General features: G+C 42.9%; 1 protein-coding gene across 1 annotated transcript; it reads right to left on the bottom strand.

Moving 5' to 3' along the window:
- Positions 1 to 28181: 28181 nt before the first annotated feature.
- On the bottom strand, positions 28182 to 49021 carry PIPOX (pipecolic acid and sarcosine oxidase). The gene is made up of 8 exons (XM_023503652.2): positions 48818 to 49021; positions 45564 to 45712; positions 33939 to 34152; positions 32976 to 33158; positions 31297 to 31443; positions 29739 to 29897; positions 29119 to 29194; positions 28182 to 28813 (listed from the first exon to the last, which is right to left on the bottom strand). The coding sequence occupies exons 1-8, from the start codon at positions 48932 to 48934 to the stop codon at positions 28683 to 28685; spliced, it is 1176 nt and encodes a 391-aa protein (XP_023359420.2). The 5' UTR covers positions 48935 to 49021; the 3' UTR covers positions 28182 to 28682.
- Positions 49022 to 56450: the final 7429 nt, after the last annotated feature.

Below are 56450 nucleotides of genomic sequence, written 5' to 3'. Positions count from 1 at the left end.
ATCTACATGGCAGTGGGACCTTTGAAGGCTCCAGGATCTCCCCAAACGCTGAGTGGTGACTTTGCACGGCCCTCCCTCACTTAGAGCCAATTCTGGCATCACCTCCCTGATGTCGTGGTCCTCGATCTCTCCCCAGGTACTTCAGGTGAACAGCTCTGGCTCGGAACCCCCGCAGGGGGCGCTGCTCCAAGCCTCCGTCCTCTCTCTCAGCCCTTTGCCCAGCCCACACTTGCCCCCAGGGGGCAATGACATTTTGCTGGGGGGCTTTCCGGCTTTGATTTTAAGACCGAGGGTATTCTGCGTTAGCCTCTGCTGGGCATGACAGGAACCCTCTCCGGGCAATAGAAAGCAGACGCCCAGGGCTCCCCCCAGCCAAGGTTTTCAGGATTCAACCATTTTATTCAACTTTCAATAATTTGTTGCATCCTGTGGCTCCCCTAAGTCTTCTCTCTTTTTCTCCTTCTGACTTCTCCCGCTCCTTTATTCCTTCTAGTCCTCCCTTATTTTCTTCATTACTTTTCTCTCTCCTTCATTTTCCTTCTCTCCTTTATCTTCTCTCTTTTGCTTCTTCCTCCTTCACTTCTTTCCCCTTTTCTCCCTTTTCCCCTCTTCTTTCCTCTTTCCTTTTCTATTTTTCTTCTTTTATTTTTCCACTTCTTCTTTTCTCTCTTTTTCTTCCTCCCTTTTCTTTTTTCTCCTTCCTTCCTATCCACTCCCTTCTTTTTCCTTTCTCTTCTTTCTTTTTCCCTCCTTCTCTCTCCTTCCCTCCCTCCCTCCCTCCCTTCTCCTTTGTTTCTCTCCTTCCTTCCATTCCTTTATCCTCTCCTTCCTTCTCTTCTAATTCTTCTTTCCTACATTTCCTTCTCTTTCTTTCTTTTATTTATCTCTCTTTCCATCCCTTTTCTCTCCTCCCTTTTTTTCCAGCAAGATCCTCAAGAACAATCTCTGCCCCTTGGTCACTGTCCCAGTTCATGGGTCCCCCTCAAGGTCACACCCTCAGGTGAATCGGGCTGGGTGATGACTCTGGAAATGGAGGAGCCAGAGTAGATTAAGCACCTCACACATTTCTCCACACCAAAACCTCTGAGAGGATCTGGAAATAGGAAGAAAGCAGAGGAGGCTTCTGCCCACCGCCCTGCCTCTTGGATGTACATATATCTTGGATACACTTTGCTCTCCAAGGTACAGAGATTTGATGATGTCAGCTCTTTTTAATAGTGGAGACTCAAGTTACTGTCACCTTGGGAAGCAAAGGAAGGGGGTACTCAAGTTACTGTATCATCTTGGGGGTAGGGAATACTTTTCAAACCTTGCCCAAGTATGCACAAAAGCCTCCAAGATTCCTTCCCACTCTGCGTCTATTTGTTCAGTGCCCCATCCTTCCCCTGCCCTCATACCCACAGCATCCCTTCCTCTCCATCCCTACAGTCTTTCTGACACCTTCACTCACCCTCCCTTTCCATCTGCACTAATTCTCTTTCCTTGACACCTTCAAAATCTTCCCTCTCCTCAATAAACTCTCTTCTCAAATCTAACCAGCCCTGGGAGCACTACAATACCATGAAAAGCTCCTACTGGCTTTGGAGTCAGAGATCCTGAGTTCAAATCCTGTCTCTGACTTGTATTCCCTCTGTGATCTTCAGCATTTCACTCAGTTTCCTCATCTGCAAAGGAAGCGTTTGAGCTAGATGACCTCCCCTTTCAGCTTTAGAACTGGGAGCCTCCTTCTCTTCCCTTTCTCTCCTGGAATTTCTGCACTAATCTGTCTTTCTCACTCTTTCCCCTCTCCCTCTCATCCTCCTTTTCTAATAATAATGATAGCATTTACAGAGCACCTACTATGTATCAGGAACCATACCAAGCGCTGCTCAAATGTTCTCTCATTTGGTCCTTACAGCAATTCTTGGAGCTGGTGCAATTTATTTAGAGCTGAGGCTGAATTCAGCCTTTGAGTTTTAGTTTAGCTTTAGTTAGAACAAGTTTACTTGCTGTATCACACACACACACACACACACACACACACACCCCAAAATGTGTGTTTTGCCCTTCTTGAGGAGACAAATGAATATAAGTGATCCTCACTGGATGCACACTCAAACACAACACACACACACCTTCTGAATTAAAGAGGGGTAGAGAAAGGGTGTGTGTGTGTGTGTGTATGTCTTTCCTTCTCTATGGAACTCCTCTAGTGTCCAGTGTGGATCATGAACACTCATTTAGCCCAAAATGGAGGAAACATATTCTTGTCATGCTCTTGATTTGGAAGCATATGGTCACATTTTGTGTTTCCATGTGCTTCCATTGCTTAGGAAGAAAAAAAACCCCAAAACATTTTTGGTGGCTATTTGATTTGATTTTTTGCCAGTGTGAATGTAGGTCAGCTTGCCCTGAATCCCTTCTCATCGTGGTTCAGAAATCAAGTCTCTGCCGCCGGCCGAACGTTTTCTAAGGCCTGACCGGTCCTCCCCACCCTCAGTCAAGGGCTGGGTGCTGCTGTTGTTTCAGGACCAGCCTCCCTAAGGACCAAGATACTCATCTCCAGGCGAGCCATAGCGGGATGAATTTTCTGACCACAGGGACTCCTAACGACCATTTACTACATTATAGAAGGTTATAATGTACAACTCACGCTGACGAAATTACAAGATCCTTGAATTATTGAAGTCATAAAGGTCAAATACCATCTATGAAGATTTATAAGCCCCAGCTGACTTATTTAAACACTGTTAGATGCAACCAAATTCTAGTACATCAAAGCAGAGAATTAGGTCATAGGCACATTGATTTAGAACTGGGAAGAACTTTAAAGTTCATCTAGTCTCTCTCCCTCTCATTTTTGAGGCAAATAAATGGTGCAGTGGGTAAGGCGTCAGATCTCGAGATAAAAAGACCTGAGTTTGAATCCTACCTCAGACACCATTTGCCTCAATTTCCTCTTCTGTAAAATGAGCTAGAGAAGGCAAATCACTCCAGTATCCTTGTCAAGAAAATTCCAAATGGGATCACAAAGAATCAGATGACTGAACAACAATAACAACAAAATCGAACACTAGCTGTGTGACCCTGAGCAAGGCTGCTTCAGTCTCCTCAACTCTGTAAAATGGGGATAACAAATAGCGACTACCTCCCAGGGTTATTCTGAAGCTCAAATGAGATAATATTTGTAAAGCTCTTAACACAGTGTTTAGCACAGAGTAGATGTCGTAGTAAATACTGGCATTATGTTACAGATGATAAAATTATACAGATGATAATTATGAATGAAATGATGAAATGAAAAAATGATACAGATGATAATTACGTTATAGATGATAAAACTAGGATTCAGAGGGATAAGTTACTTATCTAACACACAGATAATAGGTGGCAAAGGTGGGATCTGAATCTGCGGGCTCTGACTCCAGGTCCATTGCTCTTGTCAGGGGTACTGGACTCTCTCTCTCTGAGTTCAAAGCAGCTTATTCAAACAGCCTGTACAAAAAGATTTCCTGAGCCCAAACTGTCTTTCAGGTGATACATGGATGAATCCAATTTATTTAAGGAATAATTGAAGTTTCCTGAGAAATGATGGATTAAATAGTGTTCAACCAGGAAGAGATCAATAAGGGAGACTTTCAAAGAGATGTGTTTGGGGATTAAAAATAAAACCTACTGATGCAATTAAAACTGCTCTGAGGCACTACCTCACACAGGTCCAGGTGGAAAAAAATAACTAAAATGTAGTTTTAAAAAATCGGTGTTATTAGGATTGTGGAGAAACAGGTGCACTCATTCATTGCTGGTAGAATTGCAAACTTGTAGAATGTGGAGAACCATCTGACAGTACGCAGTTGGTCCCTACAATAAATGGTCAGTATTGCGTCTTTGGGAACAGATTGACCCCTTCACATCTGTTCCTAATATCGACTTCAATGTTCCAGGCAGTAGCTGCAAGAGAAGCTAATAAGCTACAAAGTTTATGGACTTTGATTTTCAGTCTTTAGAAACCAACCCAATAATTTCATTGTTTGGAATACAGCCTGGCACAGTTTTTGAAAGCAACAATAACAAAAAAAGAGCTGTCCACTCAAAGATGTTCAGAGCAGCAGTATACAAAGCCACAATACATAAACAAATAAACTCAGAGACAACCTACATATCTAACAGTAGGGGGATGGTTAAATAAGTCATAGTACATTGATGGAATAGAATACCATACAACAATTGAACTAGACAAGTATGGGGAATACAGAGAAAGACCTTTAGAAGATAATGAAACACAAAATATAAATGTTATGGCAGAACCAGAAGGATAGCAAACACAATAACTATCATCGCGTGAGAAGAAATGAGAAGAAATGGACAAAAAGACTTGCTGGGGACTTAAAGGGAATAATTGGAAAAGTGTTTAGTCTTGGAGATTAGGGGATAAAATAGGGGGTGATATATTGTGCATTGAAATTAATTTAAACATAATTGTTTATCAATCGAAGTTGTTCGTTTTGATATTTGTCGTTCAGTTATTTTCCATTCACGGCCGACTAGCTGTGACCCCATTTGGAGTTTTCTTGGCAAAGATACTGGAGCCATTTGCCATTTCCTTCTCCAGATCATTTGTCAAATGAGGAACTGATTTAATGTTTCTAATAAAATATTTAATTCTATTTCTATATTTATTTTGAAACTGAGCTTCCCCATCTGGCCTAGGCTGGAAGTATAGTGTTCCCTCATAGAAGAGATGCAGTAAAGATCAGTATGGAAGGTTTCAAACCTCCATGGGCAGCCTAGTGCTGTCTACTTCCAGAAAGACATTCTATTGGCCTCAGTTTCCCCATCTCCAAAAGGAGGACAATAATAGTCCCTAACTCCCAGGGTTATTATAAGGATCAAATGAGATGACTTTGCAAACTTAAAGAGCTATGCAGATATTAGCCGTCGTTCATTATTTACCCTTGCTGCAGCTCAGAACCCAAGAGATTCACCATCCTCAGCATCCCCAGCAGCAGGGACTAAAGGCATGTGCTATCATAGCTGGCCAATATGGAAGATTAAAAGGAAGAAACTGGAATTATGATGATTCTCATGCTGGTGGATTCCAGATGTGTGGGGGAAATCTATGGTATGAGAGAAGGAACTTGGCTCTAAAGACAGATCAAATCCATCTCTTCTATTTATTCCCTTTGTCACTCCGGGCAAATCTCTTCTATCCTCTAAGGTTCAGTTTTCTGCTCTGTAAAATGGGTTTGAACTAAATGACCCAAAAGTCTTTTTCCAGCATTGGATCCGAAGATAGAAAGCTTAAAATGAAGCAGTCCCTGCTTCTAAAGTTCTTAAATTTAATTGAGGAAAGAGACTATTGAGTAACATGGGGAAGGAAGGAAGGAAGGAAGGAAGGAAGGAAGGAAGGAAGGAAGGAAGGAAGGAAGGAGGGAGGGAGGGAGGAAGGGAGGGAGGAAGAACATTTATTAAGCACCTTCTATGTGCCAGATGGAGGCAGCTAGGTGACTCAGTGCATATGGTACTTGGCCTAGAATCAGGAAGATCAGAGTTCAAAACTAGCCTCAGACTAGCTGTGTAATCCAGGACAAGTCACTTATTCTTTGTTCACTTTAATCTGGTGAAAAAGGAAATGACAAACCATTCCAGTATCTTTGCCAAGAAATCTCCATGGACAATATGATGTGCTATGGACCATAGGATCACAAATAGTCAGACATCACTGAAGAACAAGCACTGTGTTAAGTACTTTACAAATATTATCTTATTTGATTTTTCATAACAAACCTAGCAATTGAATATACAATTCCCGTTTTACTTTTGGGGAAACTGAGGCAGAGAAAGAATAAGTGACTTGCCCAGGATCTCACAGCTAGTAAATATACAAACTCAGGTTTTTCTAATGCCAGGCCTGAAGCTCTATCCACCAGAAGAGAGAGTTGGAAGAAGAGGAAAATAGTTGAAAAATAGGTGAACAAAGCAGCCAAGCCGGAGGAGACACAACCTACACACCAAAAGGCAACTGTGCAGAAAACAGGACAGTTTTAGTTTGGAACTATGCTCAAAAAGTTATCAAACTGTGCATACCCTTTGATCCAGCAGTGTTACTACTGGGATTATATCCCAAAGAGATTATAAAGAAGGGAAAGGGACCTGTATGTGCACGAATGTTTGTGGCAGCCCTTTTTGTAGTGGCTAAAAACTGGAAACTGAATGGATGTCCATCAGTTGGAGAATGGCTGAATAAATTGTGGTATATGAATATTATGGAATATTACTGTTCTGTAAGAAATGACCAACAGGATAATTTCAGAAAGGCCTGGAGAGACTTACACGAACTGATGCTGAGTGAAATGAGCAGGACCAGGAGATCATTATATACTTCAACAACAATACTATATGATGACCAGTTCTGATGGACCAGGCCATCCTCAGCAACGAGATCAACCAAATCATTTCTAATGGAGCAGTAATGAACTGAACTAGCTATGCCCAGAGAAAGAACTCTGGGTGATGACTAAAAACCATTACATTGAATTCCCAATCCCTATATTTATGCCCACCTGCATTTTTGATTTCCTTCACAAGCTAATTGTACAATATTTCAGAGTCTGATTCTTTTTGTACAGCAAAATAATGTTTTGGTCATGTATACTTATTATGTATCTAATTTATATTTTAATGTATTTAACATCTACTGGTCATCCTGCCATCTAGGGGAGGGGGTGGGGGGTAAGAGGTGAAAAATTGGAACAAGAGGTTTGGCAATTGTTAATGCTGTAAAGTTACCCATGCATATATCCTGTAAATAAAAGGCTATTAAATAAAAGAAAAAAGAAAAAAAAAAGAAAACAGGACAGTTCTGATGCTGATGGTCAACAATTTGCATCCCATTGGGGTTGCATATTGTGAAGTTGGTGACCTGATGATTCTACCCTTCACCTGGGGCCTGACCTTATGAAAGCGTGTGGCCCCTATTGCAGGGAGGCAGTAAAACTCTACGCTGTCCCTGTCTCAGGAAGGATGCTAATGCCCCTTTTAGATATAACAATTCAAAAAGCATTTCTTAAGACTCTATTGCCAATAAGATGCTATTTGGATGGAACTACAAGGTATCATTTGAACCCCGGAGTGTAAAAATTATATTCCCTGTCTACAATGAACTTACAGTTCCCATGAAGGAGAGAGGATAAAGGTTTAAAAAACCCTACAGGACAAATCTGAATTTGGACTAGATCATTGGTGCACACCTATAATCCTTAATACCCGGGGAAACTGAGGCTGAAGAATGACTTGAATTCCAGAGTTCTGATTCGCAGTGGGCTTAGCCAATCAGCTGTCCTCATAGACAACAGTTATAGGTTTGCAAAGCATCTTACAAATGGTAATCTGGGAGTAGGAGTTTAAAAGCCACCAGGTTGCCTAAACTTGAGTTGGAAATAGAGCAGATCAAGTCCCCTCCTTAACAACCAGGAGTGGGATTCATCCCATAGCACTTCTAGTCTGGCTAAGCTAAAGAGAACTATATCATATAATTTTTTTAAGTAAGCAAATAAGACTTTTGAAATTTGGAATTTGTGTGTAGTGGAACCAATAGAATCATAAATCTTTGAATGGGAAGAGACTTTTAGAAACCATCTAGTTCAATTAACATTCAAATAGGGATCTTGTCTGTTGCCCAGAAAGTGGGCAGCCAGCCTCACTTGAAACCCTCCGAAGGGAGAAGAAAGGGAGAAAAAACAAAGTAAAAAGTTCACAGCAGAGAACAAAAGAAAACCAACAAGGAAGCAAAGAAAAACAGAGTAGCTTTGTAAACAATGTGTAGTATTTATGATAAAGGTTTTCTTGAAATGGAAAATTTTTTTTTATATTGAACCTCTCTTACGGTCTTTTGTTTACATGGCAATTTTTTTCTTTTCTTTTTTGTGTTTATGTTTAAAATAAAAAAATTTAAAAGAAAAAAAAAAGGAAAAAGCCCTCTAGAGAATGTTAGAGATGGAAGAGACCTTCCAGACCATCTTGCTCAGAAGTCATCCCAACTTGTGGGCTGCAGCCCCCTGAGTGTGTCGAAGAGACCAAGGGATCCATAAATCCATAAATAAATACCTCCTCTGTAGACAAGTAACTATCTCCTACATATTCTACAATTGATGTCAACGCTGTTGTGATGAATAAAATACGAGTTCATTTTTTTTTAAACAGCAGTCTCCACTTATGGGACAATTACTCCCTTTCCAAGCAGTCCATTCAGCTCTGGGACAGTTTTCATGGGAAGAAAGATTTTCATTTCGCCAAGTCTAAATTTGCTCCTCGTGCTTAGTTTTGTCCTCTGAGGCCAAGGAGAATGAAGCTGATCTCCCTTCCTTATCACAGTTGGAACTGTGCATCCCACCAATCCTTCTCCAGAATAAACATCCCCAGGTCCTTCAACCAACCTTTTAGTAGAATTCAATGACATGAAGAACATCATACTAGTGCTGGGGATGCAAATGAACCATATCCTGTCTTTAGAGAGCTTCCATTCCACTGGGAGGATGAAACATGAGCAGAGCTAAATAAACAAACTGCTTGGAAGGAGGGAGGGAGGGAAGAAAGTGCTATAATAACTTGGCAGATCCAGGGAAGAGGCATCCTTGCATGGATGGTCTCCTGACTCCTCATCCCAAATGCCTCGCTAAAAAACACTCCCAGTGTGGTCCACTGGTCTATCAGTTCAATCAATTAATAAACATTGATTAAACACCTACTATGCGCCAGGCATTGTGCTAAACTCTGAGTATACAAAAGGGGGCAAAAGATAATCCCTGCTCTTAAGATCTCCTTAAGGAGCTAACAATCTAATGGAAAAGATAAGAAGCATTTATCAAGCAAAGGGTTACTGTGTGCTGGGAGCCAGGGATATAAATAGAGGCAAAAAACACTATGGTCCCTGATTTCAATATGCTCACATATTAATGGGGGATATACCAGATAAAAGACTATGTACATTATGCACGCGCACACATGCAAATAGGTAGATACATACATACATAGGTTGATACATAGATCGTTAGGTACATATAGGTACATATAGATTAGATTTGTAGATACATATACATACATAGATTGTACATAGATATATAGGTTGGTATATACATAGATACAATTACATATAGATGGATACATAGATATATACATACATAGATTGTTACATAGATACATAGATAGATACATACACAGAGATTCATCCATAGATAGATACATATGTATACACATAGATTGTTACATATATATCGACTGATATAGAGATACATACACATAGATTGATAGATACATATACATATACAGATTGGTAATACATACATAGATACATGGATCAATATATATAGATAGATAGATAGATAAATTTGCACACAGATTGATACATAGATATATATACATACATAGAGAGATTGGTATATACACACAGAGATTGTTACATAGATACATAGATAGATACATACACAGAGATTAGTACATATATACATACATAAGTTGTTACATATATAGATACGTAGCTAGACATACATTGTACATATCTATGTATAATCTATGGATGTATGTATATATCTCTTAATCAATATTAATTGATATATACATATATACATAGATTGATAATATGTACATATTGATAATACATACATACATATAGAGATTAATATGTGTATACATACAGCATAGATATGTAGATCATACATAAGTATATATACACAGATTGATAGATATATACATAGATTGATACCTATATACATACAGTCATACACAGAAATTAATACGAGATACAAGCATACATAGACATAGAGATTTGATATATAGTATCATACACACATAATGTATAGATAGATATCCGAGAGAAGGGTCTGGCAAGGTAAATGGGGAAACATGTTGAGGACTGAGGAAGATCTACAAAAGATAGGATATGATCATTTTTGAAAGAAGTACAGGAAGCCAGGAGGCAGAGACAAGATGGGAGGGGATTCTAGATATCAGGGACAGTCAGAGCAAAGGCAGATATGGAGACAGAATGTTATAATTAACATTAAGGAAAAGCTCGTGGGCCACTATGGCAACTATACATTGTGTGGCGTGAGAAGATTGGAGTTGTAAGAAGGGGTTAATTGGTTAAGAGCTTTATATGCCAAACAGAAGATCTTGTATTTGACCCCAGAAGTGATAGGGAGCCATTGGAGTAGGGGAGTGGGATAAAGTCAAAGCTGAGCTTTAGGAAGACCACGTTGTCAGTTAAGTGGCAGGTGGATTGGAGTGAGGAAAGGCTTGAGGTAAGTGTGCCCACCCACTAGCAGGCTATTGAGATAGACCGTGTCAGCTGATAAGGGCCTGCACCAGGGTGAAGGCTATGAATGGAGAAAAGAGAATGTTTACAAGAAACATTGTGAAAGTTAAAATGACAAGATCTGGCATCAGATTAATGTTTGAAGTAAATGTCAGTGGAGGGTCAAAGATGATATGGAGGAGACAAGATGAAAAGTGAAGTGTCTACAGTAATAGGAAAATTAAGAAGAGCGAAGGGATCGGTGAGGTGGTAAAGGTGTTAGACACCTATCACACACACACACACACACACACACACACAATATTCACTTTGGGATGTAGTGAAGGACTCTTCTATCCTTCTACTATAATCCTTGGCTTCACAGAGAGTTAGACATGATTCAACAAGAAAAATGGAGGATCCAATTCAAGATGTTCAACAAATAGTTGATAAAGTGGAAATGGAACTCAGGAGAGAGACTATAAGACTGGATAGATAAGCCTGGAAATCACTTGTATAAAAATGAAAACTGCTATAAGAAATGATCAGGAGGATGATTTCAGAAAGGCCTGGAGAGACTTATATGAACTGTTGCTAAGTGGAGAGAACATTGTACACGGCAACAATAAGATTATGTGATGATCAATTCTGATGGATATGGCTCTTTTCAGCAATAAGATGATTCAGGCCAATTTCAATGATCTTGTGATGGAGAGAGCCATATGGACCCAGAGAGAGGACTGTGGGAACCAAGTGTGGATTACAGCATAGTATTTTCATCTTTTTTTTTTTTTTGGTGGTTGTTGTTTGCTTGCTTTTTTTCCTTTCTCATTTTTTCCCTTTTTGATCTAATTTTTCTTGTGCAACATGATAAATATGAAAATATGTTTAGAAGAATTGTACATGTTTAACCTATATGGCACTATTTGCTGTCTAGGGGAAGTATGTGGGGGAAGAGAGGAAGAAAAATTAGAAACACAAAGTTTCATAAGAGTAAATGTTAAAAAACTATCTTTGCATGTATTTTTAAAATAAAAAACTATTATTTCAAACAATGAGAACTGAATCATGAAAGAATGAAAAAATTTAAAAGCATTTGTTAAATGTTTACTATTTGCAAAGCACTGGCAATGCAAATAGAAAAATAAGATCATCCATATTCTTAAGAAGCTCTAATGGGGGAGATCACACATGGAAGATTTCCATTGCAAATCAGAATCAAAGGTCCCATGATTCCAAGAGTGCAGCAGCAAAGCAGATGGTCATGTCTCTTCTTTAATGTTATTTCTCCTAATAAAATCTTATCATTTCTCATATTGAACTATTTAATAGCAGCAAGATATTTGCAGGCAAAAATGTTCTTTGATGACTTGTCAGAAGCTGTGGCTGTATCACCTGCAAGAGTGGTTGCCAGGCTGCCTCTCCACAGAGGTTGTTTCTAGGATAGTTGTTGCCAGGATGATGCCTGTGGGCACTGGGCTGGAAGAATTGCTATTTTCATGGCTTCTGGTTCAAAGTCCTAGACTGTCTCCACTGGGGTTTAAAGGAAAATGGTGGTCAAGGTGGTAGTGAGAGTTTGATTTGTCTGGCATATGCTGTCTCCTGTCTCTCCTCCAAGTGTCCTGCTGCTTCAACTAGACTGACTTGCCTCCAAGTGAGAGCTGATAAGATCATCAAATGAGATAGTATTAACTTTAAAAAGAGGGAAAGAGAAAAGAATCCAGGACAGAGCCCTGGGTACCCCTTCGGTTAATGAGAAGGAATGAAAATCCACAAAGGAGACTAGAAGGACAGCGCCCTCGGGGACCTATTAGTGAGCATCATCTGTCACAGAGGTAGATAGGAGGAAGACCTAGAGAGGAGAGAGCATACAGGTGGAGAGGTTATCAAAGTCTTCACTGTAAGACTAAAGTTCCAATGGGAGGTACAACAGTGTGAGTAATAGAGAGGGGCTAGCCCTGATCCTTTGCACCCCAACCTGGGAAGAAGCTCAAGTTACTCTCTCCTCCTCTGCCCAGATAGACCTAGAAGCATGAAGACAGTGGTTGATGACTTCTTCATCATAAGATTTTGAGTTGGACCTTAGAAATTGTGTGGTCCAATATTCTCATATTACAGAGTGGGACAGGAGAGAACATGTCAGGGCATATTAGATCATAGAATCTTGGGTCTAGAGTCAGAGGAGACCTCTGAAGATCCAGCTCAATCCTCTCATTTCACTTTTTCAAGACCTAGAGAAGTTGGATCACCTAAGCAGCAAATGGAAGAGACAAGATTTGAACCCAAGACCTCTGACTCAAGAGCTGATGAGTTTCCCACTGTCCCTCAGGGCTTATCAATGTAGCTCACCTCTTAAAAAAAAAAAGTATTGGGTTTTTTTTTAAACAAAACTTTCATTCTTGAATGTGTTCTTTCCTTCCCCACCCATCAAGCCTTGTAAACAAAGAATAACAAAAGAGAAAAAAACAGAGGAAAGAGGAGTCTGGCAAAATTCACCCTCTCATTAATGAGTGTGACAAAATCTGCAGTGTTAGACACCTATTACACACACACACACCCACACACCAACTCTGCAAAGATGAAATCATAAATTCAGGAGCCGAAGGGACCTTAGGGGAAATTTATTCCCACCTCCTCATTCTACAGATGATGACACTGAGGTCATAGTGACACAGTGACTCCATCGAGGTAGAATAGATAGGGAAATTCTCTGTCCACAGGGCTGGTGCTGTTTAATTTGCTGGGGCTGCTTGAGTGGGGGCTCGCCTCCAAAGAGCTGCTTGGTAAGCTAAATGATCTAAATTGGGAAATCGGAAGGTCCTACAGCCCAGTTAAAAAATAGTTCGTTAGTACAGATGTGTGTGTGTGTGTGTGTGTGTGTGTGTGTGTGTGTGTGTGTGTGTAAAATCATCAGGAAAGGACTTCCATTACCGTATTAACCTGAATAGAAGAGTAGCTTTTCCATCAGTATTTCATAGAGAGAAATAATGACTGGTTGGTGGGTTGGGGGTGGTGTGGACCTTCAGGGGAAGGGGGAGAAGTAAGGAAGAACTTACACCATGGGGCAGAAGTTTCTTAGGAACCGCTAACAGCCCTGATCTCTGGCTAGGAGAGGCTGCTCCTCAAGCAACAGACTCCTCTTAGCAGTTGCTGATGGAAGCTAAGAGGAATCTGGGAGATGAAGCAATGGTGGAGGGAAGCTGAGCAAAGAGGGTAAGGGAGAAGACAGAAGAGCCTCATGATCACTGGATCTTGGGATCCCAGATTTAGAATGGGAAGAGATCCCAGAGGCCATCTAGCCTAACCCCCTCCTTATACAGATGAGAAAACTGAGGTTCAGAAAGATTGAGTCAAGATTGAATAGACAGTAAATGGAAGAAGTGGAATTCAAGTTTCAGTCATAGGATTATAGGGACCTCTCATTTTATGGAGGGATTTTAGGGATGAGGTGATTTGCCCAAGATCCCCAAGAAAACAGGCATCAAACAGGGGATTTGAACCCAAGTTCTTGTCCCCGTGCCACACTAATGGACACTTCCATCAGGGGTTGGGCTGACCTTGTATAAATGGAGTCTCAACCATAATACTTGGAAAATGGGTTGACTGGGGACAGTAACTGAGAATTGAAAAAGTTATTTGGGGAGTTTTCATAGAAGGAAACCATGGATGGTGATGATGTCTCTGGAACTGGACAGTTACAGCCGGGCCAATATGGCACATCTTCTGTGGTCATATCATTTAGCAGAGAGTGATAAATACGTGGTCCTCTTCTTTGTGTCCAAGTGAGGGGATTTACTTCCCTGGGGTCATGAAGTTCAGCTTCCCAACTAAAGTAACCGGCATGAGTCTCCCAGAGGGGAAGAGAAGGTTCTGGGGCTATGAGGGGGACAAATAAGGGTGTCTGCAGCCAGCGGTTGGGGAAGGGGCGAGCCCTCCGGGATGTGGATGGGATTTGTGACTGCCTTCCCCCACTCCTTGCTCCCCAGTAGAAATCAGCTACAAATCTCAGCTTGTTGGAAACAGATGGCCTTGGCTGACGAATAAGCCACCGCAGGCTGCTCCACCTGTTCTCAGGCTGGAATAATCAGCTCGAGAAACGTCGGGAGCCGAAATAACTTACGACAGCCTGCAATGTAAGAGCTCAAGTCCTGAAAATCTCAGAAGCAGACCACCCCTCACCAGCTCCCCTCAAGCCCTCCATTCACCAGCCCTAGGGGCCATTGGAGGAAGCTAATGGAGTAGGGAAGATAGATGGATAGAGGGACCCCGGAAATGTGCTTGAGGATTTGCTCCCCACATACACACAGAATGCAAACTCCTTGAGAGCAGGGACCCTTTCATTTCTGCCTCTCCAGTACTTGGCCCTTAATGGGAACTTAATGAGTATTTGTTGACTGATTGGCAACATAGGAAGAAGTTGGCTGAGGGTGGAAGAAATGAAAGAGCATATTCTGCAGCTTGGCTGGTACCATTTATGTCTCTCTCCCGTCTTTAGCAGTCTCCTCAGGTCAATCGATCCCTCAAAATAATGTGAAAATAATAATAGTGTCAGGATCAGAGATAGAAAACTAGAAGGGTTCAAAAATTACCCAGTTCAATCACTTCATTTTACAAATCAGGAAACTGAGGCCCAAAAAGGCTAACTGATACATGGGATTATAGGTGAGAGGGATCTCAGAGACCACTGAACACAATTCTCGCTTTTACAGAGAAAGCAAATGAGACTAAGGTAAATTATGTGACTTGGCAAGGTTATAAGATAGTAATCTTCAGAGTAGGGGGTGGGGTGAAATTTTAAACTCAGACCCTGGTACTCCAGAGAGGGCCTGGGCAGGGCCATGAAGGTATGGGGTTAAAGTGAGGCTCAGTTTGCTATTTGTGAGGAGCAGGGGGGAGGACTGAGCCAGGTACCTTGGATTTAATTGAATTTTTACATCAAATGGATAATTCCTAATCTGAGCCCATGGTTTGGCTAACAGCCTGGTGCCCCCAACCTTGCTGGGAACCTGGAAGCCTCTGGGCTGGTGGGAAAGAGCTTTGTCCTCTTGCTGATGAAGCTGCCCACAGTCAGCTGGGCTAACGCTCCCTGGCACAGAAGATGAGACCATCACTGGGAGTGACAGTCCAGGCAAACAGCAGTGACAGGGGAGAGGGGGGAGGAAATGGTGGGTTCGGGGCCAAGGTGGGGGCCAGTCGGAGAGTGGGAAGGAGAGAGGGGAGCAAGGAAAGGAGAGGAGGAAGAAGCCCTGGGCACAGTGGGTAAAGTGATATTGAAAACTGGAGTCCTGCGGTCAGATCATAGATTTAAAGTGGATGGGGATCTTAACAGCCAACAGTCAGCCCCACACTCTCATTTACAGATGGAGCTACCGAGGCCCAGAGAAGGGACAGGATGACTAGGATCCCATGGGCAGTAAGAGGCCGAGGTAGACTTTCAACCAAGGTCACAGGATTGTAAATACAGACTTGCAAGGGACCATAACACTGCATTACTAAGCCTCCAATTAATTTTTAATCTCTTCTTCAATAGCCCTTTATTAAATATAATTTCAATTGCATGGTGGTTAGTAAAGGATTGTTCAATTTTTTTTTACATTTGCTAGGGAGTGCTGGAAGAGATCATGGAGGCCTTCATGTATAATTCCTTCATTTTACAGATGAGGAAACTGAGGCACAGACCAGGTCACATAGCTATAAGCATCTGAGGTGAGATTTGAACACAGGGTTCCCTGATTTCAAGTTCAGCATCCTAACCACCAGCCCAGTTTGGGAATCCTTCATAAGATCCAGAATGTCTAATCCAACCCATTTACTTTACAAGACATGAGATCAGATCTGATTTTTCTCGGGCAGCACGATAATTATAGAAATATGTATAGGAGAATTGTACGTGTTTAACACATTGGATTACAGAGAGGGGGTGTGGGAAGGGAGGGGGATTTAGAACACGAGGTTTTGCAAGGGTCAATGTTGAAAAATTATCCATGTGTATGTTTTGAAAATGAAAAGCTTTAGTTTAAAAAAAAAAGACATGAGATCATAGATTTAGAGATGAAGGAAACCCTAGATATCATCTAAGTTCAATCCCCTTGGTTTATGGGAAATGACTTGTTTGTTCAAGGTCCCATAGCTATTAAATGGTTATATAATGGTAAGATTCAAACCCAGGTTTCTTGACATAAGTCCATTGTAATCTTTTCTTCTACAACTTTTTACTGCAGCCACCCCACCTCGGCTCCCCATTTCCGCTACCTCATGGATCCACCTCTAAAGGCCTGAGACAGGACCAAAATTCAGGGATACTGGGCTTGGGTTTGGGGCTTGGTAGGGAATGAGAGGCCTCTTGCAGGGTATAATGGGGGGGAAAGGAGAGGAGCACGGAGCCCTGGCTCTGAAATTAGAAAATCTGGGCTCAAATTCTATCTTGGGAAGTGACCTTGGAAGGTAATTTTATTTTCTCAGGCTTGAGTCTCTCCATCTGTAAAAAGAGGTGGCTGGACCACGTGGTCCATGAGGTCTCTTCCAGCCCTGGATCCTGGATCTTATGAGGTCTCTATCTATTGTTTCATGAGCCCTCAAAACCTCCAGGGGGTTAAGTATCAGCGGTGTGGCTCCCTAGAGAATCTGGTATTTGCATCCAGGAGCTCAGGCTACTCCTCCCCTCCCTCCCTGAGCCCCGATCCCGCCTCTCCAGGGCTCCTTTTCTCCGGTGGAAGCAAGAGCTCCTTTGTGCTTTCTTCCTCTCTTGGTTTGTTCCTTCCTTGCCAACTTAGCAAGATTTTTGTGCGTGAGTATGTGAAAGCAGGAGAAATTTCTGCCTCAGGCGAAAGTGAAAGCCTCCCCTGGGGGCGAACTCATTTGCTTGCTCAAGTGGCTCAGTGCTGAGCTCGGGACTCGCGGGGGTCTTGGCCCTGGCAGTGCTGGGAAGCAGAGGCCAGGGTGGCGTTTGGAAGTCATGTTCCTTCGGGGGGGGGGCAGGGGACTCCCGGAAATGTTAGCCTGGCTGGGGAGAGGGGGAAGGGGACTGGAAATCTGCAGGCCCTTGGTCCCCCCTCCCATATGCACATACACCAGTACAGGATGAGGGGCAGCTCCTGGGACCCTTTCCTCTCTAAATGTCGGTCACTGTCTATCTCCTTCCCTGTCCATCCTGACACACACACGTCTCCCCTTACACACACACACACTCACACACACACACACACAGCCACATACACTCACACACAGACACACACTCACACACACATACACACACACTCACACACAGCCACACACAGCCACAGCCACACACACACACACATATACACACACTCACACACACAGACACACACACACCTCACATTCACACACACACTCACACGCACAGACACACACATACACACAGACACACAGACACACACACACACACACACACACACACACCTTTCACCCTCACCCTCCTGCAAATCGGATTTTCTGGTCTTTCCAGCCCCCCTCCTCGGCCCCACGCTCTGCCCCAGTAACTGCTGGTGAAACAAATCCAGACTCAAATCCGGAGCCCTCGGCTCTCCGGGTCCATCCTGGCAGCCTGGGCAGGGCTTGAGGGGGGGGAGGGGCAGGGAAGAGGAAGGGCCAGGACGCTGAATCATTTATAAAGCTTAATAAAGATGCAGATGAGCAGTTCAGTCTAGGAACCCAGAGCAGCCTGTGGTATTCATTATTCAAAGTTATGCAAATGCCAATGGCCTGGTATTGCTCTCAGGCTCCTGGGAGTATCCTTTCTCCTCACACCCAAGACCTGGCAGCCTGCCTACCTGGTGCCACCCTGAGTGGGCACTGTCCTTCACCCCTTCCTCACTGCCTCTTTCGGAGCCTAAGCCCACCTAACGCTTCTCCCCCCTTGGAAAGTTCTCCACTGAAATGGCCCCGGCTCTCGGAAGTCTCCCCAGTGGAGTGTGAAGCTCTGTCAGGCCCCGAACCAAGATGGCAGCTCCTCCAGGGCTTCCCTGTCCATCCTGGGTTCCCTACATAGCGGGTGAGTGCTAGACTTGGAGGCAAGAAGATCCCAGTTCAGATCTTACCTCAGAAGCTAACTGGCTGTGTGACCCTGAACACCTCACTGTCATTTTGCTGAGTCTCAGTTTCCCCATCTGTACCTTTCAGTTTTTTGTCTATGATATATGTGTCCTCAGTGAAACAGCCTAACTAAAGCTAAGGAGGGAGGCAGAAAGGTAGAATGGGAAGAAGGAGGCACAGGACCCCAAATCCAGTTCCTGCCCTGTATGATCTTGGAAAAGTCACTTTATCAGTCTAAGCCTGAGCTTTCCCATCTCCAAAATGAAAGGGTTGAACCAGGCAACCTCTAAGTCCCTTTCGGCTGTGTCCTTAATCCTATAAGCCTTCTAAGGATCAGGCTAGCTGTGGGGGGATGCTCTTTAAAAGCACCTAGTAATATGTAAGGAGCTTTCAGTCTTTGTTGGTTCAGGGAAAACCTACATCATTAAGTCGGGGAGCTGAAAAATACTGAGGGAAGATTCTATCCCAGACTCTTTCTACCTTGTACCTTCCATTGTTTTTGTTTGCCAACTCCTTGCTATGAGACAGCCTCATATCTAACCCCGGCTAGCTAGCCTTCTCCTATTCTTTTGCTCTCAACCAATCAATCAACCCGCAAGCATTTATTAAACACCTACTGTGTGCTGGATATTATGGTGCATGTTGTCTCCAACCTCTCTATAAAGACAAAAAAAATTTCTAAAGAAAGTTATTGTCAATTTTCATATCACAAACATCTTCATTTCATATTAGGCTACACTCAACTTCATCATGGTCCAGAAACCTCTTCCTCCTGGATGAGCACTCCAGCCTTGGAACTCACAAACTCACACTTCAGAAATACCCTCCACTTCTAGGATCCCTCCCTCAGGTAGTAGACTGGAGAACTCCTCTCAGAGCCATTTCAAGAGGGCACCCAGGCTAGCCATCTGAAATTTCCCATCAGGCTGCATTCCTCAGGATTTCTTCACCAACTCTCCTAGGAGTACTTTCTCCCTTGTCCCCTTTCAGCTTCCTTTTATAAGGTCTCCATTAAAATATAAGCTTTTTGAAGACAGATACTGTTTTTCTACTTTTATTTACATCTCTGGTGTTAGCAGTTAGTCACTACTGGCACTTGTTAAGAAGTTAATAAATGTTTGTTGACTGAATGACTAATAAATGGGAAGCTCTTTCTGGTGTTTAACCTAAATGCTTCTTGCAACAATCAAAACTTTTTTTTTTAATTAAGATTATATTGATGCTTCACAGCCACTTCTAGGATCCCAATTTATGCAAATGATTCCCTAGAAATCATTGTATTATTTAAATCTAAATGGCGTATTTCCATTGGTCTGGAAGCAATTTCCATATTTTATACACAATTATAACTTTAAATAGTTCAAATTTAAATATGTTACCATGTTATTCACACTGATTGACAATCAGAAAATGGAAGCTTAGAAAGGTGAAGTGACTTAAAGGCAAAATTTGAACTCAGGTCTTTGCTTCCATTTCATACACTATCGCCATGGTTCTCTGAATCCTTTGTAGTTATATTTATATAATTACATATATACTACCATATATATATATGCACATATATATACTACCAAATATATATATATACATACATATATATACTATCAAATATATATATACACACATATACTACCAAATATATATATATACACATATATACTACCAAATATATATATATATATATATATATACACACACATATACTACCAAATATATATATATATACACATATATACTACCAAATATATATATATATACACACACATATATACTATCAAATATATATATACACACATATACTACCAAATATATATATATATACACATATATACTACCAAATATATATATATATATATATACACACATATATATACTACCAAATATATACACACATATATACTATCAAATATATATATACACACATATACTACCAAATATATATATATACACATATATACTACCAAATATATATATATATATACACATATATATACTACCAAATATATATACACATATATACTACCAAATATATATATACATATATATATACTACCAAATATATATACACATACATATATACTATCAAATATATATATACACACATATACTACCAATATATATATATATACACATATATATACTACCAAATATATATATACATACATATATATACTATCAAATATATATATACACATATACTACCAAATATATATATATACACATATATACTACAAAATATATATATATATATATATACACATTATATACTACCAATATATATACAAATATATATCAAATATATATATACACACTATATACTACAAATATATATATATATACACATATATACTACAAATATATATATATATACTACACATATATATATATCAATATATATATACACACATATATACTACCAAATATATATATACATATATATATATACTACCAAATACATATATATACACATACATATATACTATCAAATATATATATACACACATATACTACCAATATATATATATATATATATATATATATATATATATCACATATATATACATATATATACACACATATATACTATCAAATATATACATACACACATATACTACCAAATATATATATATACACATATATACTACCAAATATATATATATATATATACACATATATATATACTACCAAATATATATATACACATATATACTACCAAATATATATATACATATATATATATACTACCAAATACATATATATACACATACATATATACTATCAAATATATATATACACACATATACTACCAATATATATATATATACACATATATATACTACCAAATATATATATACATACATATATATACTATCAAATATATATATACACATATACTACCAAATATATATATATATCACATATATACTACAATATATATATATACACACATATATATACTACCAAATATATACACACATATATACTATCAAATATATATATACACACATATACTACCAAATATATATATATACACATATATACTACCAAATATATATATATATATATATACACACATATATATACTACCAAATATATATATACACATATATACTACCAAATACATATATATACACATACATATATACTATCATATATATATATATATACTACCAATATATATATATATATACACATATATATACAAATATATATATACATACAATATACTATCCAAATATATATATACATATACTACTCAAATATATATATATACATATATACTACCAAATATATATATATATATACACAATATACTCAAATATATATATACACTATATACTACCAAATATATATATATACACACATATATACTACAAATACTATATATCATATATATACACATATACTACAATATATATATATACACATATATATACTACCAAATATATATATACACATATATATATACTACCAAATATATATACATATACACACACACACACACACACACACACACACACATATATACTATCAAATATATATATACATACGTATACTACCAAAATATATATATATATATATATATTACAGCAGTTGGGGTTAATTAAGTGACTTGCCTAGGGTCACAAAGCTAGTAAATGTTAAATATCTAAGCATGGATTTGAACTTAGGTGCTCCTGACTTCAGGTCCAGTGCTGTATCCACTGCAGCATCTAGCTGCCTTCTTATGGAGCAATTATAGCCTGTGACATCGCTAAGTCACAGTTTGTTTAGCCTAGGGGTTCTCTGTTTCTTTCATGCCATGGAGCCCTTTGAAAGTCTGCTGATATGAACCCCTTACCAGAATCATGTTTTAAATGTATAAAATAAAATACATAATATCACAAATGGAACCAGTTATATTGAAATGCAATGATCAAAATGTTTATTTTTTAAGTCGACAGACTGAAAGATAAAAAAGGTCTGGTTTACAGCCCTGTAAACAGAATGTTTACAACATTCCCAGTTTATAGGGCGCCTACTTTGTTAGCAGTGTTTGGGTACCAAAGCGCTGCTGTGAATATTTATTTTATGTAACCTTTCTTTCTGCCTTTGACCTCCCCGGAGTGTATGTCCAGTCATTGGCCCTCTGTAGGGGAACATATTATTTTTGATAAAAACTTTTCATAAGACTCAATGGTGCCCGTGCTTTCTTTAATCACCCCTTCAGAGAATTAAAAGACTCTTATTAAGTCATTCTTTAGCCTTTTTCTTCCCCAGATTAATCCCAGTTCTCTCTCTGAATCCAACTTAGTCTTTGACCCCTTTTCCAAGGCTCCTCAGCTTTCTTAAACTGTTTTGCTCAAATGGGGACCTCAAGCTTTACCTGATTGGTATTAAATCCACAAATACCAACCCTTTCTCCTCCATGTAATGAGTAGGAGCTTATATGTAAATAAATACCCTAAGTCTCTGGACTCGTTCCTTTGCCCCAACTCCCCCTTATTCCACCCCAAGCTCCCTGGCTAGCTTTCCTCTCCTCCCCTCTATCTCACTTTCTCAGTTCCTGGGAGAGACATGAGGAATCAGGTCAGAATTGAGATTCCATTGATTCTCCCTGCTTTTCTTTCTATTTTTGCCTAGCTCTCCATCCTCCATTCCCCAAATCTATTTTTAGCAGCTCTTGGCTCTCTCTTAATCTGGTTGGCAACTGTACCCGACTCTCTCTCCTCACCACTGTTATCTCTCCCCTGCAGCCCATGCAGACCCCAGCTGCCCTTGCCTGTGTTCCCCTAGGCCGACCTGCTTATTTTTATTCCATGGCGTTTAGAGGAGTATAGGACCTGGTGGATAGGGAGGTGATTGATGCTGCTCAGAAACTGGTTGGAATAGAGAGCTTCCCGTCACTATCTCATTTTAGCAAACCCTTTGGGCTTCCATCTCCCCCACCTTCCAGCCCGGCTCCCCTGGGGCCTCTACTCTAGTCTTTCTCCCTATATCACCACAATGCAAGTAGACCTGAGTTTGAATCCTCAGAAAGCTATTAGCTGTGTAATCATGAGCATATCATTGCCCAGGATGAAAGACCAGTTCCCACCTTGGACCTCTGCAGACTGAATGACTTCTGGCTAACTACCTAACCTTTCTGATCTTCATTTTGCTCATCGCTACATTGAAGAGCTTGACCTCAATGATCCCTAAGGTCTCTTCTAGCTCTAAATTTATGATTTTGAAATTCTCATCTATTCTTAACTTACCTTTTCTCTCTTTCCTTATCATGGATTCTTTCTTCCTTCCCTAAAAATGAGTTCTAGTCAAATGTAAACTCCCTGAGGACAGCGGCTGCACAGTTTCAGTCTTTTTAGTCCCAGGGCCCAGCATAGTGCCTAGTCCATAATTAAGGGCTTTTAAAATGATGATTGAATTGAACTGATTTTAAGATTTCTGGTATCCTACCATGGGGAAGCAAGTCTAGGCTATTTGGTCCTTGAGGTCATCAGCAATGGTATAGTTTGCTCCCCCCACTTCCATCCATGAATCTGAGACTCCTGCTGCTTCCAGGCAAGCTGGCATGAGCCCAAACTCATTCTCACAGGATCATAAGACTATATAGATGTAGAATTGGAAAAGACCTTAGAGACCATCTAGCCTAAAACCCTCGTTTTCCATTTGAGGATCTGAATCCCAAAGAGGTTAAATGGTTTGCCTTAAAAAAAAAAAAAAAATAATGATCTGGCAACCAGGAAGTGGAAGAGGCAGGACTCTAATCCATGTCTTAAGAGTCAGCGAGATGACACAGTAGATAGAGTGCTGGGACTCGGAATCAGGAAGAACTGAGTTTGAATCTTGCCTCAGATACTCACTAGCTCTCTAACACTAAGTTTGTCACTTTTATTTTTTTTGCACAAGTAGAAGAATAATTTATATACCAACATTGCAAAAACAAAAAAGTTTGAAAGACTTAAAGAGTGCTAATCAATTCAGTGGACACTCGTGACAGTAGACAGATGGTAAAGCCTACTACCTCTTGACAGGGAAGAAATGGACTCAAGATGCAGAATAAGACATTTTTTTTAACAAATCTGGATATAGGGAAAATTGTTCACTGGGAAACATATTGCTATATAGAGTTCAGGTCACAAAGCAGGGATTTGAACGAGCCCTTAACATGATTTCATGATATTCCTCTTTGCATTCAGGTTCTCTTTACTGGAACTAGTCACTTTTAAACCTTTTTTTTGTGCTTCAGTTTTCTCATCTATAAAATGGGAATAATAATAGCACTTATCTTTCAGAGTTGTGAGAATTAAATAGGATAACATATGTAAAATGCTTTGAAAACCTTTAAAGTGCTGAATAAAGCTCACTGTTATTATTCTGAATCTCTATTCTGCCCACTTTCCGCTATCTGTAATTCCCCATTCTTAAAGGGCATCAGTATTCCCTGGCACTGTCTATGTGGGAAATCTCTTCCCCATCCCCCTTCCCTTTCCCTTCACCAAGGGAAAATCTTTGGTATATTTCCACCTCTTGTCCTCCCCTTAAGTTCTTCTAGTCACTGGTCCCCTCCCATAGCTGACACCGAAGAGTTGAGTAATACAGGGAGTAAGGAGCTGCAGCTGGCTGGGGGAGGAGGATGGCACCCAGCTAAGTTGATGGAGAGGGAAGAGAGATCCTGGCTTCCTATGTAGTCAGACCTCCTCTTGTTCTCCTTCCCACCTCTGACCAGTTCATTCTTTCCTTTCCTCCATATGCCCTGGTAAATACAAAGAAATCTGGCTCGGAACCCCTAGAATAATGAGAGTGAACCAAAAAAGGCTCCCCAGTGGGAAAGGCATCAGACTGCAATGCCTCCATTAAGACTCCATCACTATATTGGATGAGAACAGACTCTTACAGCTACTGGCAGAAATAGGCATGGGACAGCCCTAGAAAAATGTTTATGGTCCTGAAGATGAGGACTTGAGGAAAGGACTATAGTCCATGGCATATGGATTATATGGATAGATTGAAAAGACATATTTGCTGGAAAGATCACTGAATTCGGAGTCAGAGTCAAGGTTTAAATCCCAATTGCACCACCTATGTGACTTTAAGCAAATTATTTAACCTCTTTGAGCCTCAGTTTACCCAACTACAAAATGAGAGACTTGAATGAAATTATCCTATTGTTCCCTTACAAGTTTTTAACCTATGAACCTAAAAGTGGAGGATGTTTTCCCTAGAGAAGAGGATCTAAAGGGACATACTAGCTATCTTCAAGTTATTTGAAGGTCAATCGTGTGAGAAACAAATCTAAGGTAGAACTTGAAACAGTGAATAGAAGTTGCCAAGAGGTAAACTTAATATTAATGTCTGGGAAATTTTCCAACAATCAGAGGGGTGCAAAAGTAGGATGGGCTATCTTGGGAGGCAGGGGGTTCCCCTTCTTTGGAGATCTCCAAGCAGAAGCTAAATGACCATTTGGGGGATTCTTTTTTTGTAGGAGTTGGAGTTAATGATGACTGAGGTTCTTTCCAACTCAGTGATTCTGTGACTAAGTGAAATTAATATAAAGAAATGACTTCACAGTTGGATGGCATCAAGGCAGAGTCAGTGACTCAATAAACATTTATTAGGCATTTATAATGAGTCAAACCAGGGGTCAGTGCATAAACATCTATTAAGTACATACAATGCTCCGCTGGGGGTCAGTCAATAAACATTTATTAAGCACCTACACTATACTAAGATGGGGACGCAAAAAGAAGCAAAAGGCAGCTTTTGCTCTCAAGGAGCTCACCATATAATGGGAGAGGATGAATACTTCTGGTCTTTGTTCAGGAAGCGTTTGCTTCGAATCTCAAACACGGGAAGTTAAGAATCTGTCTGACCATGGCCAAGTTACCCTTGGCCTGTAAATCTGAAGTCCCCCATCTGTAAAATGGGGGATCAGAATTCCTGTTGTACCTACCTCACAGCGTTGCTGTGAGTTTTGAATGAGATAATGTATGAAAAGTGCTTTGAAAAACCTTTAAGTATTATGGAAGGAGAACTGCAGCTGGCTGGGGGAGGAGGGTGGTAACCAGCTAAGCTGATGAAGGGGAAAGAAACTCATTATTATGGGCAGGACAGGCTGCATTTTGACCCACTGAGAAAATCAGTACCAGCTTACAGTCTTTCTTAGGCTCTGGGAATTCAAGTTGTAGACCCAAGAACAATAAAATAAACTCCCTCTCCTTTTTGTTCCCCATTGGCTCAATTTCAGAAACTAGACTCTTTGACATAGTGTCACGGAGTGCACTGAATTAGAAGCTGGACGACCTATGCTCAGAAGCTGCCTTTAGCACTCGCTTCCCATTTGCCACGAGGCACATTATATTACTTCTCTAAGATTTGGTTTCCTCCTCAGGAAAATTAAGGGGACTAGTTGTCCCCTAAGGCCCTTCCCAGCTCTAAATCTATTACCTTGCTAGCATGTTAAGATTTGCAATGGACTTTATATATGTTATCTCATTTAATGAACCATTGATCACTGAGCTGCGTGGTCCGGTGGAGAGAGCTCTGGACTCAGAGTCAGAGCTCCTGGTCCAGATCTCATCTCTTTCCCTTCCTGCATACGTGATCTCTCTGGATCTCAGTTTCCTCATTTGTAAAATGAATGACTTTGCACTAGAAATCCTCTAGGTCTCTTCCAACTCCACATCTGTGATCCTGACTGTATGATGCTCTTTCCCATCATCCCTGTTCTCTCCTTAGTATAGCCTGACTTCTCTCTTTGACTGGCCCTAACTAGAGAAATCTTGTTGCTGAACAATTGTTTCAGTCATGTTTGAGTCTTAGTGGCTTCATTTGAGGTTGTTTTGGCAAAAAATTCTCCAGTTCATTTTACAGATGAGGAAACTGAGGCAAATGAGGTAAAGTGACTTGACTTACCCAGGGTCATACAGCTAGTGTGTAAGATTGGATTTGAATTCAGGTTTTCTTGACTCCAGGTCTGGCACTCTCTTCACTGCACCACCTAGCTGCCCACAAAGAAACTCCTAAAGGGTCCGTATCTGGGGGCATCTAGCTCTCTCTATTATATCTATCTATCTATCTATCTATCTATATACCTAGCCTGTATATAATAGCTATGGCCTTCTCATTTACTCCTTCCCCACATCCCTCCCAGTTAGGGTGGATAAGACCTTCCTCTCTTCCAAAGCAATTAGCACAAGGTACGTCCAGTTCCGAGCTCACGCGGGTTTCACTAAATGGGAACGGCCCTAATGATAATAAAATGGCACATTTAACATTCAAACATTGAACTAGGTTTCTAAGTGAGTGCATCTCTCTTCAGTATCCCAGCTCCATCTCCATAAGCACCTGACAATACACCTAAACGAGGAAACAGAAAGCTGGGCCTCTCACCAGGGCCAAGGACAGCATGAAGAAGGAAGAGGGGCAGCACGGGGGAGAGTGAGGGGTGTGTGTGGATGCTGAAATGCCGACAACTGGAGCTTAATGAAGAATAAATCCGACAACAGACTTAAATGTAATTAAACACCCGGCAAGCCTTGGTCTTGGTCGTCTGTGTGGTTCAGAGTTGGGGTGAAGGATGGGACTCAGAATACCAGGATGAGTAAGAAATCATAGAGTCTGACTTCAGCATCTTACGAAGGGGAAACTGAGGCTCAGAGGTGGGCCTCGGTGTCTTGTCCAAAGCTAGACAGCCAATAGATGGCAGAGCTAGGAATTAATCCCACATCTTCTGGGTCTTCAGATGAAGAATCTGAAAACTATAACTTCTACAGCATTTATTATGCTTTTTTTGTATATGCTGGGCAAAAAGTAAACAATTCCGGCCCTTAAGATCTTACATTATAATGAAGGAAACAGCAAAACACAAAAAATATATCGATAAACTAATAAGCATTTATTATGCTCCTTTTGTGTGTGAACTAGGATTACAAAGACAAGAAGAATACACCCCCAAACCCGAAGGAACCTTGCTTATAGCCCACTCCCCTTCTCCAGGAAATCTGAATCAAACTCAGTCCTGCTTTTGGAGGATTTCCCCTGTTTTTAAAGAGGAGCAGAGAACAAAATTCTTTTCACTCCTATGAGCTTCTGCCCCCTCCCTCTTGGAAAATTGATCTTTAAGTCTCTTCCTTCCAGTTCCTCTGGATGACTACTGAATCCTGCCACTATGCTTTTAGTGGCAGGATTCAGTAGTCATCCTGAGGGAATGAGTGAGTCAATCATGAAAAATAGAAAATGTGGATGATGTTCCTCCCTTTAGTCAGTGAGTTTTCCACTACTCAATCAATTAACAAACATTTATTAAGCACCTACTATGTGCCAGGCACTGTGTTAAGCAGAGGAGGCACAGGAAGGAGGATGCTAATCGGGGGCTTTACAGAGATGCTTTGTCCAGGGGCTGGAAGCGCCTAATTTGGAATGGAGTCAGATCATAAGAGAGAGTGGACTCCATACTCAGCTCATATAGTATCTTCCCCACCACAGGCGATAGTTTGAAGCCGTGTCCTAGGGAAAGGAAAAAAGAGCTTCTTTCAGAAACCCAGGTTCCTCGGGAACAGTCTTCTGCCGCTTAGATGAACAGCTAGCCCTGCTCTTTCCCTCCCCCACGGAGCCGGAGATTGCTCTCTGGGGCAATCATGGAGACTCCCCGCTTCTCCCATTCCCCGGAGCTCAGATAGAGTTTTTCGAGCCCGCTGCAGCCTCAGACTCCGATTTTCCCATTCAAGGCCCCGGGGAAGGCTGCCTCGGAGCGCCAGGCTCTCTCCCTGAACTACCGCAAGCCTGTCTCCCCCTCCTCCCTCCGTCCTCACCTGAGAAGCCAGCCCCAATGATGATGTTGTTGTGTTTTGGGTGCCGATCCAGAATGAAATTCTCGTCTGGGCTGGTCTGCGGGAGTCACAACATACGGGCTAAATGCCGTGGAGTCATTACGGGCCACGGGGCGGTGGGAGGAAACGTGGTTCTGCGGGGATCGGGACTGGGCTGGGTTAGTTTCTGGAGGAGAACGTTTCGGGCCCCCTCGGGCACGGGGAGGGTTCTTATCCCCGGCTTCTCCTGACTTGGCCAATCTTCCCCGTGTGCCCATCTGTCTGTATTCTAATATAAGACTCCGCACACAGTAGGTGCACGGTAAATGCTCATCAGCTAACTAATGGAGAGGCTTCCGGCTCCGGCGACAGCTGTCACCTCTGCGTGTTCCTAAGACATGCCCAGCCGGGCAGCTTCCCAATCAATCCTGGACGGGAGAATGCTGGAGGGGCCGGCGGGGCCGGGGCTGCCTCAGGAATGACGGAGAGCAATCGTCCCCTGCGCGCCCCCCTCCGGGAAAGCAAAACGGAGGATTCGGGCACTGTCAGATGTCGGGGCTAAACAAGGGCAGCGGGGCCGGAGCGACTCCAGGGGCCCGGCGGGGCCCCCGCAGACCCCTTACCGTGTACATGCAGCGTTCCATTATGGAGGGCTCGGGCTGCAGGCCGGGGAGGTAATCTCGCACAAAGCTGCGGAGGAGCTGGACATCTGCTAGGTCTGGAGAGGCTGAGGGGCAGTCCCGCTCATCTGGGTCGGCTTTGTTACCATGGTGATAACAGACCTGGCGCCCAATCACAGCCGGCTTCAGGGAAGAGGGTCCACCTCCCGAGCAGACCCCACCCAGCTGAAGGGGCTGGAGCTGCCCCAACCTAGGCAGGGGGGAAAGCACACAGACACAGACACATACACAGATACATACACACTCACACACTCGCACATACACAACTCACACACATTCTCTCACGCATACTTTCACACACTCACACAAACACATATACACACATACATACTCACACACACTGTCTCACACATACACTGTGTCTCTCTGTCTCTCCCTCCCTCTCTCTTTCTCTCTCTATCTCTGTCTCTGTTTTTGTCTGTCTCCCTGTTTCCTCTCTTCTTCCTCCCTCCCTCCCTCCCTCCCTCCCTTCCTCCTCCTCCTCCTCCTCCTCCTCCTCCTCCTCCTCCTCCTCCTCCTCCTTCCTTCTTCTTCTTCTTCTCTCTCTCTCTCTCTCTCTCTCTCTCTCTCTCTCTCTCTCTCTCTTTCTCTCTCTCTGTCTCTGTCTGTCTGTCTGTCTCTCTCACACATACATACACACACACTCACACACAGCACAATGACAATACTGCCGAAGCAAGGAGGCATAGTGAAAAGACAGTTGAACCTGCCATCAAAAGACCTGAGTTCTAATCCCACCTCCACTCCTTTCTCTCTATGTGATCCTGGACCAGTTACTTAATCTCTCTGAGCCTCCATGTCCACCTCAGTAAAATGAGAGACATCAAAGAATGTTTAAAGTTGAAAGGGACCTTAGAGGTTTCATAATTTAGAGCTGGAAGATCATCTAGCCCCGCCCTCTCATTTTACAATCAAAGACACTTGTCTCAGATCACGGAGGGACTAAGGAGATTTGAACCCAGGTTCCCTGCCCTCTGCAACTGAGACTCTTTGCACTGCAACAAAGAGCTAAATGAAGTTGCTTTTAGCTCTAAGTTCCACGGCACCGGGATATGCATGGAATGGCACACAGGACACTGGAAAACTTTGAGTTCAAATCCCATTTTTGCCCATTTTGGGCAAACCAGTGACTGCTCTGTACCTGACTTTCCTCCTCTCTCAAATCAATGTTGGCGTTGATGACTTCCAAGATCCCTTCCTATGATTCTTTTTTATATGACATGACACGAGGTGATTCATACATAGATATGATATTTATGAGTCCTTCTCCTCGCTACCAGAGGGAAACATCCAGATGCCCATCCTTATGGCCACCCTGCGTTTGGAGCCATGCCCAGTCCTTCAAGGCTCTTGGAGAAAATGTCCTAGTCATCAAGCCCCAGGATAGGCAGACATGGCTTCTGTGGGTAATAAGGTGGTCTGCTGCTACTGCTCATGAGTGTGGGGGTTGGGATAGCATGGAAAAGGAAAGCCTCAGTCTTACCGGAATCATCCTACTCACCTTCACCAGTCCTGAGTATTCTCTAGAAGGAAGCCCATAGATATGGTGGGGAGCCAGGTGTGGGAATGACCCCACAAAGCAGGGAAAGTTCTCTCCAAAGCTCCCAGGAACCTTTTCTTTCCAATAACACACATTGATCCGAAGGGTCTAAGATAGAGATGGGGGAAGGGAGAGATGGTGGAGAAAGAAGGAAAATCTCAAGCAGCTGCCTCCAGGGAGAGAGAGAACATGGAAGCACAAAGATGGGGTGGCAAGCTTCTTCCAGATGGGACCCGACTTCTGGACTCTCAACTGCTATACTTTTGTTTGCATAAACAGTAAAATGCTTATAAAGTCAGAATGAATTATCTACTTAGGTGTTTCCCTGATCTCTCTAGTATAGGTATTTCACTGGTGCAAATAGCAACCTCCGTCTTGAGTAATTCTTTTCCCTCTTTCCCCTGAAATTTTCCACAACAAATCAGCTCAATTACAGACGGCTTATTCATTTACTATCAAAGTGCACTGATCGTCACCCCTACCTAGAACACTATTCTCCCCATCTTCTCCTCTCAGAACCCCTGGTTTTCTTCAAAAATCAACCCATCCAAATCAGGGATGCTCAACTTTGTGTCCTGGATCCCTTAGGCAGACAATCTGGTGAACCCTATGGAGCCCTTCCCACCATAATATTTTTAAATGGATAATATAAAATAAGGTTACAAAAGAAACCAATCCTATTGAAAGTTATCGATTAAAAAAACAATAACAACAACAAATAGATCCAAAGACTAATAACATTTGTTAAACAAAACCTTTTTTGATCTCCCCACTTGCTGGTGCCTTCCCTTCCCATATTCTTTTGCATTTATCCCTTCCACATCTGGCCTTTCCTCCAGAAGGTTTTTTTTTTGTTTTGTTTTGTTTTGTTTTCCCTGAGACAATTGGGGTCAAGTGACTGCCCAGGGTCACACAGCCAGGAAGTGTTAAATGTCTGAGGTCACATTTGAACTCAGGTCCTCCTGACTTCAGGGCTGGTGCTCTACCCATTGCACCACCGAGCTGCCCTCTCATCAAGGTTTTGATACATCATGGGTTGGCATAAGAAACGGAATGGGAATTTTGGAGGAGTTTTGCAGATGCCATAGATGATACAGAAAAAGGTTAGAAACTCATAAATGCATAAAAATGTGAATAATATCAGCGCATTTTATTTTATAATACCATATACATAATTTCTTTTTAAAAGTTAAAATATGACCAAATATTTAACTCAAACTTTACAATAATGTACTGTAAACATCTCATAAAAGAAAAAAGTCAACTTCTCTGATACCAAGGGAGGGCCAGAAAATTTTACTCAATTTTTCCAGATCTCAGGGGCTTCACACTCTTAATTCCGTGATGTGGAAGGAGGAACTGTGGTCTCTGTGTGTTTATGTATGTGCATGTTGTGTATTCTGTTGAATTATAAGCCCCATGAGGGACCCTTTTTGCATCTTCTTTTTATCTCTAGCAATTACCCTTACAGGGCCTGACACAGAGCAAGTGCTTAATAAATGCTTGTGCACTGACTGATTGACACACAAGAGTCTTTCAGTCCCTGGGCATCCATGCCAAAGTCTCCGTCCCTGTTTTCTTGCCTTCCACCTCTTCTTCCCTCCCCACCACCCCAGTCATGTTGGGCTGTCCCCATTTACCTGCAGAGGCAGTTGTATTCCCAGGGGGAGGAGAAGCTGGTTAGTCCAAGGACCCGCTGTAATTATCAAGCTTTTGGCTTGATAGGTCCTGATGGTGGTTGTCACGGTAACTGGGAACCCAGGTTTTATCTCTGCTACTTTCTCCCCATCATGGATCACGCCTCCTAGCTGTCTGATTAAATCCTAAAAAGGGGAGAAATGGGAAGGAGTAGAGGGAAGAGAAAAAAATCATAAATTGAGAGCCTAGAATCGGTCTTAGAAAGACCTCCTTTGATAATCTGATGAAGCTAGTCATTCCCTTCTCACAATATTGTTTTCAAATGCGCAAAATAAAATACATGGGTATTACAAAGGAAACCAATTCTACTGAAATATAGCTATCTTTTTCTCCATTCACACATCCATCCATCATCCATCTATCCATCTATCCATCTATCTATCTATCTATCTTAAATAACCAAGTTCCAGGATCCTAGCTTAAGAACTTGATCTGATCTAACCCGCTACATCTAACAGATGATTTGCACAGTTCTATAGATTGAAAATGGTGGATACAGAAGTGGAACCCAGTTCATCTTACTCTAAATATAGTGGTCTTTCTAATACAAGATGCTCATCCCAATAGATAAACCCAGGAGTATAAGAAAAGTCTTATACCGGTCAGAAAAGAGAGCTCAGAATCACAAATCCTTCTGCTGTGTCTATGGGGTACCATTGATTATGAAAAGCACGTTCCTTGCATCATCCAGTCACCCCGGTACCCACATTCAAAAGGAATGGTCTTGGGCATTGGCAATAATAGTTCTGTCCCGTGGGAGCCAGTTGGGAGCCAATACCAAATCCATTGTCCTCTCCCCTGAAAAGCTGGGTGTAAGAGGGTGTTTGCTCTCCCTGGCCCTCCCAACTTTCCCCTCACTCCCTTCTCTTTCCCTTTTCCCATCCACCACTCTAATCTTGTATCACCTGCAGGACCCTCAGGGCCTTGTCGGCAAACAGGACACCCCCGGATGACTCCCAGACTCCCACTTCTCCTCTGGACAACTGAATATTTGAAAAATATCTTTTTAGCTCTTCTGTGTTGAAAAACTTGTGTTCCACACCATGCTTAGACAAGTTGTCCTGAATGACACGAAGCTCTGCTTCTTCCTTCCTTCCCAGAATGAGTAATCCTGCCTGTCTGGGGGAAGAAAGACATTTGGACAAGGATGGTTTCACAGGATCCTAAAGTTAGAGGAGGAAGGGACATTCAGAAGACATTTACCACAACCCTTTCATTTGCTAGAGGAGACAATGACTTCCGCAAAGTCATACAGAACCAGAATTTAATCTGAGGTGCCTTGAAGCCAAATGCAATGCTCTTTCCACTGACTACTCTGAGAAATGAATTCACTGGCCTCAAGGCTAGTGTAATATATCAGGAACAGGTCAACATATTACTCGTCCTTCCTTTTCTTCACTTTTGTCTTACCTCTCTCACTTAGCTTAATCTTTTTTTCTCCCCCTCCCTTTTTTTTGTCTCTACAGTTCTCTCTCCCTCTCCCTTCCTCCCCCTCCCTTCCTTTCTCCTTCCCTCTCTCTCCTTCTCTGCCTTCCTCTCTCTCTCCTTTCCTTCCTTCCCTCCTCCCTCCATCTCTCTCTTTCCTTCCCTTCCTATTTTCCTCTCCTCTCTCTCTTCTTTCTTCTCTCTCCCTCTCTCTCTCTGCCTCTGTCTCTTCCTGTTTTTCTTTCTGTGTGTGTCTGTCTGCCTATCTCTCTGTTTCTATCTGCTGGTATTTCTCTCCGTTTGTCTTTCTGTCTCTGCATCCTTCTCTTTCCGCCTCTGGGTCCCATTATGCGCCCTCCTTGTTTACAATCTGTCTTTTGTTGTTCATGGGTTTCATCTCTTGATGCTTTTCCGTGTGTGGCTGGGAGGCATTGTGGTCCATAACAGAAAGGGTACAAGGAATGACCTAGGCATCAAGAGAACCGGGCTCTCTGACAATAACTTCTTGTCTGACCCTTTTATTTTCCCTCTCTGGGTCTCAGTTTCCTATCCTGTAAAACGAGAGGGTCAGACCAGAAGCTCTTTGTTTCCCTCCAGCTCCGACAATCCACAGCTTGGGATTTCTATTATCATTTCTCCCTGAATCTTTTTCTGTTTCCACAGCTTCCCAGTCTGTCAGATGCTCAATCTCCAACAGTTTTCCTCTCTCCAGCATTGTCTCTTGGTCGGAGAAGGAGCTGGAACTACAGGGGGTTGGGAGGAACAAGGGGAAACAGCAGTGAGGGAGGGGGATCCTCCCCCAACACCCCTCAGTTCCAGCAGCCTCGGTGACCACTGTCAGCTTGGCACATCCACCAGGTACATAGCACAAAGCTGGTAATAGCCTATAATGGAGTCTCACGGATATTACATGCTTCCAAATCCCACATTATCTGGTCAGGGGGATTAAAGGGAAGATGGGGAAGGGCAGGGGAGGGGGAGGGACCCTGGGGCTGGTGTCGTACACAGAGCTTCGCAGTGTGCCCAATTCATTTGCCATGGCCCCCGCCTCCCTGGCATTCACCACTGACAGGAGGGAGACAGAAAGCTTTTATGTGCACCTTAAAAGCTCATTGGAGGGAAAATAGCAGCCGTAACAAAGAAAAAAATGAGCTCTTCCTATGTGTGTCCCCAAGGTGGAAGGCTTCCTTCAAGTTGATCCTCATCAGCAGAATCCCCCTGATCACTTCTGGGATCTCAGGCAAATTGCTTAACTATCCAGGTCTGCATTTTCTCATCAACAGAGTGAGGAGTGTGAATAGATGCCCTGGGATTGTGGGAACATATGATTCGAGCTGGAATGGACCTCACAAACAATCTACACAGACCTCTCATTTTACAAGAGGGGAAACTGAGACCTCGAGAGATCACACAGGATCTAGAGCTTCCAGGACTATAAAGGAATTGGACAAAGTGACCTTTGAGGTCCCTCCCAGTCCTAAGTCTATGATGCTGGTCAGCAAAGCCAACTAGCAAGGCATTTTTACTCCTTTCTGACTTCCATCTGCCCCTCGTGTTCTTTGAGGATTGCTAAGGAGTCCTGCGTCTGACTTAAACCCTTCATGCTGTAGAGTCAGTGTACAAAACCTCTGCATCCTAATCCAGATTCGGAATAGAGAGTTTGGCCAGTTAGAGAAAGAAACGACTCTTCTCTTGGGCTCAATAGCAAGGAGTATGAGGTTGGCTCTAATTATAAGATTAGAACTAGGAGGAAACGGGACTGGAGAGGGGAAGTGACTTAAAAATATATGCGCGCATGCGTGTGCACATGTGTATGTATGTAGTGTGTGTACATTTGAATACAGAGAATCCACATGTGTGTATATACACACATATGATACACATGTATGCCTATACATATGTATATACCTATATACGTACACAAGTATATGTATGTGTATAAATATTCTCCCTCAGCTTCTCTAACTCCAAAGCCAATGCTCTGCGTCCTAAACTAGGCTATTTTCTATAATGCCCCAAATCTATGTAGCAGCCTTAGCGTTTGCAAACCTCCTTATGTATATTATCTCGGTAGAGTTTCACAATATATCACAGGAGCCTCACAACATGACAATCCTGGGGGAGGTGCAACTGGCCTTCTCATTTTTGCAGCTGAGTCAACTGAGGCCCAGAGGAATCAAATGAGTTGCTTTAGGTCACCCCACTAGCAGGCATCTGATCCAGCCCTTAAACTCAGATATTTCTGGATTTTTTAAGACAGAACAGAAACTCTTGAAAGCAGAGATGATTTCCTTTCTGTCTTTGTACGCTTAAAAATCTAGCACAGTGGTAGGTGATTAACAAATGATCGTTGATTAATTGATTGATACCTAATACCAGGTCTACACCTTTACCTTCTCTGTCAGACTCCCTGGAATCAGAAATAGAAACTCACCACAAAATGGTAGGAAAATGTAGAATTATGAAGTGTTGTTCTAGTTCCCAAATCAGATGAAAAGGTAGAGGAAATCATATGGGCCCCCACGCCATGGCGCAGCCATCGTGATGATTTGTAATCATTCCTCTTCAGCTCTCTGCCCCCGTGGCATTTACTCCTTATCCCAGCTATTGATCTAACAGTGGGAAATTTTCCATCTGAGTTGGCGATGCCCGCCGCTCCTCCATTCTGGAGCTGCGTTTGGGAAATTCTCATTTTTCGTAGATCACGGCTGAGCTATTTGGCCTGGGGGAAATGGTGCACGGCTGGAGAAGACAGCTTGGATTGGAGAGAGATTTTTTTTTGACCATTACGAGCAAATCGGAAATGAATGTAAAACACTGCCTGGAAATGCAAAGACTTGTCATTATGGGAGATAGGTGAGAGACTCCAGTGGGAAATATCTAAAGAATTGGAAATCAGTCAATCAAGACAGGGATCGGAGAAGGCCCAGCTTCCCCCTCCCCACCTCTACCCACTCCACTATGAAGATAGATGACTTCCAGAGGCAGATTGAAAATCATTTAAGTGCTTATTTTCTTAATGGCCCTTCCTAGAGCCCAATAAACAGGCTGCCCATTTTGCATTAATTTCTCGTCCCCACGCTTTCTGGAACTCCTTGTCCACTTAGCTCTCGGTTGTTGAGTTTTGGATGAGCGGGAGAGGAGGAAACGTAGGCTGGCGGGGTAGGGGCCGCTGTGGGTAACTGGGGAATGATCGGTTACAGTTATCAAGAAGAGGAGGATCCAGGGCTGTTCAAGAATTACTCTTCATCATCCGGCCAAGATGGTCTGCTTCCTGTCGCCGATCCATGCAACTCCATGTCCTGCCTCCCCCCATCCCATGGCTTTTTCTAGGCTATCTCCCCATGCTACCTCCTCACCACTGCCTCTTAGTATCCCTGGTTCCTACGTTGGGCCTTTACTGACCTTTCCTCTCCCAGCCCAGACTGCTGCCTGGGACTCCCTGAAATTACCCTGAATATGCTTATGTGTATAGGGCAGCCCTGGAGTCAGGAGGACCTGAATTCAAATCTAACCTCAGACACTACTTGCTCTGTGGCCCTGGGCAAGTCACTTCGCCCAGTTTGCCTCAGTTTCCTCATCTACAAGCTGAGCTGGAGAAGAAAATGGCCAACCGCACCAGTATCTTTGCCAAGAAAACCCCACATGGGATCTCAGAAACTTGGACACGACCGAACAACCATAAAAATGAGGGATGGATTTTGGTGACCTCTAAGCTTCCTTCCAAGTCTAAAATCCAAGCCCCTAGATTCATCATGTACATATACTAAATGAGGTTGTTGATTAATGGATACCAGGAATATGGAGCGTGGAGAGGAAGAAAGGTCATCTCCGATTCCCCCCGGTTTACTATTTCTCCTCATTGAGACATAAACTAGCCTTTCTTCCTACTTCCCAGGTAGCAAGAGAGTGATTGACAGCACCCCTGCGACCAGAACACGCAATATCAGAATGGCGAGTAACCTTCAAGATTTTTACTCCTTCATTTTCCAGAAAATGGAGAATCCCTCACAAAATAAGCGCCTTACCCAAAGTCGCATGGGTAATAGAGTAGAACTAGAACCTGAACTTGGATCCTTTGGCGATATATGCTTGTTCCTCCCACTCCAACCCTCACAGTTTATTTTGCCAGTGGGGAAGGTCAAGAGTCAGAGTCTTTTGCTATTTGTGGGGGACAGGAAATAGCAGGAAGGAAGCAGGGGGAAAAGCAGTGAAGAGATGGAGGGGTTCAATCTTCCTTCCAGATCTCTCATGCTAGAATCCTGATCAATCTTCCTGGAGTCCCGGACACCAGTTCCCCTCAAACCTGTGCCCTGAATGAGGGATCGGGGATGATGGATAGGGAAGACATTTTTTAATTGGAGATGGGGGTGGGGATTAATATCTACCACAAATCCCTGCAATCTGACATGTCTGGGAACATCCTCCCCAGAATATCCTTGGCAACTCACAGGCTATTCCCCAATACCTCTGTCCCGGGCCTGCCTCATCCCCAGTTTGATCTGCACATTTACAATCTGTGGAAATGAATAAAACTGAGGGTGAGGGACAGAGCCAGCTCTTGGAATTATCTCTTAGTTCTAGTGCCTTCCCTCTGATAATTATTCCGTTTATCCCATGTAAAGCTTGATTTGTATGTATTTGTGTTCCCCATTAGATTGTAAGCTCCTTAAAGGCAGGGACTGTCCTTTGCCTCTTTTTGTACCGCTGAGGCTTGGCACAGTGCCTGGTTTATAGTAAGCACTTAATCAATGTTTATTGGTTGATTATTGATTATTGATCTCAAGGAGGAGAGTCAGAATCCGCCTCCGCTGTCACCAGTTTCTGGAGAGATTCCTGTTCCTTCTGTTCCGTCTCCAGCTCAGTGGGATGAGGTGGTATCAGTTAACAAAGACTGCTCAGGGCTGGGGACTCAGCTGACAAGGCAGACACTTCTGTAGACAGAGGAAGCCGCAGCTGCTGCCGTGGGGGCCTCTGGGTTCCGCCTGCAGCTGTACTGCCTGAGGCTGTGATCTTGTCTGATATCTCAGCTAAGCAGGGGCAGCTGGGGTCAGGAGCAGGCTGGTGGGCCTCAAAGGAGAAGGAGGGGCGGCTGACAAGGGCCGGGACGGGAGGTGGGGCCTCTTCTCTCTGTCCCTGCTGCCTGGGGACACATCACAGGGCGTGCATTGATCATACCTGTGTCCTCCCTCGTGGCAGAGCGTCTCAAGGAGGGCAGATCTCCCGCTTCCGCCCAGATCTGGGTAGTGGAGGCAGAGGGAGGAGCTGCCCCTCCTGAGGATGCTCAGGGAGCTTTAGCACAACAGAATAGTCATTCCTTCGCTCAAGAAAGGAAGCCTGGTATAGAGAGAAGAGTCAGGGGCAGCTAGGCCCTCCTCCTCCTCCGGCACACACTGACTGTGTGAGCCCAGGAGAGTCCCCTTGAGCTCTCAGTGCTCCAGAACTAGACCTTGCCAAAATTAGAATGAGTAAAGGAAATATTTCAAAGGAAATCACAGGTCCGGCCCTTATCCCATTCATTCAACAAGGCTTTATATCAAGGGCCTCCTGTGAGATCAATTTAAAAAGTAACAACAACCCTCTCATAAGGGTTAATCAATCAATCAATATTTATTGTTTTCTATGTCCCCTAAAACTGTGTGAAAAATCCTTTACAGTTATCTGATTCTTACAACAACCCTGGGAGATAGAGACTAATCTTATTCCCATTTTACAACTGAGGAAACTGAGGCAGGCACTATCTTAGTGCTTTAAGGATAATAATAATAATAGCAAAGATATATAGCCCTTACAATGTGCTATCAGGTACTATGCTAAGCACTTTAATCCTCACAACATCCTGGGAGGGAGGGGTTATTCCATTTTGCTTTTGAAGAAGCTGAGAGAGAGGATAAATGACTCCCCCAGCTTCTGATTCTAGACCTACCACTCCTATCCATTGCATAACCATTTCTTTTAAGTATGAATTAAACTTACTCAGAGATTTATCAACCAATCAATAATCAAGCACCTACTTTGCGCCAGGTCAGACTAGGGACAAATACAAAAGACAAAAGACCAAAAAAAAAATAGGCCCCAGCCTCAAATCCCTTGCATTCTATAGAGAAGAGAGGAGAGAAAATATGGACCTGGGATTATAAATTTAGCTCAAATCTAGCCTCAGATACTTATTATCTGGGTAACCTGATTTGCCTCGGGTTCTCCATCTGTAAAATGAGCTGGAGAAGGAAATGGCAAGCTATTCCAGTTTCCCTGCCAAGAAAACCCCTTACTCTTCATGAAAAGTAACATAACATATAACAGACAACAGATAAACAATTGAACAACAACCACCCAGTTTCTCTGATCCTGAGAAGGCTTCTCCAATCATTTTGGGCTCCCCAATTGCAGAGATCTGGGAGGAGGAGGGAAGGAGGCAGAGGAAAAGTACAAAGATTTAGAAATGAAAGCTTGGAAAACATGACGAATGGGGAAAAGGTGAAGGGATCTGGAAAAGAATGCTGAAAAGTGTTCAAGGACCAAACAATGTACAAGGAAAAGTCATGTATAAACAGGACAGGAAGCCTTCTTGATGTTACAGCATGAGGGATTTAAATTAGATATAAGATAGGACTTCCTTATACTAGTAATAAGTACAGCCATCTTTATAACACTGAAACAGGAGGGTTCATCTTATACTTTAGACCCTAGGGACAGATAAATGGTACAGGAGATAAGAATGCCACCCCTGGAGTCAAGACCAAAAAGACCTTATCTGTGAAATAGGAACAATAATAGGTAATATTTAAGAAAGGCTTCATTGTTTGCACAACCCTACCTCCCACGGTTGTTGTGAGGATAAAATCATCAACATGAGATGATTTTGTACTTTAAAGCATTATATAAATGCTTTTTTTTTTTTTTTGCTATTATTAGGGCATTCTACTTTGCCGACACCAGGAATCTTAAGTAGATCATATATTTAGAGTCTGGAAGGGTTATGAGAGGCCATCTGATCCAAACTCCTTCATTTTTTACAAATGAGGGAAATGAGACCCTGAAAAATATGGTCATAGACCAGTAAGGAACTCCATTATCTCCTTAGTTGTTTTCTTAATCTCGGTAGAGGGAAAGTAAGAGAGAGATTAGGTGGGAATGAGGGCCAAACATTCTTAAATAAGGAGGCTTCCTGATGGACTGAAAAGTCCAAAAAATGGACTATCCCAGTAGACAAACCTTAAAATTATTTGGGGCTTGTGAGGGTATTCCAGGATCAGAAGAAACCAGTCTCTCCAGGGAGCTCAGGACCAAAAGGAAGCTGGTTACAGTGATATAAGGCTTCTTCCACACCTCCCCCCCAAAAAGGGCAGTGGGCCAAACTTAGCCTGGGAAAATTCAGTTAAAGAGCTGGTTACACAACTCGAGCTTTTTCTTTTATGCATAACTCTAATTACCTTACCATGGAATGTTATTTCTTAATTTGTGTATTCACTTTCCCTTAGTAAATAAACCCTAGAAAACCCACTCTTGAGATGTGGAGTATTTAGCAGTAGAAATAATAAGGGGAAAAAAAGGAAATTAGCTACTAAAGACAGGTGAGGGATGTAGAAGCAAGGATTTAGAGATTAAAGCCTTCTTGTTATACAGAAAAGGGAAGTGGCTTGTCCAAAGTCACAGTCATAGGAGGTAGAGTTTGGGTCATAAGATCATAAGCTTGTCTCCCTGTCTTTTTTAAAAGCATGCTAATGTCTCATTGGCTCGGCTTGGTCGAGATGAGATCCTATCTAACCTTGGAAGGGACCCCAGAGTCCACCTGGTTCAACCTCCTCATTGTAGAGATGATTAAACTAAGTCCCAGTGAGGTTATGATTTACCAAATCATAAGCTGTATCCGTACCCACAAGTTGCAAATATAAGAGATGGACAGTAAAAATAAAAGGTCTGACTCCAGATATTTGTTCCCCTGTATTATAATACCTCTCACCTTTCAGCCTAGGGGCCTGACCAAACTCACCGGTCCAGGAGGTCAGGAGACAAGGGACCCAAAGATGGGGCTCAGTGATCAGAAAAGGTTTAGACAGAGTAAAAGAACATTTCTGGAGCCAGAAGCAATCTCCTTGAATCCATTTGAAGAAAGGACTGGTGCTCTGGGAAACGAATCCAGGGAATTCTAAGGCCTGTGGCTAGTGCTTTTAAATTTTTGTGAAGCATTTTCACATAAATCATCCCATTTCTGACGCTGAACATTGTGAGACATTGGACTGAATTACCCAAAGTAGTTGTGAAATTGCCTGTCTGACTGTCTTTTTTAAAAGCATGTTAATGTCGCGTTGGCTCGGGTTGGTCGAGGTAGGATCCTATCCAGGCGCAAGGGAATGGAACGTTTTATCTATCTGTTTCAGAATGAGATTTGTTCTAATTCTGTGATGTTCTAGATAAAGACTCTCAGGTTAATTTGGGTCTTTGGTGAAAAATCTCCTGACTGATCCAAACACCCAAGAAGAGCTTGGTCTGCTTTGTCTCCCCTGTCTTTCTGCCTTCCTTCCAGGGCCCTCCCCCAGCATGCCCTCTGAGACTTCCTCATTCCCTCTGGCTTCCATTGCCCTGGACCCAACCGAGCCAGAGTCGACTCAAAAGCCACAGAAGGTGACAGATAAATCCAGTGGACTCAGCTGGGTGCAGACCACTCCTAGAGGTCATTTCTGGGAGCCCACATGGAAGGACATTGACCCATCGGGCTACACTGGGGATGACCACCAGGTATATGATGGGGCTTCAAATCATACCTGAAGGGGATTGGCTAGTTGATTAAAAGAAGGTGCTCAGTCTAGTGGGTTGGGGCAGACCAGATAGCTCTCTCCCAGGATTTGAAGGACAGTAGATTTAAAAAAAAAAAAAAAAAAGATTAGACTTGTTCTGTTCATCCCCAGAGAGTAGGAAAAAGAGTTGGGGGAGAGGTGTCCAAGAAAGCGATTTCCTCAATTTAAGGAGAAACTTCCCAATGGAAGTGCCCCACAATGGGAGTGGCTGCTTCCAAGGGAGGCCTTTGTGTGATGGTTTGGACAAATATTGATCAAAACTGACATTAATGGGGCTCTTCACTTACAGTACAGTATTGTGGAAAGAGGACTTGGATTCACATTTTTATTCTGCCGCTAATCATCTGGGTGACATTAGGCAAGTTACAGAACCCCTCTGAGTCCCAGTTCCCTCAAAAAAAGGGGGTTGGACTAAATGGCTTCTGAAGTCTCTTCTAGCTCTAAATCTGAAAGGCTATTATTAATACTACCACTGTTACCCAAAGCTACATTAATATGGTGCTTATTATGCACCAGGCACTTAACAATCGCTATCGCATTTGATCCTCACAACAACCCTAGGGTGCCATTATTATCCCCATTTTACAGATGGGGAAACTGAGGCCAGCAGGTGCCATGAATCACTTAGGGTCACACTGCTAATTAGCATCAGAGATGGGATTCAATGATTCCAAGTCCAGAATTCTATATAGCTTCCATATCTCTGAGGTCTCTCCGGCTTCTCAGATCCCATAAAATTTTGAGAGTCTCTGATTCAGTGAAAGGACCCTTGGGGATACTCATTCCCCACCTGACTTCTTGTTCACCTTGTTTTCTCTCAGGAAGAAGTTTACCCTCGGAGGTCTAGGACAGGTCCCAGCGTTCTCAGGACAGATGGACAAAGAGGGGAGGGAGGGAACTGTCCATTAGTCAGTACTTCTCCCAGCAGCAGGATGGACCAAGGAGCCCATTTATTTGGTGTTGGGCACATTAGCCGCTTCTGGTGGGAATAAATCTGTAATTAGCTGCCCTGGCTGTATTTGCATAATGGCTTTCGCTTTGTTCTTAAGTTAATGGTGTTTTCGCAACAGCGTGGTAACCTCTTGCCTCCCAACCATTAGAAAACCGACACCCTGTCGGGAGAGCAGCAGCAATTTGTGGGGAGTTCAGGGAGGAGGGAGAAGGGGTGATCACAGTTCAGGCTGTAAAATGGGCTCAGTTTCCCGCCCAGATTGAGAGCTCGGTAGTGGAGGGGGAAGGAGAGACACTAGGGGAGCCCATCCCCCTCTCCTCAGAAGTGGACTGATAAACATGGCATCAGTTTTCACTCACAGAAAACTGTGTGGGTGTTATGTATGTGTGTATATATATATATATATATATATATATATATATACGCATGCAAACACATATACACAGAAAGAGGTGTGTGTATAATTATATATATGTATATAAAGTTCAGTGTCTGCCAAGAAAACCCCAAATGGGGTCCAAAAAAGTCAGACATGGCTAAATGACCACCATCAACATATATAGGGAAATATAGGGGAACACACACGCACACAGAGAGAAAATGTGTATTTCTATGCATCTTTTCCCCAAGTAGAATGGAAGCTTCTTGAAGGCAAGGACAGTTTTGCTTTTTACACACACACACATACACACACACACACACACACACACATATATACATGTACAGTGTGCATGTATCCCTAGCAAAGTGCAGTGAGTGCTTAACTAATCCTTATTAAATCATGTGGTTTTCTCCATGGCTAGGGAGCATTCCTTCTGTAGGTTGGGAATATTGTGGGTGATGAGGGCAGGTGGCTGAAAGCAAAAGCTAAAATGGAATCAGAGTCATCCATCTTGATTAGTTAAGAAGCTAAAGTTCTTCTGAAAGGTGTCGGTGATCACAAGGGACGTTTCTGTCTCCTGTCTGTTCCTGGACAAGACCTGGGCTCTCATGGGTTTCAGGGAGCCCCCCTGAGGAGCTCCTTCACCCATGGGGATGAGCCCCTGCTCTACTTTGTACCGCCTTAGAGAGTTGTCTGGGGCAGCGATTTGTCCACAACCTCACAACCAGTATGAGTTGGAGGCACAGTTTGCATTCAAAGCTTCCTGAGTTTGAGATCCTCGATTCCTTCACCAACTCTGCTTCTTAATAGTCTGAGGAGAACATTATAGATATTTCAGCTAAACCTCACAACAACTCTGTAAAGCAGCTCCTACAGTTATTGTCACCATTTCATAGATGAGAAGACTGAGACTCAGACTTTTCAGAAGACCTTCATGTTTGAGAGACCTGGCCGCCCCCCAGATCCAGTGAACCTGTATAACTTTGTCCCGGACTCATTCTCCAGCTGGGCCCATATTTGGTAACACTCTTCCATCATCTTGGTATAGAAGTTTTCAGGGTAAGCCCTGCGGATGATTCGGCTCTGGCCGTGGGAGCTTCCCCGGGAATGAGGGAGAAAAAACTGGGAATCGGTGGAGAGAGACAAACAAACAGAAGCAATCGTTACCATGAGCTGTCCTGTCCCTAGAGAATAAATGCTCCCCCTCTCTAACCTTCTAAAAGGACTATCCCACTCGAATGAGAATCCCTCTGCCATTCTTCAAAATCTTTCTGCCCTCTCTCTGGGTAACCCATTACTCTATTTAATTACATTTACTCTGAGGATAGAAGTTTCTCATTTGTACTACTCTGGGCTCCAGGCTGCTATAGTTTGCCCTTTTCCTTTCTGATAACGCTTTCACTGTGTCATCTAACCTTCATTTTCTGCTGCTGCCTTTTTTTTTTTTTTTTGGCTCCCTCCTCCCCCGCTCTATCTCTTTGTCTCATCCTCTTTGGATTCAAACATGAGCTTTTTGGGACACATTTAAGTTCTTGGCAAAAGATAAGGGAAATCCTTTTGAGATTAGAGGCACATGGAAGTCAAGATCAAAAACAGAGAACTATGGGGTGGGAATGTCTTCCTATTTCTATTGGTGTTCCCCGTCCCAAAAGTCCTGTGTCTCCTTACTGTCCAATTCCAGTGGTAACATTAAATACTCCAGCCCCACCATCCACAATCCAGAATTCCCTCGTGCTGATCAATCTAATTCCTTGTTAACCAATCAACAGGCACTTATTAATCACTTGCTCTGTGCCAATGATTGTTGGGGATACAAAGATAAAATTGAAATAATTTTGCCTGCTCCCAAGAAGCTTACATTCTAAGAGAGGAGACAACATATCCAAATACATATGTATAAACATGTAGGTAAACATGTTTATATGTGATATATGTACATGAAAGACATATAAAACAGACACAAAGTAACTTTGGATGAGAAGGCATTAGCAGCTGGAGGAATGTAAAAAGACCTCCTGTGGAAAGAGGTTCTTGAGTTGAGTCTTAAAGGGTCTTCAAAAATCATCTTGAGTTCAATATGAATGGTATAAATATGGATTTGTAGTTCAGAAGATCTGAGTCCAGATCCCACTTTACTAGCTATATGAAGCTGGACAGCTCATTTAACTTCTCCACTTGGAATCAATGATCTTCAAGATTCTTTTCAGTTCTTTTGTATATATTGTATAGATATATGTTTTTTCCTTGATAGAGATTAAGCTTCTGGAGGACAGGAACTTTTTCTCTTTGTCCTAGCACTTAGCACAGTGCCTGGCATATCATATATGCTCAATAAATGCTTGCAAATCAGTTGAGTGGAATACTAAATGCAGTTCAATCATCCTTATTTCTGTTTGATGGGGCTACATGAGCCAACATTCAGTAAGAAGACTATATCTTTCCCCTACCTCTTTTCTCAGAAAAAAACAAAACCCTCAGGCTCTCGGAAGATGAGTAATGAAAGAGTAATGAAAATAGAGTTTCCAATCACTAATGCTGATTATGAAAATTAGTAAATCTCCAATGAGCCCTTAATGATGACAAAGAATGAGAGACGCAGTGCTAAGAAGCCGTGGAGTTACTAAAGGTGGCAGGTGCTAGAAAGGACAAGTAGACATGACAGATTCTCCCCATGACACTGAGGCATGCCCTCTGTGCTCATCATGCAGGCTTTTCTTCTGCCCTTTAAGGAGAGGAACCTAGGAAGGAGTTCTCTTTTTTATTTGGGGTTGTCAACGAGAAGATAAGAATTTCCCATCAAGAGTTGGCAGGGACATAGGCAATTTTGCCAGCCTGCGATCGGGCAGGGAGTGCCAAGGCAGCTCCTCAGTAGTGTACAAAGTTTTCTTGAGAAAGCTCCTGCCTCCAGAAAAGGGGTGTCCTGAGTCAAAGTTGATCCTAATTAAATCCCTAGTCAAGGCCAGTCCAATCTGCCACAAGCATGAATGAGTTGAGAGAAAATAGCCATGGCAAAGGATAGGTCTTAGGGGCAAGAATTAGGGGGTCATAACCCAGGGGTACAGATGAGCAAGGAATCTGTACATTCAAAGGACTGGGGGATTTAGAGCTAAAAGGCAAGGGACTGCAGAAATCTTTTAGTCCCATCACATTCTACCTCCTGGTCACCATTTCACCAGTGTGGTTACAAGATAAGCACATGAGCTATAGACCACCATTACTTACTCTCAATCATAATTCAGACCCATGTGTTACAAGGGCTCTAGTGCTACTTTGCTGATTCTTATCCCTGTCATACGTATGAAAGAAAGAATCAGAGAATGGAAAGAATATTAGATCTGGAGAAAGTGAATGTTCCAGAATCTTGGCTCCATCTCCTAAAACTTTCTTTCCTTCTCTGAGCTTTAATTTCTTTGTCTTTAAAACCCAGGAGGTTCATGAAAGCATAGATTTGGAACTGGAAAATATTTTTCCAGTCATCTCTTTCATCCTTCTTATTTTACAGATAAGGGAGCTGGGGCCCAAGAAGGGCCCAAGATCACAGAGCTAAGAAATAGCAGTCAGGATTTGAACTCAGATCTTCTGACACCAAAAACTGGTCACTCTTTCATCACTAGATGCCCTTTAAGATTCCTTCTAAGTCTTATGGGTCACATAATCTGATCCCCTGGTTTCCCACCAAGAAAAGGGAAAGCGCTTAGGTTTAGGATTGATGCTTAAGCAATGTTTAAGACAAACAGGTAATGGATAGAACACCATATTTGGAGTCAGGAAGATCTAAGTTCAGATTCAAACTTATTAGCTGTGTCAACCTGGGTAAGTCACTTAATCCTTATCTGCCTTAGTTCTTTAATTGTTAAATAAGGATATAATGGAGAAGGAAATGGTAAATCACTTCAGTATCTTTGCCAAGAAACCTTTGCCCATGAACAAAGTCCATGGAATCACACAGAGTTGGACACGACCAACAAACAAATGCCTAATAACCAGTTCGGGGAGGGGGGGAGGTGGTGATCACAGGACATACTTCTAAATTTAATCTGCAATATAAACATTTTCTCCACTACTTTCTAAAGTCTAGACAATTAAAAACACAATAAAGCAATCCCTAACCTCTAGCATTTGCTGATTCCCAATATAAACGCTCACACTGAAAACTTAACAACTGGCTCTCCTGAGACTGCATGAGCTAGTTCCAGCATATCCCTGAGCAGAGGGGGCAAACAGTACCTGCTCCAGAAGAAGGACTTTTCTCTTATTTTTGGCGAAGTGATAGGCAGTGAAGCAGCCTTGAATGCCAGCCCCAACCACGATGGCATCATACAGCTCCCTGTGGGTCGTGGCCATGCTGCCTTTCCTGTCAGTTCCCAAGCAAAGGAGAAGAGAAATGGGGAAACTAGAAAGTGAGCACAACTTTAACCCTTCTAAGATGAAGAAAGGGGAGGGAGAGGGCAGGCTAAAGTCCAGCCTGGCCAGTTCAGGTACTGCAGCTTGCATATGTTTACACACTCCTTAGACCTTGTCCTGCCCTACACCGGCTCTCTCTCACCAGGCAGTACATTGCATGTCTCCATTGCTCCTTCTTTTCCCTCTCTCCTTTTGTACAGACCTGGTGGTCTACTGAGAGAGAAACCAGCCCAGCTGCCAACCTCACCCTTGCATCCCTCCAGCTTTCTATTCTGGGCTCTGCTCATTGTCATGCAAATGGGCTCCTTCCTATGCCACCTTCCTGTCTCATTATGATCTTTGTCTCGGGACTTCGGCCTCTGAATTTCAATTCCTCCCAGATCCAAGCTGGGCAGCGCCAAAGCCGCCTCCCTCTTCTGCTTTGCCCCTTCTCGAAAGGACTTCTTTGGGAAATTCCAGCGAGGTTGGAGCCGGGCTTTGCATGCCGGCCACAGCTCCTCCATCTCCCAGCCTCACCTGGGTTCCTTCCTCCCTCCTCGTCTCAAGCCAAGTCAGTAAACATTCGATCCCATTCAGCACCAAGAGCTGTCCAAATGGGGCTGGAGGGGCCTGGAACTCGAGGCAAAGCTGGGGCAGGAGGGAGCTCTTCTATGAGACACACATTGTGGAAAACAAGGGAGGGCACCTCCAGGGAAGGAGGAAACTCTGTCCGAAGGGCCACGGGGAGGGAGCACCTGGGGCCCCAAGCTGCTGCTGCAGCAGAGGCTTCTCTACCTTAATGAGCAGAGGTGAAGGGGGCCTTCAGAGCAGATGGGCTGGCTCTGATCTCCATATTTTGGTGAGCTCCAACGCAGTCTGCTCCCACAAGCCTTCCCTCGGCTGCTCCTACCGTTCCTCCCATTTTCAGAGAGCAAGGAGACTAAAAAGAACAGGTTTGGCAACATATTGTCTTCTCGGCTCTGCTTCAGTCCTTCCTTTGCCTCCAAAAGGTACATTTGCTGCTTGTGGAAGATCTGGAGATCCATATCTTAGAGGCAGAGGTCCTGGATCCAAATGCTAGCTTTTCCATTTACTATCTGGGTGTCTCTGGGCAAGTCACCTAATCAGTTTTCTAATCTGTAAAAACGAATAGATTGAACTAAATGGGCACAACGGGGTCCTTTAGATTCTGGATCCTGTGTTCTATATGATCCTTCCAAAGATTCTTTCCATTGACTCTTTATTCCCCCTCCATCATCTTCAGACAGAACTACAACAGCCTATAAAGCTGGAGATGGGATCCCTTTGGTTTAAAAAATAATAATCCCATGGAGAAAGGATGGAACAGTTTTAAAAACAGAAGCACAAGCTTTGAAGTCAATGGACTTGGGTTCAAATTCTGGTTTTGACATTCCTTATCTGTGTGACTTGGGTGAGACATTTAGCCTCCCTCAATTTCCTTATCTGTAAAATAAAGGGATGGAAGAATAATCCCATGAGATACTGACACTTCCTTTATTCATCATTCTTCAACCCTGAAGGAGAACTTCCTTTGTCCTGATTTCAATTCTGTTATAGACAATTTTTGTTGTTGTTCAGACTTCCCAAATTTCCCTGTTTCCTCATCTGTAAAATGAGGGGATGGAACAATGATCCCATGAGATGCTGCCACCTCCCTTACTCACCCTTCTTCAACCAGGAAGGAGGGCTTCCTTTGTTCTGATTTCAATCCCTCGTCATAGACAGATTTTTTGTTGTTCAGACAGATTTAGATTTAGAACCATTGGGCACACCCTTCTTTCCCACTCCACCTGTAGACAAGAAGCAGAGTGTCTCAGTGGATAGGGAGACAGGAAGGCCTGGGTTCAAAACCCATAGGCAAGTCCTCCTTGCCTCAATATCCCAGGCTCCTCAAAGGCTATAATTTGCAGCGATGTGCACCTGAATTGGTAGGATTTTCCTATTCTGAGAATACTTTATGCTAACAAAATAAAAAATACACTCCCTATTCCTCCCTTCCCCTGGGGATATGAGAACAAATGGGGTCCTCTAGCCATCCCAGAGCCTTTTTTTGCTAGAAACTTTCTTGACTCGAGACATACTGCTTGATTCCAGAGTCTAAATTGGCTCCGGAAAAGGTGGAATTGGCAACAACCCTTGACATTTTTTTAAAAGAGAGAGATTTCTCAAGGCCCTAGATCCTCAAGGCCACCCAAAATTGTGGGTGCTGACAGAAGCAGACGGAAGAGCATGACACCCTCAAACTTCACCTCAACAAGCCCCCAACAAGGAGAATACTAAAAGGAGAAACAGCAGCTCTCCACCTTGTTGCAAGGGTATTGTCAGCATTTGCTTGTGTCCTGGGGCAGAGATGCTGAGAATGTGAAGCTAGGCTGGCTCTTCTCATCGCTTGATTGACACATTGCAGACAGGGAAGGGGGAGATGAAACCTTGAAAGCAGCAAGCTGCACAGATCAGAAATAATGAGACGCCCTGAACCAGGAGAGATAGTCAAATAAATAGGAGTGGGAGATGACAGGGAGTCAGCACCTGCTTTTTGCTTTTTTCTTTGCTGGCTTTGAATGTGGGGAGGCACCAGTTTGCTAAGAAAATGGTGCCCAGAGGCAGGCGTGCAAGGGTGTGGCCTCTTCAGGCCTTTTCCTGCCAGCTGCTGATGGGAATATGGGAGAAGATGCCAGTGGGGATGAAACGGATGGTAATAAAAATGTAACAGGGCTCATGTTTTTATTACAGCTTGATGCTTAATCCCACCAGCCTTTTTGACTCTCAACATCTCTGAGGGTCTTCTTTTGCCAGCCTATAGTGGATCCTGGTGAACAGCATCACTGGAGAGAGCCAAAAGTCATTTGGGTAAGTGTGAACCACGTATATGATTGGCTAGTAAGGGTTACCCTGGCCAGGACTATGGAAATATATTATTCTGATGCTGTAGTTTCCAGATGTTGCATAATCCCAGGCAGATCTGTGTCCCACTTGCCCGTTTGACTTTCAAAGTCTCTGAGGGGCTTCTTTGGCCATCTATAGTGGATCCTGGTGAACAGCATCACTGGAGCAGAGCCAAAAGTCATCTGGGTAAGTGTGAACCACGTATATGATTGGCTAGTAAGGGTTACCCTGGCCAGGACTATGGAAATAGCCACGTCCAGTTCATTGTCCCAAAGCTGTAGTTTCAGATGTTGCATAATCCCAGGCAGATTTGTGTTGTAGGACCGTAAAACTGATGTAAAAGGGACTTCAGAGGCTATTCAGTCCATTACAAACATTTATTAAGTTTACTATGTGCCAGGAACTGGGCTAAGCACTAGAGATACAAAAAGAGTCAAAAAGATAGTTCATGTCCTCAAGGAGTTTACAATCTGATCTAGCCCAAGTCTAGCTCCTCATTTTACACAGGAGGAAACTGAGTCCCAGAGAAATGAAATGACACACCCAAGATCACAGACAGTTTTTGAGGCGAGACCTGAATTCAGTTCTCTGATGCTACAAATAATACTTTTCCCACTGTACTACACATTGTTGTCATTCATAGCTGCTATTCTGTGCTGTGATTTTCCCATCTGTTGAACTGCATATGATGGGGATGATTCTACAGCTTCCTGGACTTCCAGAAGCAGGGCCAAGTCTTGTCAACTTTCTATTTTCTCAAAAAGGAACATTTCCTGATCCGCCTCCATTCTAACACCTTCCCTCTTTTGACTATCTCCAATTTATTCTGTATGTATCTTGCATGAATATAGTTGTTTGCATGGTGTCTCTGATTAGACTGTGAACTCCTTGAGAGTATGTCCCCAGCACTTAACACAGTGCTTAGCGCATAGTACATGCTTAATAAAAAGTTATTGACCAAATTGCTAAGTCTACCTCCACAAGTTCTTTCACATCTGTTCTCTTCTCTCTACTTACATGGCTGAGGTACACGGGTATCCAGGGAGGACTAGCTCCGCTGGTATGAGGGCTGCTCATCCACTTTTGATGTCTACCCTCACCCAACTTTTTGCTTTTTTTGTTAAAAAAAAAAACCAGGATGCCCATCTACAGGATGGGCAGTGCCATGTCACACCCCCGGCAGATGGGTTAAACTAGGCTGAGGGTGACCAACAGGCTTCAAAGCTGTCAGTGAGTTACAGCATCTCTACCCCAAGCCATATGAAGACTTTCTCTCAACAGAATGGGTAGATGAGAATAAGTTGTTCCAACAAGGGGTTTAGGGGAGTGTTGTGAAGTGCTTAGAGTTTGGTCAGACATTAAAGGTGTCAAAGTCATCCATTGTATTCCAGTCCATCGCCAGTTGTCTTTCAAGACTTTTGTTCTTGCTATTGGACACCGGGGACTCTGAAAGGGAGAATGAGTCCAATGACTTTGTAAATTCTGCCCCACTTAAATCTAACTCACTCAAGTCAAGACATGACCCATGATGTCACTGGATCTCTTCAGAACCAAAGGACAAACAATGACTTACATGGCCACCACAAGACCCTCATCTGTCTCTTGTCTGGATTATTACAATAGCCTCCTAATTGATCTCTGTATTCCCAACCAAGTATGTAGTGAGTGCTTAATAAATGCTCCTCGAGTATATGAATGAGTCTTAATACAAAAACTCAGTTTCTAAAGCTTTTTATTTTCAAAACTATGCATAGATCATTTTCAACATTCACTCTAGCAAAACCTTGTGTTCCCAATTTTTTTCTCCCTTCCTCTCCTCCATCCCCTCTCCTAAACAGCAAGAAATCCAATAAATGTTAAACATGTGCAATTCTTCTATACACATTTCCACAATTATCTTGCTGCACAAGAAAAATCAGATCAAAAAGGGAAAAAATGAGAAAGAAAACAAAATGCAAGCAAACAATAACCAAAAAGTGAAAATGCTTCATTGTGGTCCATACAATGCAGTCCCTACAGTCCTCTCTCTGGGTACAGATCACTCTTTTCATCCCAAGACCATTGGAACTGGCCCGAATCACTTCGCTGTTGAAAAGAGCCACGTCCATCAGAATTGATCATCTTTTTGTTGCTGTGTACAATGTCCTCCTGGAGGAACTCACCTTCTAGGTAGGTTCCCAAATTAAGAAATGGAAATTAGCAAAGTTATGGGGAGTAAGACTAGTCTCTCAAAGGAAAGTGGGAGAGAAATTGATTCCATTCTCCTGGCAGAAAGAAGCCTTAGAAATGGTTATGTGAGCAATGGCAACGAGCTGTTCTTTTTCTCCCCTGATATCAGAATTAGAAGAAATGGTTCAAATTGCAACAGGAGTCTCCAGGTGACCTAAGGAAGAGTGCCCTAACAGAGCATACCCATATCACCCTGACTGTGGCCTCTGTGCCTGGAGCCATTGTGTCAATAATGTCCAATAATAACGTCCACTGCATTGCACCCCAATACACATGGACCCTCCCATGCCCTGGGAACTGGAGAGATGCTTCTTCCCAGTGGCTACTCTGATAGTCACAGGAATGACAGAACAGTCAAAGATTCTGAAGCAGGTCCAGTGGCTCTTGGATGAGAGGGCATGAATTCAAATCCTACCTCTGCTACATAGGCTCTTGGCCAAAGTCCTGAGCCTGTTTTCTCATCGCAAAATGAAGGGGGCGGGATAGTGGTAACTTCTGAGGTCCCCTCCAGCTTAAATCTATGATCCTATGATTTGAGTGTAGGAAGGTAGAGACAGAGAGTGGGCATGAATTCTATTTCAGGGTTATTTCATTCCTTAATAATTACTGACATTTATATGGCACACTAAGATTTAAAAAGTGCTTTACAGATATTTTCTCGTTTGATCCTCAGAGAAACCCTGCAAGGTGAAGGCTATAAATATTATTGTCTTCATTTTTTCAGGGAGGCTGTGGCTCGTCCAGGGGGACGCGGCAAGTGTCGGAGGCAGGACCCAAAATCAAACTCTGTTCCCTCTGCTGTGTTTCTTCCCTTAACAAAAGAGATGATGCAATGCCCCGGAAGGAGCACTGTACCTGGAGATGTGAGACTTGATTTCAGATCCTCTCTTTGCCGCTAGCTGACGTTGGGCAAGCCGCGATCTCTCTGGGCCTCAGTTTCCCCATTTGTTCTAGCTCTCTCTGACCAAAAGCCAGTGAAAGGAGCCATGCTGTCTTCTCCCTGCCCTTTCACCTGTGACAATAGACCAGATTGGAGAATCCAATAGGAAGTTTCTAAGTTCTAAGGCACAGAAAGGGGAGAGAATAGAGGAGGCAGCATGACTGCCTCCAAAGAGATTAATTCCCCAGCCTGACATACGACAAATAACCTACAGAATTAGGTAATGTGCCGGAAGATTAACTCTGGGAACTCGCCTCCTTGTTATTATTATTTTTTAAACATTTCTAATGCATAGAGATATGTTGGTCTCGTTCTATAGTCTTGGAAGCTGAACTGTTGACATTCTAATTTGAGGGTGGGTATTGTGTGAGGGGTACTGGGAAACAGGATATGGGGCTCGGGCTCCTGTAAAAGCATCTATTCCTTCAGCTCTGGAATTGTTAAAAAGAGGGGGGAGAGGAGCAAAAGGAACATGACGGTGGCGTGGAGATTTTAGAGAACAAAAGCAGTCACCTCTGAATTGATGTCTGAGTCTCCCTTTTCCCAGGCCAATGTCAACCCCCCGCTATTTGTCATGAGATACGGCATCCTCCTTCCTCGACAGGAAGCCTGCAGCCCTCACGTTCTACTTGCTGCCCCTGTAATAGAAGGAGACATTGAACTGACCTGCCCATCCCATCTGGGCCCTCTCTTCTCTCACCACCCCCTTCCCATCTGGTTTCTGTTTTAACTTGGCCATTTTCATCCCCATCTTTCCCTCTGCCTCCTGATTCCCTTGAGGTCAAGAACCAAAGGGGACAGATTTGGTGGCTGCCAAACTTGGAAGGGAGATGAGACAGCCAAGAGACCAAGCTTGGGGAAGGGGGGTTGCTGCCAGAAGAAAGAGATGGGGGAGGGATTCAAGGGAGAAACAGGAGCAAGTCTAGTCTCTTACACCTTTGCTTCCTTCTTGGGTGTTGTCGAGAGCCGCCTGGTGCTGTCTCTTCTAATTGAGGTTTTCATGTGAAATCTGGAGCCTGCTGGGGACTGCTAAGGCAGCTCTCTCTCTCTCTCTCTCTCTCTCTCTCTCTTTCGCTCTCTCTCTCTCCCTCTCTCTCCCTCTCTCTCCATCCCCACTTCCCTTTCATCAGGTTCGTTGTTTAGACAGGGCCTTCCCACCACCGCTGTAATCAGCCCAGCCAATCAATCAATGCCCCCAAATGGACCAGCTCACCAGCGTGTCTCCTGGTCTACCAACCATCTCTTTCTCTCCCTGTTCTCCTCCTTCCCCCTTTGCTCTGAAATCTCTCTATCCTCCCTCTCCCTCGCAGACAGGAGGAGGGGGGTGGGGAGAGGCATGAAGCAGGCTGTTTTTCATCCTTTGAGGGCAATGAGGGGCATTAGGATGGGCCCCCCCCGGGC

This window comes from Sarcophilus harrisii, chromosome 4 (assembly GCF_902635505.1).
Source record: "Sarcophilus harrisii chromosome 4, mSarHar1.11, whole genome shotgun sequence".
Classification (NCBI taxonomy): Eukaryota; Metazoa; Chordata; class Mammalia; order Dasyuromorphia; family Dasyuridae; genus Sarcophilus; species Sarcophilus harrisii.
This window is presented reverse-complemented; position numbering and strand designations above follow the sequence as displayed.

Coding starts and splice junctions, on each gene's coding strand:
- PIPOX (XM_023503652.2), bottom strand. CDS start 48,934: ATGGCCACGACCCACAGGGAGCTGTATGATGCCATCGTGGTTGGGGCT. Junction 45,713..48,817: donor AAGTCCTTCTTCTGGAGCAG/GTACTGTTTGCC, acceptor ACCGATTCCCAG/TTTTTTCTCCCTCATTCCCG. Junction 29,898..31,296: donor AATACTCAGGACTGGTGAAG/GTGAGTAGGATG, acceptor ATTGGGCGCCAG/GTCTGTTATCACCATGGTAA.